This window comes from Helianthus annuus, chromosome 10, assembly GCF_002127325.2.
Source record: "Helianthus annuus cultivar XRQ/B chromosome 10, HanXRQr2.0-SUNRISE, whole genome shotgun sequence".
NCBI classification, from domain to species: domain Eukaryota; kingdom Viridiplantae; phylum Streptophyta; class Magnoliopsida; order Asterales; family Asteraceae; genus Helianthus; species Helianthus annuus.
In genome coordinates, this window is record NC_035442.2 from 166,808,613 (window position 1) to 166,871,608 (window position 62,996).

Below are 62,996 nucleotides of genomic sequence, written 5' to 3' on the forward strand. Positions count from 1 at the left end.
AACGTAGCATTAATATTTTCGGGGTGTTACAAAAAAGCCCTTAAAAATGATTTTCTTCATAGACTAAGGGCCATAATTGTCATTTAATTTAACCATATGGCTAAATATGCAAGTATAAATAGTTAATTCACTTTGTACATTGTCTTTACCTTCTTTTATATGGGAAATACTCTCTTAGTTTTTGTTTTCTAAGCGATGCGGGACAAAAAATGAAGGATGTAAACCTTATCGAGCCAACTCACGAGCTCACGAGCCGAGCCAGACCAAGCTCGAGCTCGGCTCATTTATGTCACACCCCGGTATTTCCACATATTACCGGTGGGCCCGGCGGGGAGTATCGTGATGTAGTTGATATCATCATTGTCAATACACACAATATTATAGCACAGCGGAAGGCTTGGTGAATAAACTATTACAAACCATATTGTCTGAGTGTTCGAGTTCATAAATATACAGACTGGAATGTAATAAGACCCACAGGCGGATCATAAATGTACAAAGAAACAAAAACAACAGACTTCGGGTATCTTATGGATTTGCAAGATCCTCTATGACACCTTATAGCTCCAGCCTATTTCGAGAAGTACCTGTCAATTAGCCTTTAAGAAAATACGCCAGTTTACACCGGTAAATACAATTTAATTGACTCATTTTCAAAACATTTATGAAAATTGATTTGAGTGCACAAGGCACAAACTATTTATAACTTGGGACAATCTTTAATAAAATCTTGTATACAATTTTACATGTTTGTCACACATATGGGGCCGGTTTGGAAGTCGGTCATGATTAACTGACTCACCACTTATAAAACCCACAGAGGAGTTATCCCCAACTTGTGGGTAAATTAATATTTAGCATTTACATCTGTCAGGTGCATGTCTGCACCCCGTGCATAGGTCGTGGCCATTAATAACTTAACTGAGCCGAGGATATCCAGGACACGGTTGTTAACCCCCAATGTTTATGTTATAAAACAATACAGATTAAAACGGGTTATGAAGATTTATTACATCACAATCCGATTAAATAATCTCATACCCGACCAAGCGGTATTATTATAATACCGTATCCCAAGCCTGTATAAGGGAAATAAGTTAAAAGTATTTACCTAATACTAGCAGTAAAAATCTTAAAGCTTTTGAAGGCACCTTCTACCGGAAGCTATTTAATATGTATAGTTTATTAACCTATTAGGATGCTAACGTGTCTTTAATTAAGTCAAGGACTTAGACCGGCTAGCTAGAAGGAAACCTTACGGTTCTGAACGCTAGATTAAGCGAAGACCGAGATAGAATGTGGTTTAGACCCGACAAGCTTGGATACTTGTATAATACGGGTAAACTAAACACATTCTGGAAAATGAGAATTTAATGATAAGGTTAAGCCCGTTTCGGCTATTTTACGTAAACTAGTCACGTAAACCGATCCGAACGCATAAATGCGTAACGGGTAACCAAATAAATTATATACAGGTCTTAATCATTATTATGCTCAAAATATGTTAATATATCAGTAATATATTAACATATATGCCCAAAAAGTAATTTAAACCAAAATAAGTCCCATAAGGGTATTTTGGTAATTTTAATGCCCATAAAAGAGTTTAAATACTAAACTGAGTTCTAGGTCTGATTTAATCAGTAAAAACATGCATTTTTATAAGTTATATCAGTAGGGTATTTTATATATGTGAAATATATCTTGTATAACCAAACTATGCACCGTAGGGGCATTTTGGTAAGTTCACACAAGCTTTAAAGGTCAAAATAGACTTCTGAGTTTAAAAACTTTGGCTTACTGTATAATTATATAAATTAGCTTAAAACATCAGTGGGTAATAAGTTTTATATGCCAAAAATAGTTTTGACCCATATTAGGTGCTAAAAACGCTTAAAAGTCGATTTAAAGAGATATTAGGGTTAAAATAGGAAATCTAAGTTTTTGATCAGTTTATAAGGTTCAAAATATTCTATTTATCATATATAATTAGTAGCAAAAAGTTTGGCATTTAAATGTTATGTAAAACTCATTTTATGCAAGAAAAGGGTAAAACCGACAATTACCGAAATCAAGCTATAATCCTATGTTATGCTCAGCCTAAAAACAAATAAAAATCTTCAAAAATCCCAAAATATTATTTTACATCAGTAGGTAAAAAGTTTGGTGTCAAAATCAGGTTTAGATAGACTTTATGCTAATTACGCCTTTTAAATAATAAGAAGTTCCTTAATTACGCTATTGAGCATAACTCCTATTCTAGACCTCAAATTGATGTCAAATTTTCGGGACATGTCTAAATATCAGCAGCAAAGGTGTTAGTCCATTCACATTGCTAAAAATCTCAGTTGTATGTCAAAAGGGCGTTTATGGCATCATTAAGCATAATTACGATCAAGTGCATATAATTCAAACCACTAGGCACCATGCAATATAACTCCAGAGGGTTATACTACTAAGTAATGTGGTCCTAATGGAAGCTTAAAACATGGAAGAATCAAGCTTGAACGGGTCAGAACTGAAAGTCAAAGCAAAAGTCAAGCTTTTGCGACTTTCGGTTATAAACTGACCTTAGACTACTAATTGCCGGGTTAGGACAGATAAAACATGTTTTAATATCAATTACCGTGTCATTAGAATGTTAACATATATTTTAGAACTTCTGTTTTATTAATTTTGATCATTTGTAAACATTCTGCCCAGTTTGACTTTTTGTCAAACTACTTTGACCCGACAATTAACTGGTCAAAAGATAATTAGGAGGTGCCCTTTTAAGGGTTAACCACCTACACTATGATGGTTCCATAAACACTTTCAATTTGATCAGTGGCTGGACCATATAAGATTAAAACGAAAGTCAAACCTAAATTACAACAAGTTTGACTTCTAGATAATTAAGCTACTCAAAAGGACTAAACAGGTAATTAGGAGCTTACTAAAGGTCCAAGCTGTCTTTTCTAGACTTCTAAGTCTTCTCCATGTCCTTGCAAGCTCCAGAGATAAGTGCTTGAAAGTTGTTTGCAAGAAGTGCTTATGAACACAAGTCTAGTGTCCCTTATATACTAAACCCCAAATGCTTGGATCAAGAGCAGCTGTTATGAGAGGCCCTAGGATCACCCCAGGTGTCCTAGTGGTTTATAAAAACCGTTCAATAGTCCCTTGTTTCGAATTTCATGAGTTGGAGTCGGTTAACAGCTTGAACATACATCTGTCCAATTTTTCTGCCCAGCGACGAGCTTACGGACCGTAAGGGAAAGCTCTTGCGGTCCGTATCCATTACTTACGGACCGTAAGTCCAAGTGGTTGCGGTCCATAACCGAACCTGGACTGCAACGCCCAGTTATCTCTTTGCGGACCGTAAGCCTAGGGCTATACGGTCTGTAACCGATGACCAGAGGACAAAAATTTTTAAAACTTTCATATACTTGACCATGCATTTTCCATGACCGAATCTTGAACAATAATTTCTTATATCAGTCCAAAGGGTCAGTTCTGAATGCTTAGATAACTATGCCATGCAATGTGTTTCCTTGGAGTTAAAGAAGTTGTCCAAACATGAAGATTCGTCGATATTGCACATGAAATCCAAAATCTTGAATTGTTGTATGAACTATCACTAGTTAGCTGAAGTTCATGGATTTCCTAATAGTCATTCATTAAGGTGTATTATACAATTTATAAATCTTTTGGGAAATGTTTAAAAAGTCACTCAGAGGTAAACTTAACATGTTGACACGTATAATTCCCGTAGCTTTCTTATCTTTAGTATATATACACGAACGACTTCTTATATTCAATAATTCTTTCGATTAAAAATATATCATCCACGAAGTGTCAATCAGAGGCTCAGGTTTGGCATGTTGACATCTGAAGTTCATGGATTTCCTAATAGTCATTCATTAAGGTGTATTATACAATTTATAAATCTTTTGGGAAATGTTTAAAAAGTCACTCAGAGGTAAACTTAACATGTTGACACGTATAATTCCCGTAGCTTTCTTATCTTTAGTATATATACACGAACGACTTCTTATATTCAATAATTCTTTCGATTAAAAATATATCATCCACGAAGTGTCAATCAGAGGCTCAGGTTTGGCATGTTGACATTTGTAACACCTCGAAATTTTGCGTCCAATAAATAAACGACACGTGTCACTTGCGACAAAAGTATTGTAAACCCGGATCTAATTAAAAGATGTGTGGTAGGATTTTTTTTGACATGTCGACATGTTAATTTATACCTCTGAACGACTTCTTCATTATAAATCCCAAGACCCTAACATGATTAATAAACATCTAATATACCTTAATCCGGTGATTTCCAATAATGATGGATGCCAAATTTGCAAGAATGGATCCTATGAAAATAATGCACGTTAAATCTCCATTCATGAATCCTATCATTGTTCAATTCAATTACATTGCATAATGGAGTAGACAACTGTTCAAGCATGGGTTAAAGGCATGGTACTAATAATTCATGGCCAGAAATCATGCATTGCAAGTTGACTATTCAATGCATGAAAGGTTAATTTTTTTTTTTGCTTCTGACGAGGGCTTACGGACCGCAAGGGTCCTGCCTTACGGACCGTAAGGTGCGAAAGGTTAAAACATTTTCTCTGTCAAAGGCTTACGGACCGCAAGAGCCCTGCCTTACGGTCCGTAAGGGGTGCCCAGCGACAGTAAGTTGGCTGTTGGCTGTTACAACGGTTAAACCGACCTTGTAAGATATTTTCAGGGACATGGGCGACTCCTAACACTTCCTAGGCACTAGGATACACTTGTAAATGATCTGGATCACCCCATAGACTTAGTTGTCACCATCTTGGAGGATGTTGAACACTATAAAAGGCCATTCATGTTGTAACAATTGTTCACACCTTCATTCAACATTTCTGCTCATTTCTGGAACTCAAGCATTCTCTCTAGGCTTCACAAGTCGTGCATAGGACTCTTGTAAGTATACTCCACCCTTTCTTGGTTAAGTTTTGCTTAGATATAGCCTAAAAGTCAATCCGTCGTAATTAACGATTGACTTAACGATAAATCACGAATGGTGGGGTGGTTTGTCGAATCAAAGGTAGTTATATGTTGGTAATCATGTGAGCATTAAACCCCTAAAAGGGCACCCTCTGATTCCCACTCTAACTAGTCCGAATGTCGAGTCAAACTTGCTTAGAAAAAGTCAACAGAATGCTAATTTGCGATTTTATGCATAATCAGTAATGTAGATAGCGTGTAACCTGTTTTAACACTCATACAACATGATAATAAGTATATTAACTAGTCTAAGCTTGTTTGATCCGGCCGTTTACTGTTTTGACCCGGTTCGGAATCGAAAGTCGCAAAACTTTGACTTTTGCTTTGACTTCAGTTCTGACCCGATTTGGTATGTTATAGATATGCCTTAGGACTCTCTTAGGACCAGGTTACATGATGGTACAACCCTCTGTGACCGGTTCGTTGTTTGTCCGAGCCTTTTACACATTTCCGTTAAACGCCTAAAAGTTGACCATAACGCCCTTTTTACTTTAAAACGAGAATTTTGGATATGTGAAAGGACAATAACCTTAGTTACTGACATCTAAGCATGTCCCTAAAATTTCACGTCAATCCGAGGTCTAGAATAGGAGTTATGCTAAATAGCGCAATTACGAAAACTTTAGTAATTAAACGGCGCAATTAGCATAAGGCCTATCTAAGCCCAAATTTCGACACCAAACCTTTTACACACTGATGTAAAATAATATTTTGGGATTTTTAAAGATTTTTAATTATTTTTAACCTGCTCATAACCTGCGGTTATGGCATTGATTCGGTAAATACCGAATATACCCTTTTCGGACATAACTTGAGTTCTACATGGTATTTTGATCCGATTCCAGTTGCTACTGATTTTAAATAATAAATAAAGTATTTTGAACTTTATAAACTGTACGGAAAACTCAGATTTCCTGTAGAACTCGGAAACCTCTTTTATAATATTTAAAAAGACCGAAATACCCCTACGGGGCGTATATTGGATTTAAACTCGTTACGGGCATTATGGAAGGTATCCTACTGATACCACAACCTCTTTAGAGCATATTAACTTAGGAAACCTGTGTAGGACTCTTACGGTTACCCGTTACGCCTTTTGCGCGCACGGTTCGGTTTATGAAACTAGTTTACATAAACTAGCCGAAACGGGTCAAACCTTATCGTTTTTACTTCAAAATCTAGAGTGTGGTTATATTACCCATATAAGACAAGTCTTCAAACTTGTTGGATCCAAACCACATTCCATTCCCGGTTTTCGCCTTTCACGCGATTAAACCGTAATTGTCCTTTGAAACTGACCGGTCTAAGCTAAGGCCAAATTAAAGACCCGTTAGGATTCTAATAGGATGTTATAAACCTTCTTTCCAGAATAGGAGACCAGTAAAAGATACTTGCATTTGTTTGATTGAGGTTATTACTTGCTCAGGTAAATACTTTTAACTTATTTTCCGTTATACAGGCTTGGGTTACGGTATTTGAAATACCGCTTGGTCGGGCAATTGACCCCAACTCATTAGTAGTTGGGTATTATCAATGTGACCCGTTTAAAAATTGGTTTTGTTGGCTTTACGCCTTTGGGAGCTTAATGACCATGTCCCGGATATCCCTGGCGTCATTTTACGAAATGGCCACGACCTCGACACGCGGGTGTAGGCGTACACCCGACACTGTGTCTAAAATTATAAAGGTATAACCGTTGGTTTTCCCGCCACGACTTTATGCTTTGTGGCGTGTCTATTAACCTTAAACCCGGCACGACCCGGGCGACTGAACGCATAGTAACATGTAATTCCTTTACAAGATTTAATTGATAAATTATCCCAAGTTATAAAGAGTTTGTGCCTTGTGCATTCAAATCAATTTTTATTAAACATTTTACAAAAGTGTCGGTTGAATGTATTTACCAGTGTAAACTGACGTATTTTCCCCAAAAGATTAAATGCAGGATCTACACGAACTAGGCTGGCCACTCCTTAAGCACCGTTAGAGTCTCGCAAGCTTGGGATGCCATATCTGTTGAACAATATTTATATTTTTATTTTGATCCCCTGTTGATTTATTTCGACTATTCGTGATACTTGAATATTACAATCGATGGTTGAAATGTAATCTATCCTTATGCTTCCGCTGTGCATTTATATATTGTGGTTTGACTATATTGTTGCCAACTACGTCACGGTAATCCCCCACCGGGCCCACCGTTGAAACACGTGGAAATCGGGGTGTGACAACATTTTAAGTCCTTCACTAATTTTCCACATGTCTAAAGTTTCAGGACACGTGTCTATACATAATTGGCTATGTTTATACGTGGTGTTACAATTTACAAACCGAGCCGAGCAGAGCTGGCTCGTTAACAACCGAGCCAATTTCGAGCCGAGCTTTCTTCGGGCTTTTTTCGAGCGAGTTGCGAGCCACGAGTTTTTTGAACACCCCAACCCTCCAGTGGGCTTTGCCATTTTTATTTATCAATTCAATTATCCAGCTAGATGGTGTTAGTTGGGCCGTCCATATCAAGTCCTATTCGACTTTTTAGGTTTGTATGTTTTTATGATTTTTTCACATTATTATTTTTAGAGTGAATTTTAAGTTTTGTCCTTCTATATACACAATTTCAAACGGTGTCATTTATCTTTAAAAGTGATGAGTTTTGTACTTAATGTTTTAAAATCATGCACATTATTTCCTTTAGCCCTAACTCGGTTATTTTTAACTGTTAAGTTAAGGACAAACTAGTCTTTTTACTTTTTTATTCAGAAAACCGTTTTAATTTTAATAACTAAAACAAACTAGAATCTTATTATATATATATATATAGGGAGCCGCTAGAATGAAAACCACCCCGAGTTGTAAGAACCGCGGCCGAGGGGGTAGTTTTTTACACCACAAGTTTGGTGAAAAAAAAAAAGAAAAAAGAAAAAAAAAATTAAAAACACCAAACTTGTGGTGTAAAAAACTACCCCCTCGGCCGCGACGTTTAAATTTTTTTTTACGGCTGTGTTTATAATACACACATCTAGTTGTAAAAAAAATCATGGTGAACGCCCACCCGTGGGGTGTAGTTCTCGTGGTTCTTACAACTCGAGGTGGTTCTCATTCTAGCAGCCCCCTATATATATATATATATATATATATATATATATATATATATATATATATATATAGGGAGCCCCTAAAATAGAAACCATCTCCAGTTGTAAGAACCGCGGGCCCTTTCAACCAATCATATTATACCAACTAAAAGGGTGTTTTGGTCTTTTACCCCAAATGTCTAATCTCTCACTCTCTCTCTTCATTAATGCCACCAGAAAATGTCATCCATCCATCTTTTATACCGTCTCTTTCTTCTCTCTTCACTTATCCCTTCAAATGTCTACAACTATCATATTCTCCCTCTCATTTACTACCCAAATAGCCCCCTTTCTCTATTATGTCCGATCACGGCAACCAGGGGACCAGCAACCGGTGCCGGCCATATACCGGCCACTGTTGTGGCCTCATTTTCCAGCGACAATCACACACCCGACCCCCCCCATCTCATGTCTCTGGTACACACACCACACCCACACCCTGGTTTCTTCCGGCAACGAGACGAAGAGAGAGAGATCGAGGGTCGAGACGGAAGACCAGAGAGAGAGAGAGACGCATGGGAGAGGAAATGGTGGACCGTCGATGGCGCCGCCGTGTGCCGAGAGTGGTGGTGGCCGGAGACTCGTCGACAAAGGAACGACCAGTTAACCGGCGCCACTCCAGTCGCCGGAGCCGGAGAAGAGAGGCGAGAGGAGAGCAAAGGTAGTTGTTTGGTTGTGTGTTTGGAGTATAGATCGAGAGGGGATGTACGTTTTGTGTGTGTGTGTCTTGTTTTTGAGGAGATGAAGGTCTGCAGAGAAGAAAGAATTAGGAAGGAGAAGAAAGGTGTAAGCGGTGACCACCGGCGACTGCCGATTAGCATCAAGTTTTCAAGTTGTTCTTATACCCAGTGTCTAGTCGCAATTCAGGTATGTAAGTTTGGATTGTTATATGTTCTGAGCATATTTTACATGAATTGATTCTTGAATGAATTGAAGCATATAGCTTATGAGAAAATGGGTGTTGAAGGTGATTAGTGGAAATGGATTTGAACACAGAGAAGATGCAATAGATATATTGAGATAGGTTGGTTTGGGTCTAAACGATGTTCAAATCGGTGTTTATTTTGAATTCATGTAATTTTTTGGAGGTTTTGAGTGAATGAAATTGTTAAATGTATCATTGATGTTTAACTAGGTACTCATGGCCAAGTGTTTGTTTGATTGTGAAATGAATATGCACACTTGTTGGTCGATTTGTTGATTTGTCAAAATGGGGTTTTTGTATGTAGCATGACTGTAGAGGTTTAATTGGTAATGGGTTGTGTAAAGTGTTAAAAAAAAAACAGCTCCATCCCTTGTTACAGCTGAGTATGTATAAATATGACCCGTAATTTTTTTAACGTAAAACTGTATCGCTGACCCGTAAATTTTTTAAGGTAAAACATAAAAAAGTATAACGTAAAACGTAAAACGTAAAGCGTAAACTTTTTAACGTAAAACGTAAACTCTTTAACGTAGAACGTAAATTTTTTAACGTAGAACGTAAACTTTTTAAGGTAAAACGTAAACTTTTTAATGTAAAAACGTAAAGTTTTTAACGTAAAACGTAATTTTTTTAACGTAAAACGTAAAAAGTTTGACGTAAAACGTAAATCTAAACTTTTTAACGTAAAACGTAAACTTTTTAACGTAAAACGTAAACTTTTTAACGTAAAACGTAACCTTTTTAACGTAAAACGTAAAACTTTTTTTTATGAAAATCGTAAAACGTAAAAACGGCGCGTAAAAAAACGGGGCGTTAAAAAACGACGCGTGAAAGAGCCGGGCGTAAAAACGGCACGTTAAAAAGCGACGCGTGAAAAAGCCGAACGTAAAAATTTTAACGTAAAACGTAAAAGAAATTCCGTAAAACGTAAAAATTATAATGTAAAACGTAAAAAGTTTAAAAAGTTCAACGTAAAACGTAAACTTTTTAACGTAAAACGTAAACTTTTATGTAAAACGTAAAACTTTTTCTACGTAAATTGTAAAACGTGAAAAACCGTGTGATAAAACGGCGTCGGCGCAAGGGGCGTGAATACGGGGTATAAACCCGCCGCGAAAAAAACGGGACGTAAAAAACGCCGCGTTAAAACGGGTCGTAAAAAACGGCGCTTTAAAAAAACGGCGCTTGAAAAAGCCGAGCGTAAAAAACGACGTGCAAAAACGACGCGTTAAAAAACGATGCGTGAAAAAGCCGGGCATAAAAACGGCGCGCAAAAAAAATCGTTTCGTTAAAAAAATTTGAATTTAAAAATGAGTTTAATAAAAAAATTCTGTTTACAAAACAAAAAGTAATATAAAAAAACAAAAAAGTAATAAAAAATAATAAAGACTAAAAGACAAAAAAAAAGTATTTTACTAGACTACCCTTTTCAATTAAAAAATTAAAGACATAATAAGACAAAATGTATTTAATATTAATTTTAGTTACTTTTAGTTTCATCCATCCATCCATCTTGTTGATCTAGTGGCTAGAAAGTGGTTCTCTCGGTTCTTACAACTGGAGGTGGTTTTCATTTTAGCGGCCCCCTATATATAAATATATATATATATATATATATAATGACACTCTCTCTTTAAAACACACTCTCTCCAGCACCACTACTTGGCACCACCCCAACACAACCCCCATACCACCACCATAGCACCCACCCCCCCCCCACAACACCACCCCCATAACAGCATCGCACCGCCTTTAACCACCCACACACCTCAAATATGTTTTTGCTAAACGAGATCGAGGTCGACCAATAGCTCAGTCGCATCTCAGGCCACGACGGCCAACAGTTACGGTGGTGGTGATGGTTTCACGGCGACCTTGTGTTGCTAAAGTGGTGGTGATGGCCCCAACAGTTACGGCGACCAACGGATGGCTTTGATTTCGTTGTTGATACTTTGGAAGGAGCTGTTTTCGAGTTTAATTGAAATTACATACAATCTGCTGAACGTTGTCATACCATCATGACCGTCGTAAATCAAACAAGAGGCCCATAAGAATTAATTACTTATAGATGTTGACTCATGACGCTAAATTTGCTATAAGAGGTCCAGTAAGATGTAAGCTGTTCCATGGTGAAATTGTTAGGGGTTGTGTTTTTTCTTTTAACTAGTTATTTTCCGTCCGCGCGTTGCGGCGGGACCCAATGACTACAAAAGGCGTGTCAGCAACGGTAAACAGATACCGAATATCAAAACATAAATAAAATGACGTGGTAAAGATAGTCACTCCGTCATAAAAAAGCGATTTTAAATAACCTAATATATAATAATAGGACCCACACGTCCTATACGTTGGAAATTCGGTTGTTTTCAGTTCAGTTATTACGGTGTTAACACGTTAAAATATGGATGAGCTCGGTACCGGTAACGGCAGAGAAAGTACCAATCCGGAAAATCATCAAAATTAGGTACCGGCACCGAAAATGCTCGGTACAATACGGTATGGTATTTGAAGGTAAAAATCAATAAATACAGGTATGGTGCTAGACCGGTGTCGAACCGAAAATAACGATTCTGAAAACGCCAAAAGGTGGGTACCAAATTGGTACCGAAAATGATTTGGCATAGTAAATTTGGTACCGATACGATACCGGTTCGTTTACAGGATTTGATACAATTTGCTCATCAATATTCTAAATATCCATGTTAATTTTACATGCTACAATTCATTCATTACAGAAAAAGACAAAAAAATAAGCAAAATAAGTTGTTGTGTATATAAAACCTCATTCAAACGAAATACAGTTTATTTACTGTGTGTATGAAGAGTAATCTAAACGATGCAATTACTTGCATTGCTGCGTTGCTACAGGATTTGATGAGCTCGGTACCAACCGGTACCGAAAATACCGTTACCGAAATCCCCAAAAGTGGGTACCGGTACCGAATATACCTAGTATGGTACGGTTCGGTACCGGTCGGTACTGGTACGGCACCAGTATTTGAGGGTAAAAACCGGTGAATACCTGTGCAGAACCGGTACCGAAAATACACCGGTTTGGTAAATTTGAGACCGGTACCTATACCCGATACCATTTCCTCATCTCTTAATGATGTTACTATTCATTCCATTCTAATTTTAAATAATTCTAAATCTAAATTCTAATTCTAATATTAATTTAATAGTAAATGACTGTTCATTCGGTTTCCATTTTATCATATATAGATTTTGATTTGGGATTTAATTTAAATTTTGAGTGTTCTTATGCTAATATAGCGATTTAGATGGAGGATTTGATATAGATTTTGATAGAGGAATTATATATATCTATGGTTCCCATTAAGCCTAACTACCTTTCAAATGAATCTCTACCATTGGATCTTGCTAAAATCAAATCCTGACCTTCTAAACTCACAATAATAACTGACATGGTAGCAGTTGACTGCAGTTTCTTCCGGTTCCCCCTCTGGCAGTTACCTCCTCCACTTTTTTTTGCCCATCATCTCCACAACTTAACCTCCTACAAAACTAGGGTAGTGCTCACAATTTCAGTTCGCCTGTTGGTTGTCTCAGGTCTCCTCCTCACCCATAAAACTGTCACCCCACCTCCACAAACCAACATGCAAAAGTGGAGAGATTAGAGGTCATCTTCTCCTTCACACGCCGTATGCATCTCACCCGTCGTCGTCGGTACAATCAACGTCGTTCTAAAAGTTCAAGACGTGATTTCAAAAGCAGATGATGGTCCCTCAGTCTTCATCTACCTCTCCCTTTTGTCTGAATCCCTCTCATCTGAATCAATCGAAGGAAGTGTTGAAGGTAAATATTTCTGTTCTAATCGTTCCCGCCCTAAATCGAATTTGCCCTAATTATGCCCAAATCTTTTCTATTAATTTGCTCAATACACATTCATGGATGTTTAGATTTCCATATCTGTCTTTCTGCCAAAGTCAAGTTTTTGAAAGTGTAAATGTATACTCATTATTTTGAACTTTATATCTTTTGGTGTTATTTAATCGTTCAATCCACTAACTGTAATAAGCTTTTTGGTTAGGATGATGAAGAACAATAAGTGGGCACTACAAGAACAGGCGCTTTTTGAAATGCTACAGGCTCTAAGAGAAGCCGAGATGCTGAACTTCATAATTTGTCTGACATAGATAATTCCTCAAGTTTAGGCGGTCGGTATTCTCTTAATTATTAGTGTTTACATTTAGCAATTTGTTAATTTGTATACAGTAGGCAGTCTTTGTTCAATTTAGGCACTCAGAAGTTTGATGAATAAAGTTTCGGGTAATTTAAAAAATTCCGAATGATTAGGTTACAGGTCACAACTGACCTGTATTTTCGTTGTTCTTTTTTATTATGTTACTTAACAATGGTATTAAATAATCTTCATAACGTCTTAGCAGTTCGGTGATTCCTCAATTCAGGTTTAAATTTTGCTGAAATTTTGATTTCCGTCAACGCAGATTTACTATTTGTTATACTTTAGGTGTCAATGCATTCAGGTTTTCATTTTTAGTGACTGACCAGCGATTAAAACATCTGAAGCTTGCTATTCGACACAAGTTGTGTGTTAATCAAGGGTTTCTACAAGTTCCGATGTCGAACATAGCTTCTGTGATTTGATCTTATTGTTTTGTTGTTAACAATGGAAACCTCACTTATATGAAGTTAGACAGGAGTTGAAGCGTGGACCATCTATCAAATAAGCTATTTATCAGGTAAACATCCATATATGTGATTTTGTTTATTGTAAATTCAATATATCCTTTAACAATGAAACTGATTTTTTTGTTATGATTTTTATATCAACATCATGAATGGAGCAAAGGCTAGCATGTGCCATTGAATAAAGCTTTGAATCTTCTGGTGGATTTATCAAGTCGGTCGCTTGTGACATCAATTTGAAGAATCACCCTTTGGGAAGCCATGTGCAATTCACAGGTCTTATCTCATCTCATCTCATCTTACCTTTGTATATGTATTGATTTACTTTGATCATGGATATTTGAATTTGAATTTAGGTTAATATTTATTTTCAGTTTTTTCATCCATGTGATTCTCAATGTTTCAGAATGACCCATTAGAGGCTAAAAAAATGTTTTGTGGGCTTCTGGTGCAATGAGATCTCGTGGAGCTAGGGTTACTGATAACACAATTATCATAGTGGTTGTAGATGACGTGATACGTCCTCAAACAACTAAGGCCATGCCAAATCAGCCCAAGTGCCAATAATTGTTGCTATTACTAGGGTATGATAATTGATAAGTGTAATCAAATTCTCCCACTTACGATGTCGGTTATATATTTTGCTAATTCTTACATTCATTTATATAATTTGAAAGCTGTAGATAGATAAGGAAGGGGCTTTAGATCGAGTAATGCAAGTTATGCAGGAGCTTTCTTATAATGGTTGTCAACCAGAAGATTGGGGGTGGTGATGTACCTATGGTTCAGGTGCAGGGCAAAATCACTTAAGTTTTTTATTATTTTAAAAATATCCTTTACATGATTCATATCATTGTCAATGAAAATAAAATTGTGTGCTCTTACCAGCAAGAATGTTGATGATTTGTTAGAACTCACTATGCGTGTTGCCGAGCTAGGTAAAGTTATTTACTGACTATTGCATGTAAATTATTTATTTACCTTTTTTTTTGCTTGGGGGAGAGGAGAGGGCTACTTTCAACCCATTTGGCCCGCTTCGCAACTATGTGGGTCAAATTTTATCTAAGGTATGTAGCACATCTTTAATAATATACAACTTTAATTACTTGAGATACAAGTCAATAAAGGAGTTTGCTCAAGATTTAGGAGCAACAAGTAAAGGTATTTAAGTTTAACTTTATTTATATGTATATATTATTTTGAGATTCTACATTTGTCTTCAGCTTTCTTGATTATTAGCTGCAAGAATTAAAGGCGAATCTCGATAGAAATGCAAAGGGTATCGTAATTGAAGCAGGTCTCATCAATCAAAAGGACCCGTAGCTACTTTATTTTTGTGCAAAATGACACACTTAAAAAGGGAGATGTGGTTGTATGTAGTGAAGCCTTTGGAAAGGTTGGTAAAAGAAACAATAGTTAATTCAGCAGAATACTATTGTAAAAATCTCGACTTTAAAACATTTGCACTTTGATTAGATTCATCTTTATTTGATGGCTCAAAAGCTAAGCTTTACATTTTTGGTCTAAGCTTTATTTCATGATGCTTGAAAGCGGGTTTGATGATGTTGGGCTGGCAATACCAGGACAAGTGAATTTAGCTACAATTATTTGGTTCTTGTCTATTACAACCCATAATAAAAATTACACATCCAACCCGACCCGTTTGACCCGCTTTAACCCAAATCCATTTGACCTGGCTCAACCCACCCAATTTGATCCACTAGAAATTGACCTGTTCCCAATTCGATCCTGTTTGTGTTGTCAAAATGAACTGTTGTAACCTAAATCCATTTGACCCTTGTCAACTTGAGCCCGTTTGACCTGTTTTTAACCCAAACATGTTTGACTATTCAAGAATTGACCCGTTTAAACCCGACTCTGTTAGACTCATTCATGATTTAGATAATGATTCATTTCACCCGAATCTTTTTTAGCTAGAAAAGATTACTTTTTTCAACTCGAAACACCTCTGACCTGTGTTGCATACTTTGCTGGTGATCGGATTAAACAATGTCCCATTTGTGGGTGACGAATTTGAGGTAGTTGACTCACTTGATATTACACGAGAAAGGGCAAAAGAACGTGCAATATCATCATGTGATGAACGTATACTAGCTAAAGCTGGAACGGTAGAATTACGCTTTCGTCCTTCGCTTCTGTTGTTACAACGGGCATGAATTCAAGAGCAACTGCTTTCTTTATGTCCATCGGGTCGAGCAACATGTCAAAACATGTTAGGGCTAAAATGGGCATTTCTTCTGTACATCTTGAAATGGGTTGGGTTGGTTTGACTCAAACATGCTCTTTGCATTGTTTTTATTTAAGAAATAGGTATCGTGCCAAATATGATCACAAAACTAAATTAATTCAGCAATAATCTAATTTTATTGGATCGTAGGTTTTATTTATTTCAATTGACACTTTGGTGGACTTTTGAATCTTTCACCCATATGAACATTCTTTTTTAGACTATTTTATTTATTTTTCCCTTCAGAGATAAGCATAATCCTATTTAACATTTCACCCTATTTCTAAACTTCAGTAAACGGGTCCATTGTTGCCTTATGATTATAGATGATTGTTGAGTGAAGACCTTTCTCTTATTCTCTTTTTGAATGAGCAGGATAGACTTTTAGCCATTTTTCTAGATCAGCATCCTGTTGTACTTCATATTGGTGGAAATAACTTGGAAATTCTAGCAAAGCAACTCAACTAGCAAACGGTTACGGTAATAACAAGCTCAACTTAAACTATGTTTACTTTTACAAGATATGTTTGTTCATTATTATATTATTTGATATGAGGAAATTTATGGGTGTTTACATGCTTTCAATATTATGAATGGATGTTTATTTATGTTTATCTTTTCTTTTTTATTTAAGCAAAATGATTTATGTTGCCGATATGATTTGGTGTAGTGCTAACATTATGACGTTAACGTTCCCGTCCACCGGACGGGTAAATTGAAAGATCATACTTTATGACTACCGCTAAGTTGGGTTAATGGATTCCTTCAACAATTTTGCATAGAAGGTGACGAACTTTCACTAACCAAACGTATTTTATTTATGTAAAGCAATATCTGTAAACAAAATAACATATTATAACACTTGATTCTTGTATATTTGTTTGAAGAGATTTAATTATAATGTATAAACGTTCATAGTTTTTTTTTTTTTTTTTGAAATACGGGTATATACAATATATTAAGGAGCAACACTTTATGGCATGTTGAAATAGTTTGGGCGCAGGGACTTGGGGGGCAACTGGGGTGGGGGGCATGTTAAAATCAGCAAAATGTTGAAATAGTTCGGGTCGTCAAAACATATTTTTATTGAAATTATAAACATATAATCTTTTCCTAAGATTTCAAAGGAAAAAAAAATTGTATTCTATAGATTCATTCAAAATGTTACTATATAATAAATTAAATCAATGTAACCCGTCCACCGGACGGGTATTAAACTAGTTCATATAGGGGTCGTGTAGTGATGGTAGGTGGTGGCGGCAGGTGATGGTGAGGGTGGGAGCTTGCCCTAGATAGTGAGAGAGAGCATGTGGGTGTTTTAGAGAGAGTTGAGAGAGAACGTGTGGGTGTTATAGAGAGAGAGTGTGTGTTTTTTATATATAATATAATATAATAATATAATAATATACTCATTTTGTTTTAATTATTAAAATGGTGTTTTAAATAAATAAGTAAAGAGACTAAATTACCCTTCACATAATAACAGTTAAAATTAATTGAGTTAGGGCTAAAGGACATAACATGCATGATTTTAAAACATTAAGTACAAAACTCGTCACTTTTAAAGATAAAGGACACCGCTTGAAATTAGGTATATAGATAAATGAAAAAACTTGCAATTCACTCTTATTTTTATGTTTTTATGATTTTTTCACATTATTATTTTTAAAACTGATACAAAACTTTGGCCATTGGTAGTCCCACCTTTTTTATTCCCCCTAACAGTCTCACATTTTAACTATTTTTCCTCCACTGGTCCTCAGTTAAAAAAAAGTTAACTCCGTTAAGCTTTTATCTGAATTACAAACTGATGCTTTAGGGCTTTTGATCAGAACGAGGATACGAGTCTATTGATGTAAAACTTCTCTCGAAATGGTGTTCCAAATGACTTGATTATTGTTAAGTGGAAGTTTAAACACCCGAATTGAAGCACCGTTTTCGTCGTTTGGAGCACAATTTCAAGGTAAAGCTTTACAATTTGAAGATTTTGCTGAAAAAACGCGATGACATTTTCGTTATTATTTACGTTGTAGAGTAATTATTAAAATTACTCTACAAATGATCTTGAAGGGTAGTTTTGATCTTGTAGAGTAATTTTGATCTTATAGTGTAATTATCAAAATTACTCTACCAGTGTATCTTGTAAAGCAATTTTAATTACTCTACAAGCGTATCAAAATTACTCTGCAAGTTATACAATTCAAAATTACTCTACAAAAAATTTGTAGAGTAGTTATGATTCTCTACAAAATATCAAAATTACCATACAAGATCATATGTAGAGTAATTATGATACTCTATAAGATCAAAATTACGCTACAAAAACATTTTACAAAATTACTCTACAACTACAAGATCACTTGTAGAGTAATGTAAATAATTACAGAAATACCATCGCATTTTTTTGACTTTTTCATGCTTTTGGTATGTTATGTATGATAAAAGATTTTGTACGTGAACTCAACTCCTTAAATATAAAGCATCATAATAAAATTACGTTTGAAAATTAACTTTGTTTTAGCTTCCCTCCCCAAATCTAAACAGTTCCCCAAAATTTTTTGATTTCCCTCTCAAATTTCAGATTTCACAATTGGATATCAATTTCTCTCATTACCCAACCCAATCGATATGCTTTTCCTCAGCTCGCTCGGTCGTCTCCTCCTATTGCTGCTCACCAGACGAACCACCACTGATCACCAGACGACCCGTCATCGCCACTCATTCCTTGTCGCTTCCATCCTCCCTTCAGCCCTATGAAGGTATTACTTTTTCTCTCCCATCAACTTTGCTTCAATCACATTTAGGGTTTTAATCAAAGTATTGAATTTGGGCATAAAATTTGGGGGATATGTGTGTTTAAGGGGGTATATCATGTTAGGATCGAGGATATCTATTTTTTTTGACAAAAGAAGCACTTGTAATACAACTGTAGGTATATCATTCATCATTTAATTTCATTATAATGTTTTATTCTGGGTGCACTATGTTAGAGATTTGTGGGTTGAATTTTGTAATTGAATCATGTGTGTGATTGCTGATAGGTTTGGGGATTTTGGTTTGATTGAATTTTTTTAACTAAGTTTTTTTGGCGAATGAAGGGGTATGGTCCCAGATCTCGCGTCAGCATTGACCGCGAGTGACCATTACCCTTATCAAAACCCCCACTAGCTAACAACCTACTTGTGCCCATGCGGGAACGCGTCGGCACAAGGGTTGAATCCAATCTATCTAGTAACGAAGGAGGACTTACATGGAACATGAGAACGGTAGAGTGATGCGACATAGCATCACATCTGGTGTATGAAAACGGAAGTATTCACAGCGATGCGGCATCGCACCGCATCCAGTGAACACTTCTATCAATACAAGAAAGCCTTACCTTAGGCATAGAAGAAGATGAACGTAACGGTGCGGCTGACACCGCACCATACGGGCATTTTCGTCACGACAAGGGATGCAGGCAAGACGACGATGCGGCTAGCACCGCATCTCGCGTATTCCTTGATCACAAGTAGGAGACGCGGTAACTTCAGATGTTACCGCACGTAGCGATGCGGCTTGCACCGCATCCTATGCACTCAAACAAGTGGGACTGACACCACAGTGCAAGTGGCACCAATGGCAGTTACCTGTCAGAGCTACGTAAGCAATGGACTGACGTGGCGTAACCTCCACAACCGACAAGCCTGACACACCTGCAAAGGTGCAGCACGTCGTCAGTCCATCCATCATCATCCTCCTTCACTCCTCGGCTATAAATACCAACCCCAAACCAGGTTTGAGGTATCTCTTCACAACTCTCTCACTACTACTACTATCTTACTTTGCTTTCCAAGCAAACTACTGATTCTCACGCCGGAGAGTGGTAACAAGGAGCACCCCCCACCCCATCCTCCTTGTTACGAGTCACGGCTTGTTTCCTTGTGCAGGAGATCAACCACCGGTGATCCAGCCAGCGATCCTCTAGAGGAAGGGATTAACCCTTCTTGACGAGACCAGTGTGTTAACCCTTCCCGGTTAACCATTGTTTCATCATTGGCGCCCACCGCTACTCTTAGCATTTTCTAAACCATCCTTTTTCCTCTCTCACGATCATGACTGATCACCAAAACAACACTACGGATAACCAAAATCCTCCAATCCCATCTCCGGTAGGGGTCAATGCCTCGACCTCCCAACCCGGACACATCGGCACGTCCACACAAAGGAGTCCCTCCTTTATGTTTGGACATGAATTATCACAGTTCCCATCTGTGATCCCACCAGGCATGACCGTTCATACCTGGTACGAGCAACAGGCAGCCATGCTGACCGCAGCATACAACCGCGCTTGTACCGAAGCGAATATATGAGCTGGGCTTCCCCCAGCACCACACACCCCTGTTGAGCGTATTCTACAATACGACGGCAGGATACATTCACGCCCGGCTTCAAGAAGCCGACGTGAAGAACGGGGATCGTCTTACTGTTCGGTCCACACCCTCAACGAGGATGATTCCTCATACGGGTCCCACACCAGAGGACCGGTACATACCCGCCTTGGCCCCCATGGCGAGGACAGGAGGCGATCAACCTCCCGACGCGGCCCAGGCATTCAGAGCCGATTGGGCCCACAACCATACACCGAAGGGTACGGTCATACCGACCCTGACGACCATAGCTACCGCGGTGATTCGCATGACACCAGTAGCAGACCGGGAGGACGCAACTATGTTCCTCCCAGTCACCCCCGCAACACATACCTTAGGGCGGCAAAGCGCCCTGCGAACGAGCCATACAGGCCAAAGGCAGCGGCCGAAAATTCCAAGTTCGGCACACGGATTGCCAACGCCCATGTCACCACGACAAAGTTCCCATTCAACGTTGGGAAATACAGTGGTTCGACCGACCCGGACGACCACATGAACATCTTCATGGGTGCGGGCATCAACGGCCAGTGGGATGAACCCACTTGGTGTAATTTTTTCCCCCAGACCCTTACGGGCCTGGCCAGGGCATGGTTCGATTCTTTGCCAGTGGGATCACTGGATTCATTCGAGGACTTGCGTACCAAGTTCCTCGCCCATTTTAGCCAGCAGCGACGCCACGAACGTGATTCGTTGGACGTCATGAACATCTGGCGAAGAGACGACGAATCACTCGAAGCATTCGTCGTCCGATACAATAAAGAGTGCCTGGAGATAGGTGACGTGGCAGACCAGATGGCACGAAACCACTTCATCCGGGCCGTCAAAGACAGAGAGATGATCATGACCATCTCTGGCAAAGAGGGTTTGCCCAAAAAATGGGAGGATGTCATGACCGCAGTCAAGACATACGCCCAGACACAGCGATCACTTGAACCGCATGTGACAAAGGCAAAGCCCCAAACCAAAACATCCCACCAAGGGTCCAAGCGTAACAATAAACGTAACCGGGACGTTGGAAATCGCGATATTTCCAAACCGTATTTCCCGCGAACTAACACGTTCGACCCAAAGAACTACAACCCCGCCCGAGACAGTCGGGCATCAAAAAAAGATTCTCGGGACCGCAACTGGACCGAGATCACCATGTCGCCAAGTGAGGTCCTCCTTGCGGACCCACAGTTCTTGCGACCGGCCCAACCAATGAAGTCCAAGAAAAATCAGGACCTCACACTCTACTGTGAGTACCACAAGGACTCGGGCCACACCACCAACAACTGCATCAGTCTCCGACTGGAGATTGAGCGCGCCTTAAAGGAGGGGAAACTGCAACACCTTTTGCCAGGTGGGCAAAAACCCACCAAGCGCATTACCCCTCATGGCGAAGGTACCTCCTACGGGAAGAGAACCATGCACGTGGCTTCCACCCACATGATCCACGGAGGCAAGGGCAGGCCGCGCAAAGCGGCAAGAAGGCCGGAATGTGACTGGAAAGACGAGCAAGTCGTCTTTCCAAAAGTCCGAGGCGGACCGCGCGATAGGCGCGCCGTCGTCATTTCAGGCCAATTGGCACACTACTGCACCGAGCGTCTATTCATCGACCCGGGCAGTACGTCTGATATAATCTACGAACAATGCTTCAACCAGTTCGACCAGGAGGACAAAGATCGGTTGCAAGCAGTAGATTACCCGTTAACCGGGTTCGCAGGGGAAACTGTCTTTCCCCTAGGCCAGATTACTTTCCCTGTGCGTCTTTCCAGCGGAAACCGCACAAGGACAGAAGAGGTAAACTTCATGGTTTTACCTCACACCTCCAGATATGACGTACTCCTCGGGAGAGAATCCCAAGGAGATTTCAATATGATTACGTCCGTCCCCCACTCTGCGGTTGGTTTCCCAACCGAATCGGGGGTCGCGATAATCTATGCCCGCAGGGACGTCATGATGTCGGACGAAGTACGTCCGACCAAGGTCGCAAGGCCCACTCCCAACGACCAACCAGAAAAATGGGTTCTCAATGCGAGATACCCAGAACAAAAGGTCACATTGGGTCACGCCTTATCCCCGACCACAAAAGCGCAACTGAAGCAGCTTCTCTTCAGGAACCAGGACATCTTCGCGTGGACACCCGCAGACATGACCGGGGTCCCACGTGATATTGCGCAACATCACTTGAATACCTTGCCAGATATTAAGCCAGTGATCCAAGGCCAACGCCACCTTGGGTCAGCTAAAAATCAGGCGATGCAAGAGCAGATCGAAGAACTGCTCTCCGCAGGCATCCTGCGGGAAGTCAAATACCAGACGTGGTTATCCAACCCAGTCATGGTAGAAAAACCGTCCGGGGGCTGGCGCATGTGCGTCGATTACAAAGACCTTAACAAAGCCTGCCCCAAGGATTGTTACGCGCTTCCAGAAATCGACGAAAAAGTCGATAATCTCGCACCATTCAGGTGGAAGTGTTTCCTCGATTGCTACAAAGGGTACCATCAAGTACAAATGGCAATCGAGGATGAAGACAAAACGGCATTCCGGACTCCCACCGAAAATTACTGCTACACAAAAATGCCGTTTGGGTTGCGCAACGCGGGCTCAACCTACCAAAAATTGATGAACGACACTTTCCGCGGCCAAATAAGCAAAAGTGTCGAAATCTACATGGACGACCTGGTCGTCATGAGCATAGAAGAGGATACCATGCTCACAGATATTGAAAGAACATTCCAAACTCTGCGCAGCGTTAACATAAAGCTCAATCCAGGAAAATGCTCGTTTGGAATGGAAGAAGGCAAATTCCTTGGGTTCATCGTCACTAAAGATGGATTCAAGGTAAACCCGGAGAAAGTCCAGGCGATCGAGCGCATGCCATCGCCTTCATCGATGAAGGATATGCAACGGCTAGCCGGCAGGCTAGCGGCACTTAACAGATTCTTAGCCAACCACGCAGCTAAGTCTTATCCGTTCATCAAGACCCTGCGGAGCTGTTCAAAGAAAGAACAATTCCAGTGGACCGCAGAGGCTGAACAGGCTTTTCGGGAAATGAAGGAGTGTTTGATACAACTCCCAACTCTAACCGCACCACACAAAGATGAGCCACTCATATTATACCTATCCGCCGCGGATAACGCGGTTGGTGCGGTATTAATAGTGGAGCGAAAGGGGGTTCAAACACCCATCTATTACATCAGCAAGATGCTCAACGACCCAGAGACGATATACTCAATAATGGAGAAATTGGTGCTAGCATTAGTGCACGCTTCCAGATGGTTGCGACGCTACTTCGTAAACCACGTCATCACAGTGATAACCAATTACAGGATCGGCCCGATCCTATCCAAACCCGACATCTCTGGGAGATTAGCAAAATGGGCAATCGAGCTGGGCGCGCACACGATACACTATAAACCGCGCCCCGCGATTAAAGGCAAGATCTTAGCTGATTTCGCCGCCGAAGTACCGGTGAATCGCATCCAAGAATGCGAAGAAGCACAAACTCCTGCACCAACGCCATCCTCCTCCGAGACATGGGCACTATTCACAGATGGTGCCTCCAACGACGAAGGTGCAGGTGCAGGTCTGCGACTCGTCAGCCCTGACGGCCAAGAGCTCGCATATGCAATCCGCCTCGAATTCAAAAGCACAAACAACGAGGCAGAATATGAAGCCCTGTTAGCGGGGCTACGTTTAGCAGTCAAAATCGGCGTGCAACATCTGGAAGCACACGTCGACTCTTTGTTAGTTGCAGGCCAAGTACGCGACGACTATGCCGCAAAAGGGGATATCATGATCCTCTACCTCGAACAAGCCCTGCAACTAAAATCCAAATTCGCTTCGTTCAATATTCGCCATATTAATCGAAGCGAAAACAAGTCCGCAGATACACTATCAAAACTTGCATCTACCAGCTTCCAACACTTGGCAAAGGAAATACGCCATCGAAGTCCTGCAAAATCCTTCGGTACCCCTGCGCCAAGTCAACGTCATTCAATACGGTTCAACATCATGGATGACACCTATTATCGCATATCTACAGTCAGGTGTGACTCCCGAAAGCAAATCAGAAGCACGCAAGCTACAATACAAAGCGTGCCATTATCAAATGGGAGACGGTATCTTGTACCGCAAATCATACCTCGGGCCACTACTACGATGCGTCAACCCCCAGGATGCCACATACCTCATCCGAGAGATACACGAGGGCATATGTGGCATACATGCTGGACCACGCATGGTAGTGGCCAAAATCATGAATGCCGGGTATTACTGGCCAGGCATGCACCTGGACGCCGTCAAAGAGTTGCGCAAGTGCATTGACTGTCAACGTCATGCTCCAAAAACCTTGCGGCCAAAGAACAACTTAGTCCCCGTCACAACTGCATGGCCCTTTCAGAAATGGGCAATTGACGTGGTGGGACCATTCCCTGACGCTCCGGGTGCGGTTAAATTTATCATAGTAGCGGTTGATTACTTCACAAAATGGGTGGAAGCAAAACCGCTCGCCTCAACCACTGCTATGATAACAAGAAAGTTCATTTGGGAACACATCATCTGCCGTTTCGGATTACCAATGTGCATTGTCACCGATAACGGCACCAACTTCGCTGCCGACGAATTTCAAAAATGGCTAAAAGAACTGCATATTGAGCACATATTCTCATCAGTCGCACACCCGCAAGGGAACGGCCAAGTTGAGAGTATCAATAAAAGCCTAGTCGAAGGGATCAAGGCGCGGTTGGGAACGGCCAGGCGTGGCTGGGTCGATGAACTCCCAAGTATCTTATGGGCTCACCGTACAAGCCCAAAAACAAGCAACGGAGAAACACCCTTCAGCCTAGTCTACGGTTCAGAAGCGGTGATCCCCGCAGAAGTAGGTCTCCCCTCTCCTAGAATGTTGGCTATGGAAAAACTAGACAACAACATGGAACGCAGGATCGATTTGGACCTCTTGGAAGAAAGGCGCGAAAACGCTGCCATCAACGAGGCCAAATATAAATCCAAACTTGAAAAGTACTACAACACGCGCGTCCGCGTTTGTACTTTCAACCCAGGATACTACGTCCTACGCGACAATGAGGCATCTAATGCCGAGCGCCCAGGCAAACTCGCCCCCAAGTGGGAAGGACCCTACCTCATCAAAGAGGTCTTAGGGAAAGGCGCGTACAAATTACAAACGCTAGAAGGCGAACCTATCGCACGAACATGGAATGCTCAACAGCTTCGACGCTGTTATATGTAAGCCATGTTCTTACACTTCTCTATGTAACCTATCGGGCCGCAGGCCATTTGCAAATAAATAAATGAGCAATTTTACACATTATTGTTTGATATTACTATTACAAATGCGTGTTCCACTTTGCGGTATCCCAAAAACAGATTGGCAAAATCTTCATTCGCGATACCCATACAAAGTGGTGACCACACACAAATATTGTAATAGGCCAGCAAAAGGCAAAAAGACTTGCATAGTTATCCGGCCGGATCAACAAGTTTTTGTTAACACCTAACACAATTCCTGAGCCCAAAAAGGCAAACAATGGAATTGACGCGGACTCATACGACAAAGGTATGGAGTACACTTGACCCCATTCACAAATGGGTAGAGTTCCGGACATATAAGCTTTTACAAAGCTAACACAATTCCTGAGCCCAAAAAGGCAAACAATGGAATTGACGCGGACTCATACGACAAAGGTATGGAGTACACTTGACCCCATTCACAAATGGGTAGAGTTCCGGACATATAAGCTTTTACAAAGCTAACACAATTCCTGAGCCCAAAAAGGCAAACAACGGAATTGACGCGGACTCATACGACAAAGGTATGGAGTACACTTGACCCCATTCACAAATGGGTAGAGTTCCGGACATATAAGCTTTTACAAAGCTTACACAATTCTAAAACCCTAACGCGGTAAATAACAGAATTGACGCGTCCTCATACGACAAAAAGTATGGAGTCTACTTGACCCCATTCACAAATGGGTAGAGTTACGCATACATACGTTCAGACATGCAAGAATTTAAAACACTTGTACAAACTGAACAAAAAACTTTATATTCAAAAAATTCAAGCACCCATGTGATGCTTAATGAATTTACATAAAGTTCCTATTCTATACAAGAGGAACACAAAAAGGAGGCACACTAGCCAACCTAAACCCTATTTTGTACCACTGGTTCCCGCATCTCCTCCGGCACCACCAGCGGGTTCTTCTTCTTCCGTATCCGGATAAAGCATCCGCAAGCGGTCAACATAGTCCGCAGCCTCCAAACAATCGTCCAGTTCCCCTACACAGGCAAGGGGCGTATCATAAAAGGAGACTTCGGCCGCTTTAAGAAGCGATTCGGTGTCCACACCTTGGAACCCGGAGCGCTTATCAGTATAACCGCCTGCGGATAATACATTGATATGCCCAATGCAGCGGTTATAACCAGCTTTAAAGCCAGCATCGCGCGCACGTTCCTTGACCAGATCCAAACCAGCCGCGGTCTCAGGGGCATTCATAATAGCCTCAACAATCTGCAAACACAAGAATCATAAGTCTCGGATATTAATCCAAGCAAATGTAAAGGCAACGGATACTTACACGCGCGATACCGTGAGTCCGCAACCACTCACGATCAGCCTCCAGCTGGTTAAAAGAGGACACCAAGGCATCCTTGGCCTCAACAGCGGCGTCAGCCCGTTTCTCCGCAACAGACACGCGGGCAGTAAGGTCTGTAACCGCGACCTCCCGGGCCTGAACCTCAGCCTGTCAAAAAACAGTAAACAGTTTACACGATAAACATTTACGACAGAAGGAAGAAAGTAACAAAGTTAAAGAAACATACCTGCAGGCTGGCGACAACTTTGTCCAAACGAATGCGCTCCGCATTCACCTCTTCAAGAGCCTTAGAAGCACGGCTCTCCCTCTCTTCAGCCTCCTCAAGGGCTTTCGCGGCACAAGCCCCGGCTTCTTTGGCCTCTTCAAGCGCCTTCAGGGCGTCGGCCTTCGCCTGCAGCGCTTTAACAGAAATGGCCTCAGCCGCAGCTTTCTCCTGGCTCAAGGTAACGTTCGCCGCCCTGGCATTTGTCAACTCCTGCCGAGCATGAAACAGAATGTCATTCTGCTTAGCCCAAGATTCATTCCACTTCTTGCGCTCATTGGACATTTTTTCATTCCAACTCTTGCGCTCATCAGCAAGAAGCTTAGCAAGGGTACGCACCTGTTTCAGCTGGGCAGTGGCAGCCCATTCAGAAGTCTGTTTCTGCTTCTCAAAAGCAGCCTTGTCCTTCTCGAGCTGCTCCGCACCCGCGCGAGCAGCCTGGACCAACTTTTCCGCTTCCGCCCGCATACGAGCAGCCTCCTCCTCGCGGCGCCTCAACACCTTGTAGTCTTCCAAGATGGCATTCGCCACAATAGAAGACCCTACTAACATTGTTGAGAGCTGGTTTATGCGCAGCTCACGGGGTGCAGCGCGGGCTCGCTCCACTTCAAAAGGGGTGCCCAAACCACCCAAAATCTCCTTGCATGCAGAAGGGTCATTGGAAATATCATCCCCCTGTATAACAGTCCAGGGGGGTCGATGATACACAGTACTGCGACCCTGGGTGTAAGTGCGATAGTAATACTCCAACTCAGACTCCCCAGGCTGAATTGGAGGCCCATCATACCCCGCACCACCGGCAGACGAGCCGGTACCCTTATCAACAGGAGACTTCTGCGGCTCAGCATCATGCTGCCGCGCTTCAGCGCCAGTTTTTTGCGGCAGAATGTTGCTTCCCAGTATCGGCGAACCGCACACTCAAATTGTCTCCCTCATCGGGAGAGATCAGATTGTTGGACGAGTCAACAGTGTCAAATATCTGGGTCGCAGCATTCTCTACGGTACCCTCTGCCCGCACCGTCGACTCCGACACCACCTTGGCAGGGGGTGTCGATGGCACTTCAGTTGCACCCGCATCCGTGGCACGCGGGGGTGACACTGGAGCATCAAAGATAGAGACATCTTCATCTTGAAGCTCTACAAAAAACAAAGTCAAATAGCTATCAAAACAAGTTACACATAACAGTTAAGACAAGCTAGCCTACACTTACCAACGACAACCGCAGGTTTTTTCTGCGTCGGAGCAGACCTTTTGGTTACCAGTCTCCGACGTTTGGTTTCAACACCACCAGCAGCTTTCTGCTCTGGCCTTCTCTTCTCACCAATAACAGGGGGACCCGCAGCTGTCCCTCCCGCGGCCGTCTCTTCTGCCTGCTTCTTCGCAGCACCAGAACGCGACCCCGCAGCTGTACCCAAACCCTCAAGGGTATCAGATACTATCACATAATCCATGTATCGACACAAAGAAGAGTGAGAGATACCTGCCGCCTGCGGCACCAGATGAGGCACAGCAGTGACCTCCTTTATCTTCTTTTGGCGAAAGCGCACGCCCTTCACAGTCTGCCTCTTTGGCACACCTTTCGCTTCGGGGTCCCCTAAGGCCCCAAGATCACCTGCATGGAATCAATCCAAAGGGTGAGTCAATAAACCAACATTATCATCACAAGTGAAAAAGCTTCCAAATTATACCTTTGCCGGGCGGCAACTCAACTGCCAGTGCGGCCTCAGTAGGCACCCGGAAGTTACTACGGATGATAGCATTATGATCCTCCTCACCATCCGCACAAACTACGGTCTCAACCGTACCAAGGAAATCCGGGGCAAACATCCTCCATGCGGGAGCATCCTCTGATAACAAACATAAAGTCAGTACCGCAAAAAAGAATAGGGAACTTAAACACATGAAGAGTACGTACCACCGCTTTTCTCCCGCACCACGGGTCTCGAGTTCTTATTCCTCCTCGTCAACATCATACGCAACAACCACAGTTGCGTGTTGGTCAGCTTCACAGACTCAATAGTCTGAAGCTGCGGAAACCACTGCACTGATTTTAAGCTGGGCATCGCAATGGTCTCCCATATGATCGTCTCGGTCACGTTCCGAAACGTCATGTCTGCAACAATGGCAGCAGCCTTGACGTAGAAGAATTTCTTCTTCCACATCGTCATCCCCTTGGGAGGAGTCATCAGCTTGTGGCTACCGTCTCGTTGACGGAAAGAAAAGAAACCCAATGACACAGTCATCTGATAAAACCGTCGGAAATCTTCGACGGTAGGCTCTATACCAAGAGCACGGAAGGTGAACTCAAAATTACGAATCCGAATCATACCAAACGGACTCACTTGAGAAATGTGGACCTTGTACCACTCCAAGACATCCACAACAAACACCGTCAACGGTAACCGGAGATTACAGTCACCAAAAAAGTCGGCCCACATGGTCACATAACCGGCCGGAGCGTCGGCACCAGTATCACCCTCCGATGGATACTGAGCCCCATACTCAGGGGGCATTTGGACATCAAGCATAAGACGATCAAAGCTTTTTCTGGTCCACTTTAACGCCGGTAATCCACCACCGGCAGCCCCCTCCTCTTCTTCTTCAGCCACTACCGGCTGTTCAGGGTTTTCACCCTCCACATTGTGTGGACTAGATGGTTCAGCCATCAAGAATATCAAAGAAACAGAAGATGGTGAACAGAAAAACTAGAAACCTCACCGGAATTTTGAAAAAAAAATCGTCGGAGAAGACAGATAGCAAGTTCTCTCTTAAATGGCAAATTTTTGAAATTTCGATCAAGTGAGGGGAAACCACGAACGGTTTCCCCTTATATACCCATCGCAATTAATGCGGAGGGAGAAAACAAATCATCACGTTCAAAAAGAGCGAATCGTATGACACCACGTGTCGAGCGCCGTTTTCGCTAACGGTTATCACGCGCGCGTGGCCGTTCACGCGCCTGACAAAAGAGACGTTTACACTCTTTGCTACAGTGCATTTAATGCCTCGGGCAGTGCAAACGTCCTTTCATTTCAGCACATGCCAGGAAGATCTCACCAACTTCCACCAACTCACACGTGAGATCAGCCACGTATGCAACAAAAAGCGACTACATTATCCAATTATAAGCGGCATGCGGTTTCTCTGGTATACCGCACCATAACCCATACCGCATGTCGTTTTTTAACATACCCCTAAAAATAGGTAAAAATATATATCTCTACACTATAAGGGGGTATAATACCTATCCGCACTACCCACGAGCACACGTGGAATATGCGGACATGACACACACGAGCCCGTTCAGATGTGTCAGATGCACAGAACCAGTGTTGTCCGTTGGACTGAACCGCATCTCAGACACAGGGGAACCGCATTGCCTTCATTCTCTTCAAGCTTCAAATCCCTCCTGTCCGGTTCACAACCGCAGAGGGTACATGAACACCTTCTTTAACAAAAGGAAGGAAGGGAATGCACGCGAACGCACATCAGCAACCCTGTCTCCTGAACCTTCAAGAGCTACATCCGAGCAACACACCCGCTTCGAGCGAATGTGGTAATGCAAAACCACAGACACTCACGACGAGCTACGGACATAACCATAGCTTCCGCAGAGTGGTTGCTACGGAAGAGCCAAGCTCACTCCACATCACCGAGCAATGCTACTTCAAGGCAAACTCGGTATTGGAGCGGGAAGGTAAGCGGCTACAAAACGAACGCAGATAAGCGCTCTAAACGAGCCTTTGTCGAACAGCAAGCGTCCGAACAGCGGTAACAAGTCTGCTTATGACTTTGTTTGCCCGCCTATGGGCCGGATAGAATAAACAATGGTGGGCATACCCTTGCCTATGACCATGTTTATTTACCCATAGTACGAATATTCATTGTTCGACCAAACATGGCCAACAATGACGCAACGAGGTAACCGCAAAGAACGTGCGGTTACTAGAGAGCTATGACGACGAACATAAAAACCCAACAAAAAAGGGATCGTCATCTCATGACTAGATGCTGAACATAGAGCTTGAGCAAAGCACTTGCAAGCATCAACTACTTTTGATCCCAGTCTCAAAGATTGGTCCAAAAGTTTCTTTTCTTCTTCATGCACCAATTCAACAATTGGTTTGAAGAAAAGACCACCTTTAAAGGGTGGGAAACCTCTGCATACCTTCAAACCACCATCTCAGAGGTTGGTTCGAAGTTTGTGCAGCATTACTAACAAAGTCTCCAAGAGACCTTCGGCACAACAACAGGTGGCAAGCCACCTGGTGACATAAATCGGCTGAGAATTTCGCGTCCGACGAGATTCCTTCACCGATACAGAAAAGACCACACATGGTCTAGGATCTTCTCCAGACTCCAAACTACCTTCCAAACACCATAGTCCAGTACTCCTCCCACATACAACTTGTATGTGGCAGCAACACTAGACTGGGGGGACTTGAAGGGGTATGGTCCCAGATCTCGCGTCAGCATTGACCGCGAGTGACCATTACCCTTATCAAAACCCCCACTAGCTAACAACCTACTTGTGCCCATGCGGGAATGCGTCGGCACAAGGGTTGAATCCAATCTATCTAGTAACGAAGGAGGACTTACATGGAACATGAGAACGGTAGAGTGATGCGACATAGCATCACATCTGGTGTATGAAAACGGAAGTATTCACAGAGATGCGGCATCGCACCGCATCCAGTGAACACTTCTATCAATACAAGAAAGCCTTACCTTAGGCATAGAAGAAGATGAACGTAATGGTGCGGCTGACACCGCACCATACGGGCATTTTCGTCACGACAAGGGATGCAGGCAAGACGACGATGCGGCTAGCACCGCATCTCGCGTATTCCTTGATCACAAGTAGGAGACGCGGTAACTTCAGATGTTACCGCACGTAGCGATGCGGCTTGCACCGCATCCTATGCACTCAAACAAGTGGGACTGACACCACAGTGCAAGTGGCACCAATGGCAGTTACATGTCAGAGCTACGTAAGCAATGGACTGACGTGGCGTAACCTCCACAACCGACAAGCCTGACACACCTGCAAAGGTGCAGCACGTCGTCAGTCCATCCATCATCATCCTCCTTCACTCCTCGGCTATAAATACCAACCCCAAACCAGGTTTGAGGTATCTCTTCACAACTCTTTCACTATTACTACTATCTTACTTTGCTTCCCAAGCAAACTACTGATTCTCACGCCGGAGAGTGGTAACAAGGAGCACCCCCCACCCCATCCTCCTTGTTACGAGTCACGGCTTGTTTCCTTGTGCAGGAGATCAACCACCGGTTATCCAGCCAGCGATCCTCGAGAGGAAGGGATTAACCCTTCTTGACGAGACCAGTGTGTTAACCCTACCCGGTTAACCATTGTTTCATCAGCGAAGCAAGAGACTCTCCTTGACGGTGCATTGAATGTAATGATTTGGCAATGCATAATAACTGGGTAAGTTCTTGTAACATTTCATTTTTTTGATTTATTGTTATTGATCAGTTATATATTTTTTTGTGGATTTAAATCTGGAAACTTCAGTGCTTTCTAGGGTTGCTTGATAACTCTTATATTCCACTAGGGAGAAAGCCCGTGCGATGCACGGCATGCATAATAGCTATTGTTTGTTCGTGGTAAGACGTCTGACACGACCGGTGCATAACATGTAAGACAATACGCCTACAAAGGGGCGTGCTTAAACTCTATTAAACCATGGACCATAAGTTGTTTCCTTGGCAAAACTTGCCGGCCAAAACGAAGTGAAAAAAGATGTATTCCAAGGAAAAAAAAACATGAAACAGAAAAAGGAAAAACGCATAAACTCTCGCACGTCTTCCTATCTTATTGGATAACAAATAGACCAAACTTTAGCTAACGCATGCCACCGTCATCCCCAATCCCATCACCAGCCAACTGACTGCAGTGAAATAACGAAAAGAGAACCATTAAAAATAAGTTTGTGCCTTCATATAACAATGAACTCATACATGCATATGAAAATTGTATAATCATATGTAATAACAATCAACCTGTCACCAAGTCATTTCTTGATTTATAATAATACCATAAAAGGATGAATGTATATATATATACTGAACATATGGTTCTTTTTGTGTCTTAGCTAATCAAAAACATCCGTATTTATTTTGTGGCAATCTTGCTGTCTAACCCAAAATGTATGATAGAAAATCTAGCACCAAGATCCCACTAAATGCGTTTTTGGTTATTGGGTTACCTTTGTAAATAATCCTTCAAGTATCCTTTTAACATAATTAAATTAATTAACTTAATATCAAAATAAAAAATATATAAACTCATTTGGGTAATCATATTATAATTATCTATAATTAAATATTTAGCATATATAGTTAAGTTAATATTAAATTTAAAAGTATATATTTCTTTAACATTATAATTTTATAAAAGAGACGATCGAGATAACAAATTACGGAGGTTGTAATCGTGTCATGCGTCCTCCATAATATTATGTGTAGAGATAGAGATATATTGTCCTTTACTCTTCGATTTCGATAAAGATACATAATCTAAAATGAATATTCTATATATACAATTTAGTTTGTAGGGGGCATACCATGTGATGCTTGTTTCTTCTACTGTGGGTCAAGATGGCTTCTAGTGTCGTCCATTTTTCTGAATACCCAGCAACATAATCGTTCCTTGCCATGGCCACACGTGTAGACAGAGCGGTTATAGGTTGTTGGAGAGAAGGTGGGTATGGGCTGCAATATGGACAAGGATTTATAAAGACATTTAGATGGTCTTTTGGAATGGACAACATTAATTAACACAAAATTAAATGATGATTGTTATGGGGAAATGATAAGTCACTTACTTTTATTAGAGTGAAACCGAGAAGTTAGGGGTTTGCATACAAAGGGACATAACAATTATAGCCACATTAATATAATAAAGTAGAATTAAAAACATCATTAAAGCTGTATTTATGAAGGTAAATATGTAGTTAGGGTCTGGAATCAATGTCCTTTAATTGATGTATGGTTAGAATATAATTTAATGTCATGTTAAATTAGAAACCATACATACTGTAAGACCTTGTGTAGTGGTTTACATGAATAATGCCCCCACCTATGGGCATTGTGCAACACGTGTCATCCCAGTCAGCAAAGGGGTATTATGGGCGTTTTTCACAAATAGGCGTAGTGGGATAATGCCCAATAATGCCCCATTAATGATTACCCAATTAATTAAAACAATAAAAAATAAACTAAGTAATATTAGTTGTAATATTCTTATTGGCCAAACACATCAACGATTACCCATCAATGGCGTGGTTAGAAAAATGCCAAAACAAAATTTGGCCGAGAAAACGCCCGAAAACGTCGGGCCGTAATGGCTATGGGGCGTGTTTCGGCGTTTTTTTGAAATTTAAAAAAAAAAAGGCCCCACTACGGGGGGTCTAAGGAACATGTATAACAATATATCACTAAGTAACATTAACTATTGAGTCTTTTTAAAATATGGTTAAGAACACATAGTAAATTAGGTGACATATACAATTATTATGATTGTCTCTTATGTTATAATTATTAACAGTATTATTATTGTTATTAGATGACATGGATAAGTCACAAGACATAATGTAAACCTATGTGCTATTTGAGTAAATGTTTATCAATGATTCATATGATAGTAAGATGGTGTAACCTAAGCGAAGCCCCTCTATCATGATACTTAAGATGCTTAGATGGTTATGAATAATTCACAAGACGATATATATGATAATATAACCTTTATGTAGACGCATTCTCTCATGTTATTCCTTTTTACTTAAAAATTTTGCAATTATTAAACATTATGATGCATTTTTTAAATAAAAAATATTAGAGTATTATAAAGGTTATGTTCGTACAAAAATCGGGGGGGGGGGGGGGGGTTGCTTCTTGTCATACAATAACAAAAAAATGATTTTGACCATTTTGCCCTTACTACTTTCTCATGTTGACATGATTCTTCAAGATTTGGATTTGAAAATGAAAGTGATAGTGTATTAGGGGGTGTTCGGCCGAGATTGTTTTAGGGAGAGAGAGTGTGATTTTTGAAATGGGTTTTCTTGAAAATGTGAAGTTTATGGAAGCATGTTCAAGGGTTAATCATTGATCTTAAACCTACACTGATCATTTTATATTCAACGTCATCATGTTCTTTGAATTTTGAATATGCTCGTTTAAAATCTTACATGGTTACAACCTGAAATTCTTATTACCTAAAATATGATATCAAATTCACATTAAAAAACCTATATGTTTGATTTATCATATACTGATCAATTACACTTTGAATAATTCAAGGTTTTTAATAACTTTAAGTTTCTAATAATTTTAAGTTAAATAATATTCACTCTATTTTTATGATCATATACTGTAATAATATTTTTGGTTTCAAGGTATTAAATCGGTTCCCATATTGTATCCGCTTATTGTTTTTGTTTTTGAACGGGAGTATTTATGATGAATTTTCAGTTTTGTGTTTTTTGTCATCTGAAAGTTTATATTTTTTGTTCTTTATTATTTCTCATCTGAAAGTTCATATTTTTTTCTTTATTATTATTTAGATGATGAATTTTACCTTTAAGATTTTCTTTTTATTTTTTATTTCGAGATTGTCTTTTTTATATACCTCATGATATATAAAGTAACAGATGAAATGATCCTAACTTAAAATCATATAATGCACTAACTGTATCAAATACTCAAAGTTGGATTCATCTATAAACGAAAATTAGGGAACTGAAGTTGGTGACTTACCTCTGTCGCGTATGAAAAAGTGACGGCCGTGTTGTTGAATTAGGTTACGGTTGGTGGGTGGTGGTGCACAACTGTATGAAACACTCAAAGTTCGATTCATAATAACAAAAGACGTGTTGTCGCCGTACGATGACAATGGTGTTGTTGAATCCGGGTACGGTATGCGGGAAGAGAGAGTGCGAGAGGGAGAAATGAAGTAGTGATCCAGCATTTGTGGCTCATTTCAGGTCTTTAAGAAATGTTTAGTTGGCTAATCCAATCATGGCCATTGAAGTTTCTTCAATAAATGGTAATGGTTTCATGCGATGATGACTGTTCGGAGTATCTGAATTAATGTGGTTTAAATATTGGTGAGTTGTTCCTTTATCTAATTAAAACATATTGGTTACTTGCAGTAAGAATTCAAATAGACGGAAGAATTCAAATGGACGGATCACTGTATATTGAATATTCACTAATTTAATTAAATGCTTTAATGTAATTTAAAATCATTTATGTTCTTTATTAGTTGGGTTTACGGTCCTTGAATGAGAAACACGATTAATAAATCATTTTCTTTTTTCTTTATTAATTGGAGAAGGACAATTATGCCCCCTTATTAAGGTAATCAAGTGTTGTACTATAAGCACTATATATTGTAATTACTTACTTTTTGCAGGTATCCTTATGAAATGCTTTATAAAGACACAAATGTATTTAAGAGCCTCAAGGTTGTAAAAAAGTTGATATAACTAAATTTTTAAGTATATATAGATTCTAACTTAAACAATTCTCATCTTCTTTCAGTCTGCAGATTGTAATAGCAACTAATTTAAGAATTATGTGAGTTTAATGAAGTGGTTTTGTCTTTGTAGATTGGATTTTGTGAGGTTTTGAAGGTGTTATGTATTACAATTTTAAAGTGTGATATGTGATATAGTTTATGCCTAGGTTTACAAAAAAAAGTGACACAATCGACAGTACATACATGGCACGTGACAAATATTAGGCTTCCTACATACAATCTAGATTTTTATGTCATAGTGTCGGTTGGTTGAAGACTTGCACTCCTTGTGTAAAGAAGTGTACAATTAACCATTGCCTATGTAAATATAGGTGAAATATTTTTTAACTACTGATCCATTTTGGATTATTTGCATATGCTTCATGACCTTTAATTGTTCATTTTAAAAATATGTTGTAAATCTTTTACTAGTTTGCTATGGGGATTTGACTAGGGGTGCAAACGAGAGAAGCTCCTCTTACTTATGAGAGCTCGAGCTCGAATGAATATCGGTTCGAACTATGGATGAGCATTTGGTACGGGTACCGGTACCGAACCCGTTATATTCGGTACCGGTATCCATTTTTCTCATTTTTCAGTACCAGTACCCATTTTTCCCCTTTTTGGTACCGGTACTTTCGGTACCATGCTCATACCTAGTTCGAACTTCGTTTCTAAAGCTCGAGCTCAACTCATTTAATATTTTATTAATTACTTCGTATTGATTATAACTGTTATATATGTCTGTGTAATTTAGTTACCTTATCATATTGTATAAATAATAATAATTATTATATGAATATATATTTAATACATTAAACAAAAGTTATATAAATATATTATAGGCTCGTTTAGGCTTACGAGCTGGCTCGAGCTCCATAAGTGAAGCTCGGGCTCGTTTATTAAACAAGCTTATATTAAGCTTGGGCTTGGGCTTGAGCTTGTTTAAGCTCGGCTCATTTCAAGTCGCTCGCGAGAGATCGACTTGTTTACACCCCAGATTCAACTAGCTTAAAAAAGGTTTGACTAATGTGTCCGAAATCGGAAGTTGCCAAATGTGGGGGCAATGAAGATTTTGAAGACGACCCACTTGTAAGTATTAGGTACAAGTCTTTATTTTATAAATATTTTCTTTATATTTACAGGTAACCATTCATTGGAAGTCTTCGCTATAAGTAACATCCTATACATATTTATAGGATAATTCGTGTTTTCTTGCGGTTGATTTTCCCTCAAATATAGTCGCCAATGGAACCATATTGATGGATACATGTGAAGGCGAGGAACTATTGAAGTTATGTTGGAAGTAGCTTTACAAGGTGAAACTTTACTACCAATTCCACTTAAAGAGGAGTATATTGAGAAGGTAAAAGAGGCTGCGGGGCACATACTAAGTTGGCCGAGACATCTAGTCATTCGATGCTATGACATGGTAATATCATTTATGTAGATTTAAATAAGATATTTATATTTATACATGAGGTCTAATTTAAAGAACTTGTTTATATTTATTTATAGGAAAAAGTGGTGGCGAAACGAAAGAGAAAACCTGCCGAGGAAGACAAAAAAGAAATAGAAAGTAAGAAATAAAAAGAAACGGTCAAGAGAACCTGCTGAAGAAAACAAAAAAACTAATTGAAAAAGAACCCTGTGAAAAAAGAGAAAATCAAAGGGAAAAGAGAATGTGTCGAGGAAAAGGCAAAAGAGAATGAAGGAAAAAAACATGACGAGAGCACAAAGGAATCAAAGGGTTAGAGTGGAAAGAAGTTGCGTTTTGACGATGAGAGCACATTTAGTCGATAGTGCATTACTTTCAAAGGGGGATTCTAGAAGACTATAGTGTGAGTACGATCTATTTGGGCATGATAGTTACATGTACTTAAATTGTGATGATTTTGAAGCGGTTTTTACATTCACCGAGCTGACCGGTGCTGTCATCACTTCTTATAATGTAAGTGCTTATATCTAATATAAATTACCGTTCGTAAAACAAAATTTGTTTTATTGATTTGGTTTATGTATGTTAACTGCAGGTTCCTGTATGAGCAAATTAAGAAAGAGCAAATTCATGATCGTGGAATATTTTTTTATGAATCCGTCTGCAATTTCGCGGGCTGATCAAAGCAAACCCAAACACATCGAGGATGCAAGTAGAGTGGTTGCAGATCAATTGTATAAAAGAAAGGGTAATGACATCATCCTATTGCCCTACAATCACGGGTTTGATTTTCCTTTTAATTAAGTATTCGTAAAGATCTATTATCATAATTTATTTTGATTGAATTTTGAAGAAACCATTGGGTGTTGGCAGTACTAAACCTGAAAACAACCATTTGCTATTATCTTGATTTCTTATGGCCTAGAAGTGTAGATGAGCAGTTGAGGCAAATTATTGATTCCTAAGTAATATAAATTATCATAATGGATGATAAAAGAGTTGGAATATACTTTGATATAATTTTGATTTTTTATAGGGCAATGGTCGTGTATGCTTCACGAAGTGGTGCCAACATAAGGGTTAAACTCATCTGGATTAACGCTACGGTAAGCATTTAATCCCTTATTTAAATTGTGGTTGTAATTTTATTGTAAATATTGAAACCCTTTAGTTTAAACTGAAGTCGCAATGGTTTCACATTTCTTGATATTTTTAATTGTGTAGTGTCCACGTCAGCCAGGAGGTACTGAATGCGGCTACTATGTGATGAAGTTCATGAAGGAGATAGCTTACGAAGGAGTTGAAATACTTGACAATGATAATGTAAGTTTAGGCATATTTTAGTTTGTATATTAGAGAAATATGTACTTATATATCCAAACAAATGCTTAAATTCATATATTAGGATTAAATTCTAATTTTTAAGATTTATTATAGAGTAAACTTCCGTTTTGCTCCCTGTGGGTTGGTCACTTTAACGGTTTTGCCCCAAACCTTTCAAAATAGCCATTTTCTCCCTGATCTATGAAGGCCTTCATGATTTTACTCCCGGCCCTAAACGCCATCCATTTTAACTGTTAAACCCTGTCACGTGCAAAACACCTGAGGGCAGTTATGTCTTTTCCCTAACAACCCATTTCCCCATTCCATCTTCTTCTTCATTGCCTTTAAAACCCTAACTTCCATGGCATCTTCTATCAACCTCTTCATGCCCTGCAATCTGAATTCTGAAACCAACATCTTCAAAAATAGTACAAGTCATCAATGCATAGATCTATGAAACAAACAATATCCAGTTCAATAGATCTGAAACCAACCTCTTCAGATCCACTTTTCACCTCAATCACCATACCACAATTCACTCCACTCTCAACTCTATGAGTAAATATCTTCAAAACCCTAACCCTACCTACCAGCTTCATCCCCATCTCAATCTCCATCGTCTCTCCACTCATCCCAAATTCCGGTCCACCACCATTCCCCACCGTCTCCGCCGCCGTGACCAGCCGGTCAAACCTGTCACTATCTCCACCGCATCCCGCCGGTGAACGTGTTCTCCGGCGTACGTCACAATCAGCATCTTCGAATCGTCCACCGCTAACTCCACACACTTCCTTGCCGGACATCCTTTTCCGGTACTACACTTGTAGTAAACTCTACACATTTCACACAAATTCAAATCAATATAGGCATATATTTTTGATTTATCGAAGGTTATCGAGTATAAAACAGTAATATAATGTGTGTAATTCAAGTATTTTTGATGATTGAGTACCTAGGGTTTGGTGAATGGTAGCATGAGGCGGTTCTGGTTTGTGGCTGGTGGTGGTACACTGGTACCTAGGGTTGAGAAAAAGAGACAGGATGAAGAAAAGACGAATTGATGTAGAGAGAGAAGATAGTGTGTAGAGAGAAGATGAATATGATATATAATATATAAATATCTTTATAACTGAATTACTAAAATGCCCTTACTTTTATTTTTAAAATTACCAAAATGTCCTTCTAGTTAACAGACATTATGGATGGAGTTAGAGGCGGGGAGCAAAATCATGAAGGCCTTCATAGACCAGGGAGTAAAATGGCTATTTTGAAAGGTTTGGGGCAAAACCGTTAAAGTGACCAAACCACAGGGAGCAAAACGGAAGTTTACTCTTTATTTTATTTAATTGTTGTCTTAGGTTGGGAAAGGAGTAGAGGAATATTCAGCTGCGGATATGGATGGCATTCGCGAAGATTGGTCGACTTATGCGGTTACCTCTATTTTTAAGTGACAAATTGTATTTTAGGTGTTGACGATGTATTGACAAACAATTCTTTTTTTTTTTGTTAACGTTAAAATGTTCGTAGTATACTTGACAAAGGATTATGTAATGGATTGTTTTGGTGTGTATATATATATGTGTGTGTGTGTGTATGTGTATTTGTTTTATGAAAAAGATTTATTGTTTTTGTTATTATACATGTATTTAGGGCAAATTAGTAACTCCATAAAAAAATTTAAACAATTAAAAGCATGACATGCGTAAATGAATGTCATATGTATTTGTCATAAATGCTTGTCATGAACGTGTGTCATTAAAATGTGTCATAAAATGAATGTTATGAATGCGTGTCAATAAATATGTGTCATAAATGTGTGTCATAAAAACATGACACACAAATGCATGTCATATTAATTTTATAACCCATCAATCAACGACACGCTTTTACGTGTCATAATTACCATTTTATGACGCACAATGTGCGTTAAGAAATGTGTATTTTCTAGTAGTGACAGTAATACTATACACCTAGATTTAATATGTTAATATTTTCAGTTTTATGTGTATATATAAGTTATTAAAGTAAAAAAAGTTTGGAAAATTATATTTAACTAAAAGAAATACTACTATGTATAATTTTATTACCATCTTGACTATAAACATGATAAACGTTTCAAAAGACGTCATACATATTAATAGAATAAGTATTCCTCTGTGTGTGTATACATATATTAATTACAGGCTTACAGCTACATATAAAACAGATTATGATTATCCAATATTAAATTTAAAACTGTCAATTTAATCACTTTCAAATCATATATCGAAACAAGCTAGTGGTTTTGTTAAACGGTGCCACGTTTAGTAAATATCAATTATTATAATTAAGGCGTCTCTTTCAGCCTATTTTTTTTATTTTTATTTCCACATGATACCCATTATTTGCTTAAATACAATAATGGTCTTTTCATATTCGAATCTCATTATTGAAAGTTGAAACAAAGCTCTTCTTCATTCATTAAATCAAGAAAAAATAGTTAAATTGTAAATGTTTGAAAATTATATGCAATTCAGCACAAAAAAAAAAAAGCCTGGATGCACCTTTTTATTTTGCAACGGGGTCATGAGACTTAAGTTGGTCGGTTATGTTGGTTACTTGAGACGTATTTAACGACTAAATTACCTGGTTATTGATAGTTAAAGTGTCATATTTTAATGGTCATTAGCTTAATTTTTAATGTTCTTGTTACATGTAAGTAACACATTAGACGGGTAATGAGACGTATATCAGGTATGAGATTAGTTTTAAAAAAATTGCAGGTATGGGACGGGTGTGTGAAATGTGATATCCAACCTAATTACCCGAAAATATATATATTCGTTTACCTAAACTATATACTCTACATATACCTTAGTTTTTTTTTTAATTATTAATGATTAATTTCTCATTTTAGAATATGTATTTGATAATATTATATTTTTTTTATTATATGAACTATTAACTTATCTTTTGAGATTTATGTTATCCTAGATTATACATATTTTAGATATTTCAAACTTTATACCGATAATTATGTCTACGTAATTAATCATATTTTAATATATTGTATTGTTAACAAAATAAAGTTATATAAAAGTAGAATGGTAAGAAAAAAATGTAATTCAAAATCTCCATGGGTATTTTTCAAGAAACTCCTAGGTATACTTGATACCTAACGGTAGTTAACTAACATATACCCAACATGTATTGTGTTGGGTATGTGACACTGTTTTACAACCGGACATAAGACAGAGTTTATCAATACATCTCCCAAACTTGTCCCGTTACCATCCCTATGTTTCAGAAACTTGCGAACAAAATCACCATATTATCAAAGTTGTATCATATGTCATCTAATGTAATAGGGCAAACTTTATTGAGTACAATGAATCCCTAATTATGGTGAGACAGAATTTATTGAAGATGATTATTACCTAGCCTCAACTCACATGACCATGCCCGTGGAAAGATGTTGAGATTATACCAAGTAACCACTCCAGTTAAGGTGATATGTTTTAGGTGACTGTACAACTCTATTAACCTAAGTTTATGTTTCATCTCACACATTTAAACCACCTAACATTATAATATTTGGAGGTTGATTTAGCAACAATTAACAAACTACATTGTTAGGATTTGTTGTCATACCCTGATAAAAGCGGAAACATGAAGTGCAACTTTCACACTATTCTGAGCCTTTGATTACACCAAATGACCACTAATGAAATTTAGTTAAAATCGCAAAAGGGACATTCGATGCTTGCTTCATAAAATAGTTTTACAGACCATCGTTCAAATCGGTGGTGGTGGCTGGGATACGGTGCTGGTGGTGGTGGAGGTTGGTTGGAGAGAGAGAGGGGTTGAAGAGAGGAAGAAGGTGACCAGAATTAACTGGATTTATGTGGATACATATTGAAGAAACACTGACCTATATAGTGATTTTGGGCTAAGACTTCAATGATTAGTGACCCGAACGCTTGGCTGCAAAACAGAAACACCGTTAGGACTCGTTACAGGAATGCGGTTATTCCTGTAACCACCCTCCGGCGTTAGAATAAGTCTCGGTTTATGGGAGTAAAAGAAATTAAAGGGAGGAAGTTATGTGAGAGCAAGATGATCATACCTTATACGTTTACCTTTATTTATAGGTTTTCCATTAGGGTTTCCTCTAACCTAGGATATATTCCGATAAGTTAGAGATTTACATGATCTTCCCAAAAAGTTGGAGATTTGGTTGTGTAACTTCCATGCAGATATGGAAGGTTCTAGAATAATCATTTATATTTATATTAAAATAATAGGTTGTAACCGGGTCGGGTTGACCGATGCGGGTCACACCTCGTCATGTCCCCCCAGTCCGAGTTCATGGAATGAAATCCATTAGCTCGGACTAAGAGAGAAAAAAGGAAAAGTTATTATATTATGTTCATTGCCAAATACGTTGGGCCTAGTGCCGTTACGTTTTGGGGAAATGACGGCAAAAAGATAGGATGTGACAGTTGGGTCATCATTGGGATGACAACTGTTTTCACCCTGTTTGGACACGTATTTCCGCCCGTACGTCTTTTTTGAATTTGAAAAGTTGCTGTTGCGTATAAATAACACCTCTATACGTGAGAGTTCAAACCTCTCTCCCCCAAATCGTTCTCTTATCATTCTTTCCAAAAAATGGCCTCGAAACCTAGTGAATCGTCCTCTTCTGCTGTCGCCGCTACCGATGTGCTGTTCTGCAAGTGGGGCGTAACGTCGTACAACAACCTTGTTCAAGATTACGGTATCCGGGCCGAATGGAACCCTGTACTGCCGTCCAAAACAGATACTGCCTTCCCTCTGAAGACGGGTAAAATCACGTTGTTTAGTGATTTCTTCAAGTTCTGTAATTTCCGGTTGCCCACTACCAAGTTTCTCAAATTAGTGCTTGATTTTTACCATATCCACATTTCTCAATTACATCCTCTTGGCCTGGTGAAACTCCGCCAGTTCGAATTTGCCTGTATTGCCCTAGGTCATATTCCGGAACTGGTTGTGTTTAGGGCTTTCTTCGTGCTTGTGTGGAAATCCCCTTTTTTCACCTTCGATCGGCGAGATACTGATGTGTCCTGCCTTAGGGACATTCCTACCAGTTCTAGGGATAAAGATTGGAAGAAAAGGTTTTTCTATATTGATGCCTCTGTTATCCCTGGTGAAATGCATTGGATGGAAAAGGGGCCAAAAGATAAGGTCAAAGATGAAAGTCCTTCAGAGGACGCGTATGTATCGAACGCTTTGTACACGAAAATGTGTGGCCGTCCCTTCGAGTGTACAGTTATCCCTGAAGGTGCTTTGGTGATGGCCGGTATGAGTTTGTTATGGCGTGATATCCAGCGATACCCCTCGTTTCAAAGGGATGATGCAGGTATGTTTGACTACCCTTGGTCATATTTGTCTTTAATTTCAAAAATGACCTATATGCATTCCGCAGGGGAATGGAGTATGTTCGATTTTGTTGACCCTCCGCGGCACTTGGCGTTAAAACCTGCTGACCGCGTGCTGGATGAAGGGGAGCTGGACGTGCTAGGGATGCACCTTTAACAGTTTATTTTACCCGCTGTACCAGCGGATCCGGCTTCATACGTTTCCCCCTATCAACTGCTTCAACTACCAGTGCTCCTGCGGTGGAGAAGAAGATTGCTCGGATAAAGCTTACCGGAAAGAAACATACGACGACTAATGTTGCTGTTGTTTCTACTGAGGTATCCGCCTCTCTTGGGCAGGTTGTTTCACTGTCCGCCGGCCTGACTAGCCCTGGACGTGCCCTGAAAAAGAGGAAAACGTTCGTTGTTCCTACCCTAAGTGCCTTCGAGGCGATACAAGCTGCTCATGCTTTCCCGATAAGTATGTACCTACTGACCTGGGTTGCTAATGTGGTCTAAAAACTTCGTGTTTCTGAATTGTTTCGTGTGGTTGTGTAGGTACCTCTGCGGGAGTACCGTCTGGGGTTGCTACATCAACTCCTGTGGCGACTTTGGCATTGTCGGCGCCTGATGCCTGTATTGGCGTGTCTGCGGAGCTCAAAACCCAGGCTTCCGCCACCACTGCCATTAGCTGTGCCATGCCGCTTCCTACCCCTACCCTATCTGTAGCTATGACCGTTGATCCAATCGCTGCACCTCGGACATGCGGCGTTGGTACATCCTTGTTTGATTCGCCCATAAGTATCGTTTCTGTTACTGAGAAAGAAGTTACCACCGCATCCATGGCCCAGGAGGTGACTAGCCTTGGTGGTGCTGCTGCTAGTGAAGCTGGGGGGTCAAGCAGCGGCATTGCTGATGACGGTGTCCGTCTGATTGATGACCTGTTCTTACCAATCGTTCGTTGGGATCCCAATGCTCAAGAGAAACGCTATCAGCCACACCGGAAAATCGCGGAATCTTCAAGGCTAATTTTCCCCCCTGTGATTCAACACTGGGTTGAGCGGGCGTATCCCCCTGCCGAGGCGGCGTATGTAGAGGGTTTGAACAATGAAGATCTGATAAATTCTTCGATATCTGATTCTGTGAGCCTACCACGAAGGCTGATTGAAATTCGTCGTAGGTGGATGCATGATAACACCCAACTCCACCAGACGCGGGCTACTATTCAAGAGCTGAGGGATGACAAGCATCGCTTGGAAAGTCAACTTCAAACTGTGGGGTTAAGGGAAGCCAGGTTTGTGTCAGAGAAAAACAAGGCTGAGGAAGATTTAAAGAGGGTGACTGCCCATCTTGCTGAAGAACGGATTATGTGGGCCCGCGATATGGCGGAGAAGGACCGAGTGTTAGCTCAGGCTAAGAATATACAAGAAGAGTTGGAGCGTAAGGCCATAGCGGAGGCCCAAAAGGTGAGACTCGAGTTATCGGCACAATTGGAAAAATTCCGTGTTGACACTGATTTTGTGTCTCAGGTTCAGGAACGGTACCAAGGCTTGACAGCCGAAGTAGAAGCTTCCCATACCAAAGTCCGGCTTCTTCAGGCGGAGCTGGAAGAGCGAGAGGGGAAGGTCAAGGAGCTGCAGGACCATTGCGATTCGCTTATCACTCAGGATAGCAAACTTGCTGCATCATCGACATCTCAATTGAAGGAGGTGGAAAATGCGTTGGCACAATCTAACGCTGAAGTGGATGATTTAACTAGCCAGCTGGCGGCTGTTCGTGGTGACAGGAATTGGTTGATAACCAACGGGCTGGTGGGGGCGTTTGAGTACTTGCGCAAGTCGTCCCCCTTTACCAGTTTGATTGATCGCTTATCTGCGGCTGCTTATCAATCCGGGCATCATGATGGCGTATATAAGGGCTATATGGATTGCCATCAGTTAGATAAGATATCGCTAGACTTTCATGCTGTCAAGAGTAAACTTCAAACTGATATGGCGAATGCCCTTGAAGCGGCATACACCGAGCCGCTGCCCTGTTATGGCGATTTGATGGACAAAGTCAATGAGGATGGGATAGAGTCGCTGCGTTTGATGCTGGACCCCGCGGAGGAGTCTGAAGAAGAATGATAACCTTGTTTCTTTGTTACTTGTTATGTACTCTTGTTGCCTTGCAAATGACACTATTTGACTTGGGTTTAGTGCCCATACCTGTTTTGATTTGACAGCCATTTTAATGCTAATGTCATGATTTCTGACACCGCCGTATTTTGAAAATATGGCCCTGTGACGTGTAATGATTATTTTCTATTAATGCATCCAACGTCATCACTGTCAAAACTTTTTTAATCTTTCTATAAATTTGCCTCCCTTTTCCTTATTTGGTAGTTTGGACAAGATGGAGAGAAAACGGTATAGGCAAAGGCTCACCGAAATCTTCCGAGTGCTTGATGCTACCGATGGTTTGCTCCAGTTACAATATCCGGTAACAAGGTCAATGCTTCGGGGGAGGAGACCAGTTCCCAATGTTGTTCCGGCCCGTGCTAATCGGGCATGTCAGAGCATTGTCATCGAGGACCCTCAGCCGGTGGATCCCGGAGTGCCATCCTTATCGGCGGACGTCCTGACGAGTCTTATTCCGGTGGATCATGATCAACGATACCGCCTGACGTACCAACGTCGCTCTGGTGATCACCCTTAAAAGCAACAGATGGACGAGTCAGGTATGGTGGTTCCGGTGGTTGGTGATGAATCATCTGGCAACTTGGCAGTTGATCCAGCTGCATTTGTTGATGATGGTGTGGTGGTGCATACCCCTGCAGTGGTGATGGCACCTAACTTCCATCAGTAGATATTTTGAACATGTTCTGTATTTTGGTTCCCCTGTCTTGGTTTTTAACGACAGGGACAAGTACTTGGTTTTGTTTGAGATAGGTTATGTGTATGTAAGAATGTCTATCTGTTTTGTGGCGGTGTATGTATCTATTACTAAGATACCCGCCGTAAGCGCTTTATTTGTTAACCCTATGACTTATGCAAGTGAAAGTATTTCGTGTTTAAGGGTGTTGTTTGTATTTTTACCGTTTTGTGCATTCGTTGTGCGATGGTAACTTAAAACAAAATTAAATGTTTTTTATTAAACTTGGACTGAAGTAAAAACGAAAAGACACCGCTGAGGGTGAGTTACAATTCTGAACTGCGAAAAACTGTTAACTCTTGCTGTTAGGAGCAAGGTTTTACAGGTAGCATTTTCTTAACTGGGCGATGTTCCAACTACGTGGTACTGGTGTGCCATCTAGTCGAGATAGGCGATAGGCCCCTTTGCCCAGATCTTCTTGGACGACATAAGGGCCTTCCCAGTTTGGGCCCAGCTTACCCGAAGGTTCCATCCTGCTTGCTTCGTTGTCACGCATGACGTAATCTCCTGCTTTGAAGTTCTGTTTGGCCACTCGCTTGTTATAATACTTTTCTAATGGTTTCTTGTATTTTGCTTCGCTGATGGCGGCTGCCTCGCGCCTTTCTTCCAATAGGTCCAGGCCTTCCCTTAGAGATCTGTCATTGTCATCGCCTGTGTTGAGACGGCGTAGTGACGGTAATCCCGCTTCAGCGGGTATCATTGCTTCCGCTCCATAGGTTAGGCTGAACGGGGTTTCGTTGTTGCTGGTTTTGGGCATTGTTCTATGTGCCCAGAGGACATTTGGCAATTCTACCACCCAGGAGCTTCCTTCGTGTCCTAGTCGTTTCTTGATGCCATCCAGCAAACTTCTGTTTGTCCGCTCTACCTGGCCGTTTCCTTGGGGGTGTGCGACCGACGTGAAGATCTATTGGATGTGGAGATTTGTGCACCATTCCTGGAAAATTCTGTCTATGAACTGTGTTCCATTATCACTCACCAGGTAGAGTGGTAATCCGAACCTACACACTATGTGTTCCCAGAGGAATTTTTTGGCGTTGTCCGCCGTTATCTTGGCCAAAGGCTTGGCTTCCACCTATTTGGTGAAGTAATCAACCGCCACAATCAGGTACTTTAACTTTCCGGGGGCTGGTGGGAAAGGTCCTACGATATCCCCGGCCCATTTCTGGAAAGGCCACGCCGCTGTCACCGGCACTAGGCTGTTCTTAGGCCTTATTGTTTGAAGAGCGAATTTCTGGCAGCTGCGGCATTTTCGTAGTTCCATTACGGCGTCTTCGTGCATCCCTGGCCAGTAATACCCCGCGCTATGGATTTTGGCTACTACTGCTCGAGGTCCGGTGTGTATACCGCATAGACCCGCATGGATCTCGCTGATGAGGTACTTTGCCTCTGTTGGGGAAACACATCGCAGCAAGGGGCCCAGGTAAGATTTTCGGTATAGGACACCATTGTTGATTTCATACTGCAGCGCTTTCGTTTGTATCTTCTGTGCTTCGCCCTTGGCGGGAGGTAACACCCCTGTCTCAAGGAAACGTAGAATCGGAGTGTACCAGCAAGGGTCTTCCATTGTAACGGCGGAGACATTCCGTGGTTCGATTGAGGGTGTCTGCAGCGTTTCGACTTTGACTTCCTTTTCCATACCTGAGGTGGCGAGTTTGCTGAGAGCGTCTGCTATCTGATTCTTGCCTCTATGTACATGGTTGAGCGTGACGTTGTCGAAAGAAGCCATGAGTTCTTTTGTTTTCTCTAAGTATTTCGCCATTGATTCATCCTTGGCTTCATACGTCTCGTTTACCTGGTTGTTGACCAGCAGCGAGTCAACGTACGCGTCTACCCTTGCTGCCCCCATGGATTTTGCCATCCTTAGACCTGCTAGTAGTGCTTCGTACTCCGCTTCATTATTAGAACATTCGAAATCGAAACGTAAGGCGTACATCAGCCTGATTGCATCTGGACTTATCAGCATTAAGCCGGCGCCAGATCCCTTTCCACTAGATGATCCATCAGTGTATAGCTTCCAAGTCTGCCGGGCAGTGCTGGATTCCGGGATGTCCTGGACGACTGGGTCCACAATAGCTTCTCCTTCCGGTATTTCGGCCAGAAAATCAGCAATCACTTGCCCCTTAACTGCCGTTCGCTTCTGATATTCGATATCCAAGGCGCCAAGTTCAATAGCCCACTTGGCCAACCTGCCAGAAATCTCCGGCTTATGCAGGACTTGTTGCAGCGGGTAATTGGTTAGGACTTGCACGCGATGTGCCTGAAAATATCTTCTCAGTCGCCTTGTGGCGTGAACTAGTGCTAAAACTAGCTTTTCCAGCGTGGGATATCGCGTTTCAGGCCCCGCTAACACCCGGCTTATGTAATATATCGGTGTCTGCTTTCCATCTCGCTCAACCATGAGCACAGCACTTACCGCCGTATGAGCTGCTGCTAAATACATCTTTAAAATTTCACTGGGCCTTGGCGCTGTCAGCATGGGTAACCCTTCTATGAAACGTTTCATGTCTTGCAAAGCCTGCTCTGCTTCGCTGGTCCATTTGAAGTTTTTCTTGCTGAGGCAATCTTTTAATGTTTTTATAAAGGGTAATGATTTTTCGGCGTGTCTTGCTAAGAACCTGTTGATCGCTACCAATCGTCCGTTTAGGGCTTGAGCTTCCTTTAGCGTTCTTGGGGAAGGCATTCGCGCTATGGCGGCTACTTTTTCCGGGTTAGCTTTAAAACCATCTCGGGTGACTATTACCCCCAGGGACTTTCCTTCTTCCACCCCGAAAGAGCATTTCTTTGGGTTTAATTTTATGTTGTATTCCCTAAGTCGCTGAAAAGTTTCTTCGATATCTGCTAACATCTGCTTTTCTTCGCTGCTTTTAATTACAAGGTCGTCTACGTAGACTTCCAAATTTCGCCCAATCTGTGTTTCGAACACCTTGTCCATGAGCCTCTGATAGGTAGCTCCTGCGTTTCGTAGCCCAAAAGGCATTTTGGTATAACAAAAGATGCCCACGTCGGTATGAAACGCTGTTTTTTCTTCATCTTCCTTGGACATTTTGATCTGGTGGTACCCTTTATATGCGTCCAGGAAACATTTGAATCGGTAAGGTGCCAGGGAGTCGACTTTTAAATCAATCTCGGGTAACGGGTACGCATCCTTTGGGCACGCTTTATTTAAATCTTTGAAATCGATGCACATTCGCCACGTGCCATCTGGCTTTTTTACCATGACCGGGTTGGATACCCATGTATGGTATTGCGTTTCCCTGAGGATTCCAGCTTCCACTAACTTTCGTACTTCTTTAACAACCGCCGCCCGTCGGTCCAGGGCCATGCTGCGTTTACCCTGAGCAACCGGCTTAACGCCTGGAAGTGTGGCGAGCCTGTGTTCTGCTTTATCACGGGGGACTCCCGTCATGTCGGAGTGTTCGAAAGCGAAAATGTCCACATTTCTTTTTAACAGTTGCTTCAAGTCGTTTTTAACTTCCGGGGACAGAGTGTCCCCGATTGTGACCATTTGGTCTGGATGGCGTGTGCTTAGTACCCATCTTTCTGGGCCCGTGGCCCCGGTGGGCCCTTGGCGGCACCGTTGGGTACTTAGTACTTCTCCAATTTTATCACGAAACACAGTAGCGATAACTCGCGGTGTGGGGAACTTCATAAAACCCCTCGCCGTGGAGACTATGGCGTCCAATTTCCCCAGGGTGAATCTTCCGATTATCACATTGTGGTACGACTCAGCGCGGACCACGAGGAAGGTTAGTAGTATGGTTCTTTCTTTGGGTGACTGCCCAAAGGTTACCGGGAAAGTGATTTGACCAATAGGATCAACCTTTTCCCCTGTGAAACCTTTGATGGGGGCGTGTACTGATTCAAGCAACTTCCTATCTTCTGGTTGCATTCTGTTGAAACAATGTTCATAGATAATGTCTTCTGAGCTCCCAGTGTCGACTAGGATTCGCCTCATGCGGTAGTCTCCTACTGCCGCGGATATGATCAGGGCATCTGTGGTGAGGTGCAAATCCTCCATTCGAGGTTCTATGGTCATTGTTGCCAACATCCAAGGCTCGAGCGTGGAGAAACTCCTCTTTGCCCCCCTTCCCATATCCGCGTGTACCATGTTCAGTTCACGCGGCCTTTTGCCTGCCGCTTTGTCATTCTCCTCCTTGACCACTGGCGGGCCTTGCTTGATGTCTCGTACTAAGTGTGCCAACTTACCTGACTTCACAAAGTATTCGATCTGCTTCTTAAGCTAGAAACAGTCGTTGGTGTCATGCCCGCTTCCTTTGTGGTACTCGCAGTATTTACTCGTATCCTTGTTAGGGTTGTCTTTCAACGGCTTTGGTGGATTAAGCCTGAGGTTTTCTGAGGCTAGAATTTCAGCCGGTGTCTTGCTTAAGTTGGGATATTCAGACCGAGGTTTCGACGGCTCGTTCCTTGAATAGGAGTTTCGGTGCCTGTCGTATCGCGAGTCTTTGTCGTTTCTCTGGTATCGGTCCCCCCTATTTTTGCTTTTGGATCCCCGGTGATCTTTTTCCTCCTGATTCTTTAGGGCTTCTTTCTTCCTATTGGCTGCGTGACTGGCTGCTACCGCCTTCTCTTGTATAACGTATACTTTGGCTATTCGAAGTATTTCGTCTATGGTTGGGGGTACACCATCCCTTCCATGCAGCGTTCTCAATAGCTCATCGTCGTTGACTCCCTGGAGGAAAGCTCCACAAGCCAGATCATTCGTTACGCCTGGGATCGCCAAGCTTTCTTTGTTGAACCTGATAATAAAATTTTCTACCGTCTCATTGTCCCGACGACGGATGTGGAGGAGTTCGTTTCTATCTTTCGTATGTCGGCGCTGCTGACTAAACTGTAAGATAAACTTTGATTCCAAATCTTCAAAGCTGTCTATTTCGCCTGTGGGCAGGCTGTCCCACCAAACTCGGGCCGCTCCCACTAGAGTTTGTACGAACATTTTGCACCATAGGGGCATGGACCAACAGGCCACTTCGCCGGCGCTCTTAAATAAGTTGAGATGATCATCCGGATCGGCGAGACCATCGTACTTGCCGACCGTTTGGGGCATTTTGGGTTTTTCTTTGATAGGAGCCTCGGCGATCCTACGAGTGAATTTGGACCGGAACGTCGCGTCTACCGGCTTATACGGTTTGGTAAGTTCATCTTCTTCCACATTTACCGGCTGTGCCGGTGGAGCGTCCATACCCGGGGCAGGTCCCACTATTGGGTTGGAGTTTCCCAATGGGGTTACCCGGGGCCTGACCGCGTTTCCTCTGTCGTACATGGGCTCAGTCGGAGCTTGGGTATACATTGGTTGTGGAGTTGGGACATTCCACCATGGCGGCATGTAAGCCGCGTATGGCGATTGAGTGCTTCCTTGCGCGGTTCCCTGGAGAGGGTACGCCGAACCCCCGTATGAGGGTAAATACCCATAAGGGGGTGCGTAACAATACCCCAGGAAGTATACTTGATTTCCTGGTGTGACAGGGGCATTCATTACCCCTGCTGGCATGATGACCGGCTGGTGAGGCGGGGTAGATAATGCCGCCGTGAGCGCCGCTGAGTATAGCGGCGGCATTGAGTTGGAAACCAGCGGCTGGTAGTATTGAGGCATACTAATCTCTGACACGACGGCGCTGGGGCTCGCCGATGTAATGACAGGGGTGGAGAAGAGGCGTGAAGCCTGTGCATTAGTCGTTGTCGCCGGGGTGAACATATTACTGCTAGCTCCCCCCAGCTCCCTTGACTGTAGTTGTGAGGGCATATAGAGAAACGGACTCGTAACCACAGTCTGGGAAGAGACGGTGGTGATGTTGTCAAAGCCTGGAGGTGGATCCTCTGCCTCAAACTCCGGATCCAGCGACCTCGTAACGGCTGGGGAAGACTGTGGTACGGTACCGAGGCTCGCCCCCAACGTCAAATTATTGTTTATCATCATTTGATCTGCCACGTTCTGATCACTTGCCATGAGGTTCTGTCACTGAATGGGTCCCACGGATGGCGCCAATGAAGAAACACTGACCTATATAGTGATTTTGGGCTAAGACTTCAATGATTAGTGACCCGAACGCTTGGCTGCAAAACAGAAACACCGTTAGGACTCGTTACAGGAATGGGGTTATTCCTGTAACCACCCTCCGGCGTGAGAATAAGTCTCGGTTTATGGGAGTAAAAGAAATTAAAGGGAGGAAGTTATGTGAGAGCAAGATGATCATACCTTATACGTTTACCTTTATTTATAGGTTTTCCATTAGGGTTTCCTCTAACCTAGGATATATTCCGATAAGTTAGAGATTTACATGATCTTCCCAAAAGGTTGGAGATTTGGTTGTGTAACTTCCATGCAGATATGGAAGGTTCTAGAATAATCATTTATATTTATATTAAATTAATAGGTTGTAACCGGGTCGGGTTGACCGATGCGGGTCACACCTCGTCACATATATACTTTTTTTCTTTTTTAAATAAATGAGTAAAATTACCAATCTGCCCTCATATGCAAGTCACGTGACTAGACTTAACTAAAAAATTTAATCTTGTTACTGCTAAAGGACGTAAGGTGTAGTGAATTTTCCAAGTAAAGGACCGTGGCTGTAATTATTGAAGTTAAAGGTTATCCATTGCAATCTGATACAAACATAAAGGACGGAAAGTGTAATTTACCCATTTATTTTTAACAAAGCTTTACAAAAAAACTAACTTTGGTAAGTGAATCTACACATGTTATCACTAGACTACGAAAGATCTTTGAGAAATGAAGAGAGTTCTCACTTAAACAAGCAAGGAGTAGTGCTTGAATCAACAAGATCTTGTTTTGTAACACCTTGTATCACCTTAGGATATTTAAAGGGACTTGAATCTTAGCTTGTTGTTTGAAGAAAATGTGGTGTGTGTGTGTTGAGTGAGCCCTAAGGGCGAGAAAGAAAGTGAAGGTGAGTGTCTTTTGTGGTGTAAGTGTTAGGAAATGTAAGAAGACATGATCTTAGATAACCTTTATTCAAAATATCTCAACTTTCCACCATGTGATGAATTTGATTAAACAAATGAGGGATGGTGGTGATGATGGCCTTGTGGCCGGTTGGGGGCATGGGTATGGGGATTGATTGAATTTTGACTTTGGTGATCTTGATCAAGATTTGACTTTTACTTGTAGTTGAGTTTTAGTTGAAAACGAGTGATAATCTAGCATCTAGTTACTAGGCTCTATTACATGTGTTTTTAATTATATGTATAATAATACATAGTCTAGTGTATTATAAGTGTATTTATACAATATAATACCATTTTATTCATAAAATACGCGTTAAAGTCACAATTAGCATCAAATACTTATTTATACATATAATTACATATTAATACAAGTCCCAACATATTAAAATATGACAACTTCGACTTTGATATGCGCATGATGACCTAACTATTTAAATTTAAGATGATCATGTATAATTCAATGCATACTAGGGTTTAGGGTCCGTACGGATATTCATCTAAAACTGATGGTTGTCACATTTGTAATGATAAAATCAAGTAAAAATATAAAATAACTTTGTTTACAAACTTGTACACATTCTGAATCACATGACACATTATATATATAGGGTTAGGTTAAGGTACAAATGCCCTTATCGTACATTACGTACGCTACAATCTCAGCCGTCCGATCATCTTCCCGCATTGAATTTGCATGTTGTTTTTTTGTAACAATTTCGCATGTTGGTTTTTTAACATGCGATTTCATCAAAATTACCACATGCGAAATTGTTACAAAAAACAACATGCTATTTATCTAAATTATCACATGCGAAATTGTTATAAAAAAAACAACATGCTATTTCATCAAAATTATCACATGCGAAATTGGTACAAAAAAACAACATGCGAATTCATCAAAAATTATCACATGCGAAATTGTTATAAAAAAACATGCGATTTTAAAATGCGGGAAGATGATCTGACGGCTGAGATTGAAGCGTACGTAATGTACGATAAGCAATAATGTACAATACTCTTTACCTATATATATATATACAAAAATCTAACTTGGACCGTCAAAGGTTGTCTGATGGTAGCAATCAGATTAATAACCATAGTAGCGAGTTGGTCGGGTGAATAAAGCTCTTCGTTTTATTTTTATTTTTTTGAGTTTATGAAACACCCATTTCCATAAAAGGTTAAATCGTCATAAAATTTGAACTTCCATACCGTAACAAATTTTTTTACCAAAATACCCTTATGGTTAAATATAAAATTCGTAGCCATCAAAGCGTTTCACGCAACATTTGTTCAAACTACCAAACCACAACTACCAATTTAACTTACTTACAAAAGACATTAAGTCTAAAAGTGGCATTTACAACCCAAAAGAGTTTTGACCCGTTTGACATTAAACATAACCGGAAGCGCATAGAGGGCATTGAGGTGTGTTCGTCCCAAGCTCGCCATTCCTAAGCATGCAATTTACCTATCATTCACATCACAAAAAATACATTAAAAGTATGTGTCATTAAACACTAAAACTACATTCTTCATTCCTCATCTTATTTGACCCGTTAGCAAGGTCCTACTTCCATATCATGTAATTATTTCATCCGTACCATAATTCGTCTACAACGAATTTGGTTTTCATCATTCCATCATCATCAAAATTACACATTCTATCCAACTCATTCTTTCGGTCGAAATATAACCATTTTCATATTCCATCATCTTTGGGTTATTTGACCCATTCATAACAAGTTAACATAGTGAACAATCCATTCTTATTACTAATTCATTCATCTTGACCCGATTGACAACGAGTCATATCATACACAATATCATCATCATAAACTTATGCTCATTTTGACCCGTTAGTAACGAGTCGATACACATCCTTTACTTTCTCATTCCTAACTATTACTTGAAAGCTCAACACATCAATCTACCATGTTCTACGCTAAAACTTTCAACTAGAATTAATATAATAAGACGATCATCGTAACTTACATTAAGGATAGACAAAGTTCATATGAACTTACCTTTACCTTGCATTGCTTGCGACCCGGATTGGCTCGTGCTTTCTTCCTTCACTCCTACAATTTCACATTCAACATTCTTTCAATCTCATGTTTTTATCTCACATTTACATTAACGTAGTGAGCTAACAACTCATCATTTCACCAATCCTAACCATTTATCATCATATGCATATGAAATCATCAACATCACATGAAACTAATACTCAAGCATTTCATCAAACACATGGTGTGCATACCATTAACAAAGCATAATGTACAAGTATCTTATGCATATCCTCACTAGTTCATGTCAAGATCATCAATTCAACTAATCTCATATAACATTCATTCTAAATCAATTTCATCTAACAAATACTCATTATACGCAGCTTCATACATAATCATTACACTAATTTGCACATGATTCATCATTACACTTCACATTACTCCTATTCAAGTGGGTTTTCACTTTTAATCATCAATTCAGCCGAATTCAAACATAATTCATGTTCTATGTGGTGTTTTTAACCCATACTCATACTAATTTCACATAAATTCGTGGATTGCTTGAAACCCATTTCATACAAGATCATCAAATTACAAATTTCGACATACCTTAAGTAGAGAACACTTGGATGTTTAAGAAACCCATCACATGCATAAGAATTCAGCCCTAATTCACTCTCAAATGGCTGAATTTCTAGTTATAGTTGAAGGAGTGAATTTTTCTCCTTCCATGTTCTATCTCGACATACTCAAATACACACATCCCACTTACTGTATTCCTTTTCTTGTTATAACATGGCTTTTCAAATGTTACATTTCAGCCCCTACTATTCTAATACATGTCACTTTAATATCTAAGTATTAAATAGGCTAGCTTCCACTTAATTAAATTTGTTCACACCAAACAATCACACTTACTAGCATGGTAACCGACTTTTATTACACTAAAAGTCTAAACTTACCATTTTACCATTAAGGCATCATACATATAATATTATAATATAACATATGAAATTTGGGGTGTTACAAATCTACCCCTCTTAAATACGGTTTCGTCCTCAAACCTGCTTCATACATTCTGACAAGTCTACTCGTATCCTTTTGTAAGTATGTACCTCGAACTTCGATAACAAGTTTTCATCCGATCACCCGTCATGCTGAATTGGTCACTACCACTTTACAACTTGTCCAATACAATTGGTAATTCAACCTTGTATGATTCAATACGATCCTATTACATTATTCCATGATCAACGTTCATTCGTTCGAGCTGATTTTCTTAAAACTTGTGTGTGTCAGACTATGCATACCCACATACCTCTAACACCCGCTTAGGGAAATAGTTATCATAATATTCATGCTTGTTCATTCCTATTCATTCATATAAAATCACAAGTCAAAAACCATTCAATAGTTGCTAACTATTTAGGTTGTACATACACCCCACCCTTTTCTAGGCCAATATCGAGCAAAATTTCTTTCATGTCACTGGCTTGGTAATTCTTTTCACACTTTTCTTGTAATACCCACGTATGATCTCTACCCGAGACCAATATTTCTTTCATTGATAAGCTATCCTATCTGCATGGTGAACCGTAATTCAATGCATACATTTATATAAGTCGCCTATATACTATTTTGCTCCAATCCCTCTTACCGTCTATCCCTTGGTTATAAGGGCATACATAAGGCTTTAAATACACAACCAATATAATCATGTATCAATACTTACATTCATGTAACTCGTATTACACCCAAGGTGTTATACGCAACTATACACGCTATCACACTCCATAGCTGTCATACATACATCAGCCCTTCTAGCATTGCAGTATAAAGGCAAATACCTAACATCATACCACAATGGATAACTCCACCTACATACCTACTAAAGTTCCGTTACATACGAGATTATAAGCATATTACACATGCCATTACATTCCATGTATGAGTTACATAAAACTAGGTACAACCATTCATTCGATAATCTGTTTACACTTTACCCCATAGGGTTGTCCTATAAAACGAACCAAGAATCCTTACGCAAACAAACTCTAACTCATGACATTTCTCGAGAGGTTTACCTTCTAATAAGTTCTCACATATGTTAGTAAACCCAACTAGGGGTAGGATTCATTCAAATATCCATTCATTTACTCATTTAGTCCAAAATTTCTTGCCATAGCGTAAGCCCGTCTTACAATCTTTACAAGGCTTACTCGTGGCAAAATATCTTTTATGCCACATTCCACTCAATTATTCTTTATGTAACATTTCACCCATCTAATAGTTATGCATTCTAATGTTTTCATTCTAACTTACTTCAACGTTAACCTTTCAAATCTTCCATACAATTCTTTCTAATTATTTTAAATTTGGCATCCTAAACATTTATCCTGCTTTGTTACCAGTTCCTTACTTTCCTTTCTACTACCCATTTTTCTCGGCATGCGGGTCGACTCTTAAAATCTTTCCAAAACGACACTTTAAGACATCTAATAATTATCCTTTGCAATAAACAAGAATTTAGAGCTACTCTAGTTTCCTGTATTGATATGAAGTTTATAATTCAATTGCCAGCGTAATAAGTCATTTACTTCTGCTTCCTAAGTTACTAACCATACTTGTTCCTTCACTATACCGATAGTAACGATAACGCTCCTTATAAGCCTACTACACAATCCCTCCATTATTGTTATCACCATTCTTTCTAATCGCCTCCTTTGTGACGTAAAATTCTGACTACCAATATATGTATATATATATATATATACACGCCACAGACATTTAGTAACTCTGTTCCTATTAATTGCTTGTGTTTTCAAACATTGACAAATTTCTTTCGTATGCAATATCCAGTTATCTACCTTAATATGACAATTTAATGTTTTACTTCCCAACCGTATTACATGTTTAACTTCGTTAATTAAAACTCATGACTTTTGGTCATTGCCCCTTTTCATCCCCACAATATGGACTAATTCGCACATTTGTACTTCCTTGTTAATTTTAGACATACTTATGTAAATGTTGTTCTTGCCATGCCTTGCAAATTTATCTTTCCTTTGTTAAAAATAAGCCATTTGTTAGAGTCTAAACCTGTTAGCCATCCCGCTTCTTTTGAATCGTTTACTAATAAGTTCAACAGGTAACTATGCTTACATGTTGGGTCAATATCCTTCATTCTTGTAATTTGTGCACATCTATCAAACACTCAGATTCTATCTCTTTCTTTCTTGCAATTCATGAATATATTTCGAATGTTCAAATTCTATGTCTATTTCTTAATATTTTTATACATTTGTATTCTACCTTTCTTTCTAGTTATTCATTCACACCCTCCCTTTTATTATGGAATGTTTTCGATTACCCGAGTGTCTTACATCCTCTTTTCCCTTCTTACACGTGCTTACTAGGCATATCTGTGATGAGTTTCTGCTCGTGAGCATCCTTTCGCTAAGTTTATTAGTTTTCTTCACGTTGAGGTCTTTACATCCTCATCTCGTTTCAATTCGAACATACTTACTATCATTTTTACCATTTCTTTCAAAAATTTCTACCCTTGTCGGTACTTAAATCATCCATCAAGATCTTAGTCCATTATCCATTCTGATCCTCACGAGTCGATCACTACACGTCTAATTCGTAACACATTCAGTGCATTATTCTTTCAATAGAATCTTTTATTACCACAACATCTTTCTATAGATATACTTACTTGCACCATCACATGCTATCACATTTGTCATATGTTTTACACTTACTCGTATATCCCGTTTCGGGCCTACGATGGTTAACTATCAACATCTCCTTACTAAATTCCCACAACCAGCTACAACCTATTTCACGTGTGTTCTCATATACATCACCTATATATATATATATATGTGTGTGTATATACATTCTTTTAGTCCAACATCATGCTTAACTGACCGGGATATCAGTGCCACTTACTTATTATGTTTATACTTATCTTAAATTAGATGGGGGAACACATCTCCTCATTTGCTTTCATAGATTCCTTGAACTCTTGCCATGTTAGAGTTGCGAGCTTATCCTCGCCAACTCTTTGCTATAAGCGTCCCACCAATCCTTTGCTTGGCGTCGTAATTGATCTGTAGCAAACATCACTTCATCTTCCTTCTCGCACCGACTTCTGATAAACACCCCTTCCATATTGGAGATCCACCTTTGACATTCTATGGGGTCTATCTCCCCATTATATGGTAATGGATTACATGCCATGAATTCTTTGTAAGTGCAATGACGTGTTTCTTTCTTTAAAACGGATTGAACCCCCTATCAAACCCTTTAGCTCATCCATCTTACTTGTCATCATTGTCTCCACTACTTTTAACACATGACTTTCTACCTCTTACACTATGCGAGGGGGTTGGCTTGTAAATCCTTTCCTACTTCATCCACAATCATCTTGTTCATCGCTTCTTGCTGTGCTATTTCGTTAGCATTTGTGTCTCCTTCATCCATCATCTTCACAAACATGCTCGAGTTAACTCCTCACATTTTGTTTTCACATAACATTTCATGCCTATCTTACATGTTTCATTCTATCATAATGATGTACATCATTTTTCTACATCTCATTTCATCTAGTCATTCTACATTTCATTCTTCCTACTTTATTTCATCACAACATTCTACATTTCGTAATCTTCATTCTTTGCATTCCCAATAGACGTGACCCCCTTAAGGATCAAATTATGCATACTTTACATCGTAGGGTTGAAACTCGTAGCTTTACACGTTATAAACTTTTAAATTTCAAGACACCATACTATGATGTGAATTGGAATTATAGATTTTGTTAGCTTTACATCATATTTCGGAAGTTTAAATGGGCCTTGGAACGAGTCTAAGGGGGTCCGGGACATCGGAAATGCGAAAAAACCAAAACTAGGGACAAAACGGACGAAACAAAGGCTCAGGTGGCGTAAATTACGGCCCAGGCCGTAATTTACGGCCTCCCCTGCATCAGTATCATGTTCGAGGCCCGTAAACAGTAGGCATGCCGTATCTTAGGCCGTATTTTACTGGGTAGGCCGTAATTTACGGCCCCTGGGGGTTTAGGATGGTTTTGTAAGATTTTGGCCGAATAAACATGTTTTTCTCTGGGGTTTTTGACTAAAACATAACCCGTAGCTCCCGAAAATGTTCCAACTCTTTTCCTTCACATTACCATCTTATAAAACCCCTCTCGTAATGTTACCCGTCAAATTGAAATACCGAAAACATAAGATTTTACCTCTATCAAGCCTTGGAGCAAACACACCCTTCGTACGAGCTTTCGGTTTGAGTTCAAGCATTCCCATTCATGCTTGAATCCCTCAAACCTAGGCTCTAATACCAACTTGAAACACCCATTTCCATAAAAGGTTAAATCGTCATAAAATTTGAATTTCCATACCGTAACAAATTTTTTTACCAAAATACCCTTATGGTTAAATATAAAATTCGTAGCCATCAAAGCGTTTCACGCAACATTGTTCAAACTACCAAACCACAACTACCAATTTAACTTACTTACAAAAGACATTAAGTCTAAAAGTGGCATTTACAACCCAAAAGAGTTTTGACCCGTTTGACATTAAACATAACCGGAAGCGCATAAAGGGCATTGAGATGTGTTCGTCCCAAGCTCGCCATTCCTAAGCATGCAATTTACCTATCATTCACATCACAAAAAATACATTAAAAGTATGTGTCATTAAACACTAAAACTACATTCTTCATTCCTCATCTTATTTGACCCGTTAGCAAGGTCTTACTTCCATATCATGTAATTATTTCATCCGTACCATAATTCGTCTACAACGAATTTGGTTTTCATCATTCCATCATCATCAAAATTACACATTCTATCCAACTCATTCTTTCGGTCGAAATATAACCATTTTCATATTCCATCATCTTTGGGTTATTTGACCCATTCATAACAAGTTAACATAGTGAACAATCCATTCTTATTACTAATTCATTCATCTTGACCCGTTCGACAACGAGTCATATCATACACAATATCATCATCATAAACTTATGCTCATTTTGACCCGTTAGTAACGGGTCGATACACATCCTTTACTTTCTCACTCCT

The 62,996-nt window shown here is 40.4% G+C and overlaps 3 long non-coding RNA genes across 3 annotated transcripts in view; 1 reads left to right on the plus strand and 2 right to left on the minus strand.

Moving 5' to 3' along the window:
- The first annotated feature begins 18,576 nt into the window (after nucleotides 1-18,576).
- On the plus strand, nucleotides 18,577-41,163 carry LOC110883363. The gene is made up of 8 exons (XR_004869911.1): nucleotides 18,577-18,777; nucleotides 32,683-32,741; nucleotides 37,982-38,268; nucleotides 38,355-38,787; nucleotides 38,870-39,022; nucleotides 39,148-39,380; nucleotides 39,499-39,597; nucleotides 40,956-41,163. It is a non-coding gene; the product is annotated as an uncharacterized LOC110883363 (long non-coding RNA).
- Nucleotides 41,164-56,063: 14,900 nt separating this feature from the next.
- LOC110883360 lies at nucleotides 56,064-57,645 on the minus strand. Its single transcript, XR_002560439.2, has 3 exons — nucleotides 57,494-57,645; nucleotides 56,900-56,953; nucleotides 56,064-56,343 (listed from the first exon to the last, which is right to left on the minus strand). It is a non-coding gene; the product is annotated as an uncharacterized LOC110883360 (long non-coding RNA).
- A 4,643-nt stretch (nucleotides 57,646-62,288) lies between these two features.
- Nucleotides 62,289-62,996, minus strand: part of LOC110883361 — a 1,594-nt gene continuing 886 nt past the window's right edge. Inside the window, exon 3 of the long non-coding RNA XR_002560440.2 lies at nucleotides 62,289-62,567. This is a non-coding gene — a long non-coding RNA (uncharacterized LOC110883361). The remainder of the gene's footprint in view (nucleotides 62,568-62,996) is intronic.